General features: G+C 35.9%; 2 protein-coding genes across 3 annotated transcripts; both read right to left on the minus strand.

Annotated features, from left to right (window-relative positions):
* Positions 1-24321: 24321 nt before the first annotated feature.
* Positions 24322-25986, minus strand: LOC113325415 (60S acidic ribosomal protein P2-2-like). Its single transcript, XM_026573621.1, has 4 exons — positions 25839-25986; positions 25653-25756; positions 24695-24921; positions 24322-24589 (listed from the first exon to the last, which is right to left on the minus strand). The coding sequence occupies exons 2-4, from the start codon at positions 25738-25740 to the stop codon at positions 24563-24565; spliced, it is 342 nt and encodes a 113-aa protein (XP_026429406.1). The 5' UTR covers positions 25741-25756; positions 25839-25986; the 3' UTR covers positions 24322-24562.
* Positions 25987-26652: 666 nt separating this feature from the next.
* Positions 26653-30370, minus strand: LOC113322944 (flagellar radial spoke protein 5-like). Of its 2 annotated transcripts, none has more exons than XM_026571142.1 (9): positions 30012-30370; positions 29001-29085; positions 28152-28268; positions 27989-28053; positions 27812-27900; positions 27627-27706; positions 27413-27524; positions 27198-27317; positions 26653-27089 (listed from the first exon to the last, which is right to left on the minus strand). In XM_026571142.1, exons 1-9 carry the CDS (start codon positions 30313-30315, stop codon positions 26904-26906), a joined length of 1158 nt encoding a protein of 385 aa, XP_026426927.1. In that variant the 5' UTR covers positions 30316-30370; the 3' UTR covers positions 26653-26903. The 2 variants fall into 2 exon arrangements, with proteins under 2 accessions (XP_026426927.1, XP_026426928.1); XM_026571143.1 differs by lacking the exon at positions 30012-30370 and adding an exon at positions 29331-29751.
* Between the last annotated feature and the right edge of the window lie 41719 nt (positions 30371-72089).

The following is a 72089-nucleotide window of genomic DNA, read 5'->3' on the forward strand; positions in this document are numbered from 1 at the left end:
AACGATTGATCGAGACGCATTCATCGGACCTTAATAGACTTCGTGTCGAAAAGAGAAACTAGGTGCATCTCTTATTCTAGCCCGTGAACATTGCATATCCTTGTGAAAGGAAAATTATGTCTTATGGAGAAATTCTTTTGTACCAACTAATTCTCATGAATTATGGCACATGAAGAAATGTCCTCCAGAAGAAGGTTGTGTCAAGAAGGATTTACGTGACTTACAATCTTCTCATTTGGCTATGAAGTTAAAACAGGTTTCCGGTTATTGATTATCCTCCACGAACCTGTACTTTCTGTGGGAAAAAGAATCACTATGTTATTCATTGTTTTGCCAGAAGGAAACAAATCTCGAAACTTCATAATTTTCTTCTTTCTACTATCAATGGAGTAAATAGTCTGCCGACTTCTGCAATGAATATCGTACCCATAGAAAACCAGAAATCTTATAAAAATGATCTCAACTCTAGAAATCATCACAGGGGACAAGCTCATCGCAATGGTATAAATTCTTGTGCCACTAATGAACACATTCCATGTGCTTATAAGAATGAATCTGGTAAATCTAAGCCTAAAAATGGATCCCTTTCTATCCTGATCCTCTTGAAACAAGAGGTCCTAGACTTAGTCCCCAGAGAAAGCCTTCTGACGGATATGTTAAACAAGATGTGTCTTAATCTTCTGGGATGAGTGAAAATCGAAGAAAGGCGAAGAACACAATAATCAAACTGTCATATGATATGTACAACTCCTTTATCAACAATCATAGTAGGATTATTTCTCACTCTACCACCTGATTTCATGTATTCTTTTCCTTGTTTCTAGCTTGAAAGGTGCAAGGATAATAGTTGGGAAATGCTCAAGTATGGTGTACACTATTTGTTTTCTTTGTGTTTCTGTGCTAACGGTTCACAAACGTTCGCGTCTTCCTCTTGTGATTTCATAGGGTTTCCAAAACAAGAGTTTCCTTCTCATGTTCACATACACACATATATTACTCTATATTGTGTTTTTCCATCCCTTAAAAAAAATATATGGAGAACTCTGCAAAATCTCAAGAGATTGTGCATCTTGATATGGAGGAAGATACTCAAGGACGTGAATCAATTCAAGAGCTGGTTATAAAGAAGATGCTTGAAAGAAAGGATCACAACTCCTGGATTGATGATTCTGTCAAGGATTTAACTCATTTTCAGAACGATTCAAAGGTCGAGTTTGCAAATCTTCAACTTCAAATAAACCAATTCTTAGATGGTCAGGACATAATCCTTGCTAATCAGAATATTCTGATACGGAATCAAAAGAAGCTCATCATGGACTGTGTCAAGGCTAGACAACTTGCTAGGGTTGTTGATCGCAAAGTTAATGTTTTAACTCACGAACATGGTGTGACTACGGTCAACAGAATAAAGGAAATCAACGACACCTTCTTTGATGGATTAATTGAAAGATATGAGATTCTCAATGAACTCTGATTTTCTTTTATTTTGCCTAGTAAATCTTCGGATAAGAATTTTCTTTTCTTTTTTTGTTTAGAAGAATAACTAGAGTTTGGAATAGCCATTATTGTGATTACACGTAGCTATGTCCAACGTTTTCATCTTCATGTTTTTAGGTTTATTTTTTAAAATTCTAAAATTGTTTGGAAGATGATTTTTGCAGTATTAATCTTTATAGTTTTATATATTTCAATTTATTATGGGATATGTGTGTTTGCGCCCGTGAACTGTGATTGTCACGTACCTTGTCAAAAGCTAAGTCTTTCATATGTCGATATGCATGTATTGATAAAAGAATGAATGAACTTTTGACAAATACAAAATTTAAGCCTATTATGTCATTTATTGATGGAAGATAGGTTAAAATCTTTTGTTGACAAGGATTATGTCTATTGTATGTCATTGTGCGAACAGTGATGGAAAATAGAATGAATCCTTGTATATTCCGCAGTATTGATCTTCCCTGATCCATAATTTTATGTATATACTGTGAGGCTCCGTAAGTTCTCTTATGTCAAGTATGATCAATTAAATTCATCACTTTTTGTGGTTAATTTGGTTGTATATTTCCAATTAGATTAATTATGGGTTCTCTTGTGATTAATCTAATTGAGTATTTTTGGATTCAAATTCATATTCGTATGTGATTTGTTATGTCCAAATAAATCCTTCTTTTCTTTTGAAATTAAGGTCGCTCTTGTTGTTCTTTCGGGAATGACATTTTATGGGGGAGAGTTCTTAATTGAACTTGTGCTTAATTGCAAAATCTTTGTGGGGAGTGCCGCCGTGGAATATTATAGGGGTTATCTTGTATCTTTATAAACTCCTTGATGAAAGCATTTAGTTTCGGCTTTATGATTGCATCTAAACAAGTTGATATGTGCTTTATTTTGGTCATGAAATGTCTCTTTTGGAAATTTCATTGGGATTCCGTTTTCGTACATTTGCCAATTTTATTGACAGAAAGGGGGAGAATTAATATGTAGTTCACACTAAAAATACATATGGTTTTCAGATCATTATGTAAGGGGGAGTGGTTTCCATGTGAGATGGAGTATTGACCAAGGGGGAGTGATACATATCACCATAGTATTGTTGTCGAAGTTGTGATATAATTGAACTTTGATGCTGCATAATGATACTGTGACACTGAATAACGATGATTGAGAATACTTGTTTTCTCATTGTTATATCTGAAAAAGCGGGGGTCTAACAACCACACCCAATATTTCGTTTGGCAATCCGAATAGACAAACTCCAATATACTTTCAATAGAATCAACTAGACAGTTAGACTCAATCTATAAAAAGTATATCAAAGAGTTTTATATATCTATCTCTTGATTCAATCCGCAATCAACAAATAGGGATTTGCGAGCCCGATTGAATATAAGAGGATTAACTTGAACGGTGCCAAAGACCAATATTCAAGTGTCAGTCAATTCACTCAACAACCCTAAGGCCGGATACAAGAACTGATTGATCTTAACGTACAACCTGTGATATTTCTATTATATAAATAAAATATAATTCAGAAAAGAAATAACACAGACACCAGAATTTTGTTAACGAGGAAACTGTAAATGCAGAAAAACCCCGGGACCTAGTCCAGAATAAACACACACTGATTATAAGTTGTTACACCAATTTCCTACCACCTATTTGGACTAGATGTAATACCTTCTTCAGCACTTGTAGAACTCCTAGCAGAATAACGGTTCTCTTTAGAAATTCTTCACACAAATATTCTAGCAGAACCTAAGGTTCTCTTTCAAAGATACACCAACACGATTGAAATGATTTGATATTTTGTTTGCACAAAACACCGGTTTGATTTCCCTTTAGATATAAATCAAGGTTTTGGAAATCTTGTGTTTATTTTGATAAAAACAATTATTGAGTAAAAGTAATATCAAAACAAACTTGTAGATTAGGGATATTATATTCTTTAATAAAGGAAGAGCAACCTAATAACTCTACAACAAGAACAACTAGAATAAATATAGAGATATCTTGTTTAAAACTTCTCAAAGATTTTTACGAGATGCCTCAATAGAAGTTTTTCTTTCTAGTCTCCGATTTCGATTAACAAGTGTTGGTATACGATCGGAAACTGAAATCTATCAAAACCTAGGGTTTATGATCAACAACTCTTGAATGGTTTTATATCAGAATAGAAAACCTTAGAATAAACAAGAAGTGAAAAACAAAGTTGTATAATCAATCAAGAAGATTTAATTCGACTTGGCCTTGTGATCCCCAATACAAAGACTTTTATCTCACTCTTGTTCACGAAGAACAGAAGACATGGAAACAACCTACAAAGCTGACGCCAATTTTCCAAAGGGATGAAAAACGTGTAAACTCACGAACCCTTTATTTATAGTGAACAATATCTTGGAAGCTAAGCAAAGCTATTTTCCTTTTTCAATACTCTCCTACATATGGGAGTCTTTCCTAAGTTACAACTCTTTCCAAAATAATTAATTTAGCAAATTGTATTCTTGTGAAAAAATCACAAATTAAATTAAGAAGGAATCACAAACACTTTAATATGGTAATCAAAGATGTTTGGAGTAATAGCTAACTTGCCTAGACAAGGAAACATCACCAACTTGACCAAAAATAGCTTTTTAGTCACGAATTGGGCCCAAGTCCATGAACTACTACAAACAGCCCATGGATTGTTTCCTACTAACGAACTTTAATAAATCACTCATAACTTCATCGTCATAACTCGGAATTGAGCGATTCTTGGCTCGTTGGATTCGTAAGCTAATTCACTATAACATGAGATTCTTTATAAGGATAAAGGTTATTGTCTCCAAGGTCATGAGTCAAATAACCTAAAGTATATATACATAAATATACATTTACCGTCATCGGAATTGTTCCATATAGTGAGCATATATCTTGATAGATTAGAAAGGTAGAATTGAACAAGAATCCAAATGAAATCAATCACATACCTTTGTTGATGAAGTACTTGTTGATGTCTTCTTGCAGTCTTCAATCATCAATCTTCATCCTTTAAGGATAGCTTCGATTCAACTTCTTAGACCTAATCTAGTTCGAAACTATCTTTAATATGTAAAATCAAGAATGCATTTTGGAAACTAAAATTGAAAACTAACTTGACATACCAACGCTAGTGGGTTCAACCGAGCATTGCTCTAACAATCTCCCCCTTTGTCAATTTTAGTGACAAAACCATTTTACATACGGCTTGTACTTGTTAAAAGAAAAATCGACAAGCTTGATCTCCTTGGTTCTTCAATTCTTCATGTGTTCATCTTGTACTTGTTGAAGATCCATCATAGTATTATTACACAACATCAAAGTTCATTGTATCACAACTTTGACAATAATACTACGGTGATATGTTTCACTCCCCCTTAGTCAATACTCCATCTCAACATGAAAACCACTCCCCCTTACATGATGATCCGTAAACCATATGTATTTGTAGTGTGAACTACACATTAATTCTCCCCCCTTTTTGTCAATACAAATTGGCAAAGGCACGAAGACTAGTGGGATCCTCATGAAATTTTCACGGAGACACTTCATGACCAAAAGAAAGAAATATATCAACTTTGTTTAGACGATATCACAGAGTCTAAACTTAATGACTTCATCAGGAGTTTATTAAGATACAAGTTAACTCCTACATGTTCCAAACACGCTTCTCCTTACAAAGATATGAAAATGACGCACAAGTTCATTTAAGAATACTCTCCCCCATTAAATGGCATTCCCGAAAGAACAACAAGAGTGACCTTACTCCAGAGATAAGGATTTATATATTGGATTTTAGAAAAACCACAAGGAGATACGAACTAAGAACCAATCATTGAAAGTCTCTCATGAGATCAAGTTACTGAACAATAGAACTATCTCATGGTAATAATACACAATATATAATCATGAATATCAAGTATTGTGACCATATTTTCTAAGATACAAACTTGTATGAACAAGAATTGATATGCTTAGAAGGAAGAATAATCTTTTCCATAAGGATTTACACCAAGAATGGTTACCATAAGAGTATGAAAAAGATTCTTTGACAATAAAAACTAACATCCATGGCTTTGATAATTGCTTCTAACCTGTTATATTTAAGAATTCCAATCACAAATCAAGTTAGGTAATTAAGACTCATACATATGGTACTAACCATATTATCACTTCCATATTCTTCTTCACCATAACTAGTTCAATATACTCACATGAACTAGTTAGAGAGTTATTCAATTGCAAGAATATCATGTACTACACAAGACACAATTGAAGCAAAGATGATTTGATTCACTTGAACCGGTTCATGAAATTTTATAGCCACGGTTTGCAAACTGCATTCCTTAGTATTTTTAAGATTAAGTTCAGAAATCATCTTTAGATATATAACCTTCTTAAGTTCGCAGACTAGGTTCGCGGACTTAAGTTACCGGACACAGAGTTTACAAACTCCAGCAGAAATTCTCGGGTATGAGAACTTCGCCGGTTCGCGGACTGGGTTCGCGGACTTGGCCCATGCCATATTCAGGTTCTCTTGATCAACAAAGTTCGCAAACTTTGGTTCAAGGAATAGAACTTATACACATATGTGTTTCCACAACAATGCTTATGTCCACCATTGATTATGTAATATAAACTCTCATTCCAATCATTGAAACATTCTTAGAGGACGTTATATAGTTGTTACCCCATTTCTCGTCAAAGCAATTTTCAAAGTGATTCAAACATATCATGACTTTCGTCACTAGGTAAAGATAAACTTGATTGAAGCGAAAGCATACCAACATATATTTTGAGGAATATATAAGCGAGTTAAACTCAGCTCGAAACAATAAATTGTTCCATATATTCAGAAATTTCCCAACACAATATGTGAGCCCCAATTCTTTTGCAATCCTCACCGTATTTAATAGGGATTCATGGTGAGGATGCACTTTCAACACAATCAGGTTGTGTTTAGGTGAGCAAAATCTTGCTCACGACAGGTATTCGAAACAAAATCAAACATGGAATCTAGGAATTTAACAACTTCCTTGAAACTTTCAATAACCGTTCCATACCTTTTTAGGATGTTATCCCTTGTCGAACTCTTGCCTGGGAGATTCTTCTTAATAGTACTCGTTGCTTTATTGGTCTTCTTTGGTACCCATTTCTGAGCAGCTTTTGGAGCAACGTATTTCTTTTTCTCCCCATTATAATTATGGAACTTCTTGGGGGGAATACTGAAAAAACTGATATTATGAGACTTAGTTTTTCTCCAGTTTGGAACATCATATCTTGTCATCTTAACAGAATAAGATATGGTTTTATCTCGTTTAAGAAATCTGCAATTCCTTTGCAAGTGACCTGGTTTTCCACAATAAAAACAATGTTTAGTAGAATGGAAAAAGTTACGTTTAGTGTTACCTGAATGTTTATGTGCTTTCTTTGGAACTTGACAGGATTTTCTCTTTTCGTTATCAGCAGTTGACAGAGATACTTTACTTTTGTCAACCGTGGAAGGTTTTGGTTGAGAAGAAACTTTAGCTTTGACAAATTTTACCTCTTTGCAAATACTAGGAGAATCTATTCCTTCATAGCCCAATCCTCGTGTATCATGATGAATTCTACATGCTCCCAATATTGAGGTTAATTTATCTGAGCTGCTATTTCTAGACAAACTCTCTTTTAAGCTCGAGTTTTCTTCTTCCAAACTTTTGACCTTCTCAAGCGCAATAACAAGATCATTATTGGATGATTCACATTGAACTTTGAGATCTTCTCATTCTGAGTCAAATAAAAAGTTCATCTCAATATTTTCCAAGTTATCTAGCTTTGCTTGAAAAATAATTTCCCGATCACGACCTTCGGCAATTTCTTCTTTAAGCTTTCGTATTTCGTTGAGATAATCTCTTGCACCACTAGAATCAAGTTAGTCTTGCAAGTTTTTATTTCGACTACGAAGTCTGTCATATTTAACTTTCTCACTGAAAATGGTGTTTTCAGCTTCCGTGAGTTTTTTATGACTTTCTTTAAGAAGGTTATTAGCAACTGGATCCATATGGAACACTTCTTCGTCAGAATCGGAATCAGTATCCGCAAGAATTTTTTCAGAAGCTAATGCAACCTCTCCAGCCAACTCTTGGGGATTACAATATGCAGGTCCATCATCAAGAGTAGGCAAATCTGCTGCATATGACGATTGTCTACGGCTCCAGCTAGGACATACTGAAGACAAGTGCCCGAAACCACAACAGTTATAGCATTGTACATCATCCTTAGGAGATGTTACACTTTTAGAAAAACTCTTTTTCCTGTCTCTCAAGAATTTTATAAATTTTCATGGAGTAACATCCTTAGTATCTGGCGAACCAGATTTATCTTTAGAGGATTCAGAATTATTTGCAGCTTTAAGAGAAATCACCTCTTTTCTTGCGTGTTCATTATCAAAGATCTTTAACTTTCCAGCAAGAGTATTTCTGGAGAGTGTAGAAAGATCGTTTCCTTCTTCAATGGCATGTTTCTTAGACTTGTATCTTGATAGTAGAGACCTGAAAATTTTGCACACAATATCTTTCTCCGGAATAGTTCTTCCTAACGCAAATGAGGAGTTAACTATTTGAGAAAGTCTTTGGTTAAACTCATCAAAGGTTTCATCATCAGACATACGAAGGTTTTCCCAGTCAGAAGCTAGATTTTTAAGCCTTGCTTTTTTCTCTGCTGCATTCCCTTCGAATACGGTTTCTAAGATATCCCAAGCATCTTTAGACCTATTACATGTAGTAACGTGGTGCTCAAGATCTGGGGTAATGGCATGGATGATCGCATTTAATCCTTCAGAATTTTGCTTTGCAACAAGAATCTCAAGATCATTATAATCACCAATATTCTTTTCAACAGTTACACCATCTACTGTAACTGATGGAGGATCATAGCCATTAACAATACGAACCCATGATTGAAAATTTCGCGCTTGAATGAAAGAACGCATTTCAATTTTCCACCATAAATAGTTCGTGCCATCGAAGACTGGCGGTACATTTATAGAGATAGCACCTATGTCCATAGAATCAGATTGCTACAAACACAGACTTATGAGGTCTTAGTGTGTTTGCATGCTCTGATACCAATTGAAAAAGCGGGGGTCTAGCAACCACACCCAATATTTCATTTGGCAATCTGAATAGACAAACTCCAATATACTTTCAAGAGAATCAACTAGACAGTTAGACTCAATCTATAAAAAGTATATCAAAGAGTTTTATATCTCTATCTCTTGATTCAAGTAATGTTGAAGATTGGGCATGTGGAATAGGAGCTACAAAAGTTTATTCATTTATTTTTGTATTCCATATGTGTTGATAGTTTTGTCACTAAAATTGACAAATGGGGAGATTGTTAGAGCACTGCTCGGTCGAACTCGCATGCGTTGCTATCTCAAGCATGTTTGTCAATGTTAGTTATCAAAACTATAAGTCTACTATAGCTAAGTCTCGGACTAGGATAGAAAGTGTAATTGAGCTGAAGAACTCCATGGAGATCATCATACAAGACGAAGAACTATTCAAGGAACTGGTGGAACTTCATCGACTAAAAAGTATGTGGAGACTTGAACTTATCTATCACTCAAAAGTCTATCTACTCTATCTCCTATCTTGAGATAAAATTCGTTTTGCTATGTAGATTTTGAATATACACATTTGCTATTTCGAGCCGAGTTTATCTCGCTTTTCTATTTATCGAAATATGTATTGGTAAGCTTTCGCTTTGACCAAGTTCATCTTTACCTGGTGGAGAAAGTCATGTTATGTTTCAATCACTTTGAAAATGGCTTTGACGAAAAATGGTTTATGAATAACAACTATATAACGTCCTCTAAGAATGTTTCAATTATTGAAATGAAAATTCAGATTATATAACCAATGTAGGATATAAGCATTGTGTGGCAACACATATATGTATAAATCCTTATTTATTGAACCAAAGTATGCGTACTTTGTTGATCAAGAAAAGCGGAACAAGAGCTGTGAACTCAGTCCGCGAACCCAGTCCGCGAACTGGCGGAGGTTCTCATCCCGAGAATATTTGTTGGAGTTTGTGAACTCCTTCCGGGAACTTAAGTCCGCGTACTTGAGTTGGTTATATCTAAAAACGATTATTTGTGGACTTATATTTATATTAATTAAGGAATGCAAATTGCAAACCGTGGCTATAAAGTTCATGAATCGATTCGAGTGAATCAGATCGTTTTTGCTTCAATTGTGTCTTGTATAGTTATATAAGATTTATACAATTGAACAACTCTCTAACTAGTTCATTTGAGTCATTTGAACTAGTTATGGTGAAGAAGAATATGGTTGATATGAAAGTCCTCATATGGCTAACCATTTGGTTAACTACTGTTGGACCTATAAATGTACATGTTTGGGTACGGTTACACAAACCTAAAATCGTGCATTTTATTTGTGTGTAACAAGCTAAATTTTAGATCCAACGGTTGAAAGATATTATCTTGAATCTAATCAGGTTTTCATCTAACGGTGAATATTGAATGCTTTGTTACTAAGCTAACATTGATTGCAAACCCTGATTTGAAAGACTATATAAGGGAGAACTCTAGCAACTGGGAAACATAATACCCACACCTCCTGTGTGATACTTGTTGTATTAGCTAGAGTTGATTCTCCTTTAACCTTAGGTTTCTTCTCGAGACCCTGTAGGTTAACGACTTGAAGACTTCATTGGGATTGTGAAGCCAGACCGATACTACTTTCTTGTAGTTGTGTGATCAGATCTTGTTGATTCTATCGTGTTGAGTGCAATCGTAACAATTGGCTTGAGATTGTTATCTCCGATAGGCAAGATATAAAAGTAGTCACAAACATCTTCGTCTCATCGTTTGTGATTCCACAATATCTTTTTTCGCAGCGTCGATTAAGATTATTGTGAGGTGATTGATAATTATAGGTTGTTCTTCGGGAATATAAGTCCGGGTTATCAATTGGTTCCTGTTCACCTTGATTTATCAAAAGACGAAACAAGAACTTGTAGGTATTTCTATGGGAGACAAATTTATCTATTATCATAGACTTTTCTATGTGATACGGATTTGTTTATTAAAGTCTTCAACTTTGGGTTGTAACAACTCTTAGTTGCGGGTGAGATCATCTAAGAGAATCAAGTGTGTAGTATCCTGCTGGGATCAGATAAGTAAAGAGCGCAAATGTACCTTGGATCAGTATGAGATTGATTGGGGTTCAACTACAGTCCAGACCGAAGTTAGTTTGTAGTGTTTGTAGCGGCTTAATACAGTGTGTGTTCAGTCTGGACTAGGTCCCGGGGTTTTTCTGCATTTGCGGTTTCCTCATTGACAAAATTATGGTGTCTGTGTTATTTCTTCTCCGCATTATATTTTGTTATATTATTGAAATATCACAGGTTGTGTGTTTGAATCAATCAATTAGAATATCCAACCTTTGGTTGTTGATTTACATTGATTGATACTTGAACATTGGTCTTTGGTACCGTTCAAGTGATTTCTCTTGTATTCAATTAGACTCGCAGATTTCCATTTTCTTGAGTAAGAATTGAATCAAGAAAGACAGATATAACTCCCTGATATACTTTATTAAGATTAAGTCTAGTTGATTCTCTTTAAAGTATATCAGAGTTAGTCCATACAGATTGATAATCGAAATATTGGGTGTGGTTGTTGTATCCCCGCTTTTTTCAGTGGATATGCGTATGAATGAACAAAGGTCGTTTTATACGGAAATTGTTAAGGATCTAGTTAATACATGTAATGATTCTAAGGTTGAAATTACAAATCTTCACTGCGATTAAATAACCTGGTTGATGGTCAAGCCAAGATTCTTGAGAAACAGACAATCATGATTCGAAATCAAAAGAAACTCATCTCAGAATGCTGAATAATAAGGGAATTTTTTCGTATTGTTAATCACAAGGTTGGCATACTTACTCATGGACATGGCCTTTCCACTGTCAAAAGAGTTAAGGATCTCAGTGAAACTTTTTATGATAGGGTGCTTGAAAGGTATGAAGAGATCGTTGAAGTTTAATTTCCTTCTCAATATTCTGTAGGATTTTCCTTTATTTTTACTAGTTAACTCCTTGTAGGAATTAATTGTTATTGTTTAAGGAGGAACACTAGATTTTGGAGTAGTTTTTATGTGTAACATTAGACATTCCAAATACGATCATCTTGCATGTTAAAAGTTTATTTAATTAAATTTTATTTTGGAAGATGACTTGTAATACCTAATCTTCATGAATTATATATATGTATTGCTTATATTGTGATATTTATTCTTTGTTATCATATTCTGGTATTTAGAACATATATCATATTTTCAAATAGGTTAAGATCTTAACTCTTATCAAAAGAGGAGTAAACTATTTTGACAATTGCAGTATTGGATACAAATCTACTTTTTTCGTAACTGGCGAGTAAATTTTCTAACGTCAAATAAAATCCTTCTCTCGTACCAAGGTCGAATGTTTGAACTTGTGGTAAACGTCATATTTTTGTAAGGAGAGCGGATGTGGAATTGTCGAAGATGCTTGTACCTATATATCTCCTTGATGAAAACACCGAGTTTCTTGGTGAAATTATTTAAATTAAAATCGGGTATGTGTTCTCTAGTCTTGACACTCTTTTGTTTAATTTATTGTTATCCATATTTCTTGTCTTTGCCAATTTTGTTGACAAAAATGGGGAGAATTATTAAGTAGTATCTTACTTTAACATATGGCTTTTCGAAGCATTACGTGGGGTGGGTGGTGTGTATGATCTATAGGTTTTACCTATTTTGGAAAAGATGTAAGTATTGACTAAGGGGGAGAATATATCACCGTAGTATTTCTTCAAAGTTGGGGTAACATTGAATTTCTAAGAAGGTATCAATACTAGTTTTCCGTATAACAACCATTGAGTAGAGTGATTTTTCATTCTAACAAAGGTCTTTTTGAGTATTTGTTAGAGCGTTGCTCGGTTGAACCCACTAGCGTTGGTATGTCAAATTAGTTGTCAATTTTAGTTGCCAAAATGCATTCTTGATTTAGTTACTAAAGATAGTTTCGGACTAGATTAAGTCTAAGAAGTAGAATAGAAGCTATCCTTGATGGATGAAGTTTGAAGAATACAAGAAGACATCAACAAGGACTTCATCAACAAAGATATGTGGTAATTGATTTCATTTGGATTCTTGTTCAACTCTACCTTTCTAATCTATCGAAACAAATGCTTACTCTATGGAACAATTCCTATGACGGTAAAGGTACATTTATGTTAATATACTCGAGGTTATTTGAGCCAAGAATTTTGTGACAATAACCTTTATCCCTGGAAAGTTTCTCATGTTATAGTGAATGATCTTACGAATTCAACGAGCGAAGAATCACTCAATTCCGAGTTATAACGATGAAGTTATGAGTGATTTATTAAAGTAACAATTATAAGTGTTGTTGTAATTGTTACAGTTCGTTAGTAGAAAACAATCCATGAACTGTCTATAACGGTTCACAGACTTGATCCCAATTACGTGACTAGAAGCCATTTTTGGTCATGTTTTTGATGTTTCCTTATCTAGGCAAAATAGGTATTACTCCAAACATATTTGATCACCATATTAAAGTGTTTGTGATTCCTTCCTAAGTTAAAATGTGATTTATTCACATAAATACAATATTCTAATTAATTATTTTGGCAAGAGTTGTAACTTAGGAAAGACTCCCAAAATTAGGAGAGTCTTGAAAAAGGAAAATAGCTTTGCTTAGCTTCCAAGATATTTTCCACTATAAATAAAGTGCTTGTGAGTGCTACACTTCTTTTATCCCCTTTGGAAAATCGGTGTAAGCTTCATAAGGTTGTTTTCCATGTCTTCTGTTCTTCATGAACAAGAGTGAGATAAAAATCTTTGTATTGGGGATCACAAAGACGAGTTGGATTTAATCTTCGTGATTGATTATAAAACTTGTAATCTAGGTTTTTCACCTCTTGTCTATTCTAAGGTTTTCTATCCTGATATAAAACCATTCAAGAGTTGTTGATCATAAACACTAGGTTTTGACAGATTTCAGTTTTCGATCGTATACCAACTCTTGTTAGTCGAAATCGGAAGCTAGAAAGAAAACTTCGATTAAGGTATCTCGTAAAAATCCTTAAGAAGTTTTAGACAAGATATTTCTATATTTATTCTAGTTGTTCTTGTTGTAGAATCATTAGGTTTCTCTTCCTATTTTTGAAGAGTATAATAAACCCTAATATACAAGTTTGTTTTGATATTACTTTTACCTAGTAATTGTTTTTCTCAAAACAAACACAAGATTTCCAAAACCTTTATTCACATCTAAAGGGAAATCTATCGGTGTTTTGTGAAAACCAAAGATCGAAAAGTATCAATCGCGTTGGTGCGTCTTCTAAAGAGAACTAACATTCTGCTAGAAGATTTATGAGAAGAATTCCTAAAGAGAATTGGTGTTCTTCTAGGAGTTCTATAAGTGCTTGAGTACATCTGAAGTAGTTATTACATCTAGTTTGAATAGGTAGTAGGAAATTGGTGTAACAACTTTTAATCAGCGTGTGTTTATTCTGGACTAGGTCCCGGGGTTTTTTCTGCATTTGCAGTTTCCTCATTAACAAAATTTCTGGTGTCTGTGTTATTTCTTTTCGGCATTATATTTGTTTATAATTGAAATATCGGTTGTGCGTAAGTTCAATCAATTGTGAATCCAACCTTTGGGTTGTTGATTAAATTGATTGACACTTGGATATCGTTTTTTGATACCGTCCAAGTTATTTCTTATATTAAATCAGGCTCGCAAATCCTATTTGTTTAATTGCGGATTGAATTGAGAAATTGAGATATAACTCTTTGATATAATTTTCTTAAGATTGAGTCTGACTGTCTAGTTGATTTTCTTGAAAATATATTGGAGTTAGTCCATACAGATTGTCAAACGAATTATTGGGTGTGGATGTTAGCCCCCCCCCCCCTTTTCAGTATTCTCATAAGTTGTTATTGCTTCAGAAAGATGTTCAACGGTCCTTGACAATAGTCGTTCGAAACAATTTATTATTTAAGAATTAATTTGTGGGGATGAATTGAAAATATCCCATACAATTGATTATATCATCTGGGAATGTTTCAAACATCGTAAGTGAAAATTCATGAACTTCAGAAATTTCTGCTCAGGGTAGGTCGGTGAGATACTTCACAAACCATAGATATATGAGTTTCAGAAATACAGGGAAGGTTGGTGAATCAGTTCTCAAACCGCAAGTTAATAACGGGATAGTTCAAAAACCGTGGCGATCTTAATTTTTCAAGTTGGTGTCAAAGGATAACAGTTGGTGAACCCGGTTCACGAACCGAGTCCATCTGATTTCTCGAACCGAGTAGGGTTGGAAAACCCTGTTCACGAACCATAGCACCCCGACTCATGAACTTTCCTTACGATCCGCGAACCGTTTCACCAACGGTCCCAGTAGAATTTAGCAGATACTCAAAAACTTATTTTTTTAGACATGTTTAGCATTGCTATGACTCTCTTAAACACCTCTAAGACATCATTGATCACTAAAACACTTGTGTATGTGTATCATGATTAAATTTTTCAGTATTTAAATGAACATCAAATTGCTTATAGTTCATAAGGCATATTTAAAAAAAAAAAGAACAGTCATTATACACGGCTCCGTAACCGGGCCACTGCATATATTCTTATATGTAGTTTTCAAGAAAAATTTCTCACATGCTTACTTGAAACCCTAACTAGAGTTTTATCTAAACATAGAAAGTGTTTGTTTAAATCTCAAGTTATCTTAGCTTGAATTCTAAACAATCCCCATTCTTAAAAAACTATAAATAGGGATGCTCTTTCAACTGGAAGATTCAATCCCTGACACTTTGTTTCCTAGTTGATAACTAGAGTGGTCCTCCATTGACCTAAGTTTCATCTGTGAAACATTATTAGGTTTTTGACTAAAAGACTTTGCCTTGGAGATTCGTGATGCTGGGTCCGACTATATTTTACCTTGATAGTTTGTGTATCCCGATCTTTCTTTTCAGTTATCGAGGTTCTCGTAATTTCTTTCAGGCAAGATAGATAATAATAGCAAAGTTCTCTTCGTCTCAGACTTTGTCATATCTCAAGATAGATATCTGAAAACTATTCTTAATTGATAAGTTGAAGATTGTTCTTGAGAGGTGGTAAAGAATCCAGGCTTCTCATCTAAGTGAGTGTAAGTGTTCCGTATTTTTGAGGTTTGCTATCTTTGTCTATTGCAAATAGATTTCCAATCCTTGATCTTTGATCTAAAGGGAAATTAAATAGGCTTATTTGCTAGATCCATATTGGTATCAAAAGTCTTCACTTTATTTTGAAGCAACTCTTGGTCTTTAAAGGACATCGTCTAAGGATATCAATTGCGTTGAGCCTTGCAAGGTTCAAAAGACGTAAGGAGCGCGACTTTAACTGAATCTCTTGGAGAGTGAATTCAGTCTCAACCACATTCCAGTATGAAGTCTGTTAGTGGTCCAGTGTCTGTAGAGGATTAATACAGTTAGGTGTTCAAATCTGGACGAGGTTCCGTGGTTTTTCTGCTGTTGTGGTTTCCTTGCTAACAAAACTTCAGGTGTCTTGTGTTTTTCCCTTTCCACATAATATTATTAATCTCTAAATATACACAAGTAGTACATATTCAATCTTAGTAGATATGTCCATATAATTATAATCGATTACGAGACTTGTTTCTTGTAGAATTCGTATCTTTAAAGATAGATAACAAGTTTATTACTTGGTAGAATTCCAATTGGATTATTTGGATACGACTAGACTGATCTTAGATATTGATTTAGAGATTGTCCAAGTACTCTTTTAACAATCAGGTTCACGGACTCCATAATCTATAAGTGCTGATTAAGAAGAGATAGAGATATAAACTCTATATACATATCGACAAGGATCATTAAGTTAGTCTGCTTGAAAATATATTAGGTTTTGTCCATACAGGTTGCCGAATGCAAAATTTGATGGTGTACTTGGTACCCTCTCCTTTTCATCTTCTTCATCAACTTCCTTGTGACTAGTTTTTTCTCATTACTTTCTTCTTCACTAAATTTTAGCAGAATCAGATTCATCTTGTAGTGGCAGCTCCACTTGAGGTGTTGGTTCATTGATGTGGATCCATTTGGTTCAACCATCTGATCCCCTTCAGTGGGAAGCAGCTAAATTTTTTTATTCTTTTCGACGAGGTTCCAAACTCTTCCATTTTTTTCCGGCTTGCTTTTGCTTCGTCGTGTTGTCCCTAGAGATTATGGGATTACACGATTAACAACAATCAAAGTAGAGTATATTTAGGAATTCCATGTACATAATCGATTTGCATGATACACATACAAAGACCGATTCCTAACATTGTACGAAAAGAATAGGATCATATAAATGCTCATGTAATTCAATTTTAGGCTAAAAATTACATACTAACATTTGGCATTTTTTCCACCAAGAATCGGTTTAAGTGGAGACTTACATAAACCGATAATGGGAGTAGCAGTTAAAAATCAAAGGCTATATAATATGTTTATATGGACATTAACATAATCTGATTATAGCAAAAAAATAATACTAAAAAATGATTATCTCTTGTATGTGGGCACTAACTTCAACTGATTCTGATTAAAAAAAATTCTACCAGAAAACACATCTAGGAAAATCCGTTTTGTGGGCATGAACAAAGACCGAATCTTAAAGAAATCGTTTATGAATACATTAGCGTCGACCGATTCTAGCGAACCTAGAAAACTTTGATTTCCCAAAACTCAAATTTTGAGTGATTGCATGTTGTTAAAACCTAATCTAGAGGATTGAGTTGATAGAAAAGTACCTGATTTGAGTAATTTCCTATGCTTGTATAGCGCTAATAGTTTGATCGTCTTATGCAACCGTTTTCTTCTTCGACTCTTTAATTCGAATCGCTTTACCAATTCTCGGATCACTCTCACTATGATAAATAACTCCAGTGGCATGTTTTAATCTTGTTGGTTTTGGTCTCGACATTATATAGAAGTTTACCATATTTTTTGATTGTCGACAATCGACGATGTTTTCATTTGAAAATGAAAAGAAAAAAAAGGAAGATGAGAAGAAGAATAGGTTGTTAGAGATGAAGGAAATAAAATGGAAATATAGAATTAAGTTATAGTATTAAGATTTAATGCGGATAGATTAGTAGTATCAATATTTAATGGAGGATAAATTGGTAGTTTCATTTATTTTAGACACCCCTTATCCTTATAGTTGGGAACAAAATTTGTAAAAGCTTCAAATAATATGTATAGGCCTTAAAGTAGCCAAGTTATTTTTCAGGTAGAGAAATTAGATAGCGGGGATGGGTTGCACTGACACGCACATAGAGACGCGAACATGACACGAAGCGGACGCGGATATGAACAAAATCTCAAAAAACTAGGACATGGACATGTTATAAAATTAGTAATATTTTCCACTACAATGTATGTATCATGAATATAATTTCTCAACAATGCTAATAAATTATTGATAAGTAACAACTTTGAGTAAGAATAAGCATATATACTTATATACCAATACATATCAAAAACTTGAGGCATTTTTTAGTATATATTTATATTAGAATAGTGCGTGACATATGCATGTGATGTCACCAATGTGTCTACCATGGAGACGTGCGCGTCCAACTGCCTGATGCGAGTCTGACATGAACACGTGATCATTTCAGACGCGTCCGTGCTATCCAGAGAAAACAGTTATTTCACACATTTGGTAGTAGGGTAGATATATCTTTCTCATAATTTAAAAAACTTTGGATCCGGGATGAAAGCTAAATCCATTGGGACCAACAATAAATAACTATATGGCCTTGGACCAGACAATAAATTTCCGTTACCCTTGAAAGTATAAAAGTTTGAAACACATCAGAGAGTTGGGAGGTGGGATGGGTTATAAATTAAATACGTGGTTTCGAACCTTGAGTTAAGCTTATATACCACCACCACCGACCGATCGACCATTAATCCTTTCTATTTACACAGTAAAATTGCTCTACTTGTGATATTTCTTCTTCCCATTTCCATTTCAATCTAAAAACTTTCCTCATCCCTATTTGAACACATCGAGTCACAACTGATAGAATTTTCACTCATTAGTCGCAATGGCACTACCTATGTGTACATACCTTTCCAATCATTCTATAAATCCTATGCTTCTTTGGTGATTTTTCTGTAAAATTTAGTGAATCCTACTATTGGGGATACAAAAAGGGACGATTGGCGGACGCAATAAGGACAAAACAAGATTTAAATATCCTAAAAATAGATAGGGGATCTAATATGGGGACCAAATATTGGCTTTCAAATAGGAGAAGTAAATCTGAATCTTTTCATCATTGCTTTTCTTTCTTCTACCAATTTCCAATGGGTCATAGAAAATGGTCTATGGTAGCCTTTTGGTAATGTTTTTTTAGCCGCCAAAGCTTATCCTAGGATGAATATATCACCTTATTCTGTAAAGGAAATCCCACTTTGGGCTAGTATCTTGAACACAAAACATAAGCACAGAAACATGAGAGGCTAGGAATAATAGCTAGCAGAATTGGTCAAGTCAAGCAAGTTTGTGTAGGAAGTGACCCCTCTTTTCCAGATTTTAATCCAAGAGTACTAGTTTGGATCAATATTGAGAAACCCCTCATAGATAAACTACTAGTGAAAGTATACAAATATCGGATAAATGAAATTTATTTCAACTACCTCAACCTCCATTTTAAGTTTTGTTACCAGTGCCTCAGGTTTGGCCATAAAGAAAGAAACTGTGTTATCTTACAGAATCAAACCCTTGAAGATGTTTATCACATCACTATGGAATCTCCTTTTCCTGGTGTTGGTCTCTTCTTCCTTATTCAAATGTAGAACCAAAAAGACATCGTAGATTGTCATGGAAACTCAACCTCAGTGTATGAGTATCTTGCATTTCCAAGGGTCTCTGAAGCTTATCACACCTTATATGGAAATCAGACAAGTTTCGATGATCCTCCTACGTCTATGGATATGGATGTTTCCTCAACAAATTATCAAGTCGTTGATCTGGACTCGGAAATGCCATTTGCATCCGGATCCATCTTAGGAAAACGTGTCTTTCTTTTTAATTTACCTGAAATTTTTCACCCTTTCCTGATAAGATTTCTGACTCAGTTCGGTCTGTTAACTCGGAAACTCATAACTGATATCTTCCCCAGACCTTTTATAGGACATAACTAACCCAGGCCTAAGTAGAACCAACTCAACCTCGCATGTTTTAGGAAGAAGATTTCCATTCTCATCTTATGAAATGCCAGAGATTCCTTTGAACCTTCACTATCTACTCATTAGATCCCATCATCTTTAAGAACCCCAACCTCTGATTTTAATCCCCCAAAAGTAATCCCTGTTCTCTCTTCTCTTACTACTCCGGTTCAATCTCAAAAATCAGCTTTCAAAATCTTCATCCCTGAATTCTCTATCTCATCATCTTCGGATAATCTCTGCTTTACCTCCACGGATCCATTCTTAAAATTGATCAGTATGGATCGAACATGAAAGAACAACAAAACAAAATGGAATCATATCTCCCCCTCCATTTCAGTCTATCCCCCCATCAATGCAACAAAACGATACACGGGTACTCTTCTTTTCTTGATTCAATTTACATTTAATTAACTCTTGCTAGCATAATCCTGAAACTACAATTACTTAGACGTGAATTTTCTTGCTTATTTACATTATGTACCTGCCCTGTGTATCTTATTTTGTGTCTCGAAATCCACCAATTAAATTCTCAAAACCCTAGAAAATGGAAATATTAGCCCGGAATGTGCAAGGGTCTAGAAACCCTTTCACCCAAAATCATTAAAAAATCTTAATCCAACAGGAAAGATCAAAAATTGTATTATTATCTGAAACAAAATCCCATATATCTCTAGTCAAATCACTAGTCTCTTACTACCCAAATTACCATATAGTGGACCCTATTGGCCAAGCAAGAGGACTAGTGATAACATGGTTAAATGGTTTCTTCTTTGATATGGTTCAATGGAATATAAACATGATGAATATGATAACTAAAACTAATTTTGATTCAAGGAAATTGGCCTTAGCCTGTTTCTATGGTAGTCCTTATCCAGCTACCAGAAACTTAGCTCGGGACTTTCAAGAAAAAATAGGATCACAAGTTAATATCAGGAAAATACCCTGGATAGTTTTAGGAGACTTTGACGTAATCTTGGATGAGTCTGAAAAACAAGGAGGTTTGCCTTTTAAAAAATATGACAGTGAATACAATCATAGAATTTTAGAGAGAGCCATATTATATGATTTAGGATACTCGGATTATGAATTCACCTGGAATTACCACATAAAAGGATTAAAAAACATTCAGGATAGACTAGATAGAGTTGTCCAAAATGCTGATTGGAATCTGAAATTTCCAAATGCAATCCTTTCTCACCTATGAGCTATAGGTTTTGACTATTATCCAATTTTGCTTTCTCTTCATCCACCCTTTACTAGAAAAGAATGGATTTTTAAATTATACGTGCTTGGATCAAAGATGTTTCTTGTATTTAAGTAATATAAAACTCTTGGGATCACTCTGATGGAGGAAATCCATATAATCCTCTGGTCTCTAACCTAAAAACCTTGGGAGTTAACCTTTCACACTGGAAAAAGAACATCTGTATCCAACCCGGAAAGAAAATAACTAAATTGACTAAAGAAATATAAAGGATTATAACAAGAAAAACAATTGATTTGTCTGAAAAAAAATCTTAAAAGAAAAACTTGACCAGTTAGAAAATCTCTATGACACTCAAGAGGTTATAGCAAAACATGAACCTAGGGACAACATGATAGAATTAGGAGAGCAAAAGACTAAATACTTCCATACAATCTTTCTAAGGAGAAGAAAGTGGAACAACATTGAGTGCCTTATAAACAATCATAATACTGTAACCCACAATAAAACAAAAATCAGTTAAATTCTAACTAAATATTTTCAAAACCTCTTTATAGAAGAAAACATAGAAAGCTCCTTACATGAAACTATTCTGGAAAGCATCCCTTTGTATTTCTGAAAATGAGAATCTCTCAATCTCTTCTGTCCCATCTTTTGAGGAAAATTTTTCCGTCATAAGAAATATGAAACCTAATAAGTCTTCGGGCCCATATGGCTTTCCAATTAGTTTCTTTAAGAATAATTGGGAAACAGTTGACCATCAAGTCATCCTTACTGTCCAAAAATGTTTTTAAACAAAATTAATGAATTCATACCTAAATAAAACTAATCTTTTCCTGATTCATAAGGTTAAACACCCAAAAGATCCACGAAAATTTAGACCAATTGGTCTCTGTAACACAATTTATAAAGTTACCACATAAATCTTAACAAATGGGATAAAACCTCTATTGGAGAAAATTATTTCACCCTTTCAATCTACCTTCCATAGAAAAATCTCTGATAACATCATCGTTACCTATGAAATAATTCATTCTTTTAAAAAGAAAAAAGCTAAAAGTGGTGGTTTAGAAGTAAAATTTGACATGTCAAAAGCTTTTGACAGAGTCAATGGGCAATTTCTTCTGAAAACCTTAAAAACCTTTGGCTTTAGCTCTGATGTTTGTTCCCTCATAGAACAATATATTTCTACCTCCTATATAGTTCTTCTTCTTAATGAATCACCAGGAGAATTCTAAAAACCATCTAAGGGTATTGGGCAAGGAGATCCTTTGCCTCCATACTTTTTCATAATATGTGTGGAAGTCTTCTCCAGACTTTTACTCACTTAGGAAAATAAAATATTCTTCACGAAGTCAAGATAACCCCAAAAAGCACTTCAATCTCTCATCTCCTTTTGTTGACGAATGTCTACTTTTTGTTAAGGAAGACCTAATAGAATGTAAAAACATGTTAAATACAATTAATCTTTTCAGTCAAGCCTCGAAACAACTGATTAACTTTGACAAGTCAGATGACTTTTTCGGTAAAAAAGTTCATCCTAAACACCAAAGAATAACATCAGAATTACTTAAGATTAAAAAAAAATCAATTTTAAAGACTCATATTTAAGGGCTCCTTTGTTCATAGACAAATCCATGATAAAAAAAACCTTTGCCTTATCCTAGAAAATATGGAACATAAATCCAAGGGATGAAAGAGTAAGTTCTGCCTCAAACTAGTAAAATGGTATTAAATAAATCTGTCTTGTCTGGTATCAACATTTCAGATGGGATGTTTCATTCTACCAAAAAAAGATTTCTAACAAAATAAATGCTATCCAAGAGACCTTTGATGGGGCATTGAACCAAATGCCCAAGGTTATTACCCACAGGCATGACCAAGCTTGTGTAAACCCATAAGCAAAGGAGGATTAGGTTTTAGAGATGCGCATAAATTTAATTTAGCCTCTGATAGCTCAGATAGCTTGGAGATTGTTGAAAGAGCCCAATTCTCTTTGGGAAAAAACTCTTAATCCTAAATACTTCAGAAATAAATCTCCCCTTAGAGTTAAGCCTCAAGACAAACATTCTTGTATTGAAAATGCATTTGTGAAGGTCTGAAATTGGTAGAACAAAATATTATATATAAGGTAGGAGATGGTACTATTATAAACATCTAGGAAGATAACTGTATACCAGGATTAACAAATGCTCTGATTAATTATAGAACTTCTTCCAACGGTTCTCCATCTCTAGTATCGACTTTTTGATTGATTCATCAACCCACAAATGAAATACAACGCTGATTTCATCCTCTTTTCCTAATAACATGGCAGAATTTTTTTGTAAAATAAACCTCTTCTCAGACAGATTGAATAACCGTATAACAAATAATCAGAGATGGAAATTAACCAAGACAGAGAATTTACGATCCATGTGACAAACTTAGTGAAAATGGAATAGACTCTTATGGTCTTGGTTTAGATGATAATTTTTGGAAATCTTTATGGAAACTAGAAATCTCCCTAGAATCAAACTTTTCTTATGGAAGTGCTTCCAAAATGCTTTGTAATTCGAAACTAAAAGGCATTATAAGAGACATTAATCCAAACTGCACCTTTTGTGGTGAACACGAAGAAATTATTTTGAACACCTCTTCTTACACAAGAGGTTTGGGAACTTGGGCCTAACAACACCATAACAAGGATTGTTTTTCAGTCCCTAATACAGTGATATCTTGAAAATTAGTTGCTACAAAAATGTGGTTTATTTGGATGTAATAAAGCTTTTCAATGGGTAACTCAGACTCCACAACAACTAGCAAAGAAATTTCAGAAACAAGTAGAATTTTGGACAAGGAAAATGGAAAGTACCAGATAAAGTACCCTAAAAATCAACGTAGATGCATGGATATCTACTCTACCTCAGAGATCCTTATGCTTGACCAACTAGTTCATGCAGACAAAAAGCAAGCGCTTAAATCTTCGCCATAGGCTGAATCATCCATAAAAAAAAACCTTAACCAACAAGGTCATGCGTACAAAAATTGGTAAGAAAGCGCCACATCCAAAATGAAATTGGTAAGAAAGCGCCACATCCAAAATGAACTCGGATACCTTAATCTAGATTTGATTCTTTCCTATAGACTATCATCCAAAACACAACATTAACCATGCAATCAAATAAGGAAACAAGGGCCACAACTTCATAGTACTTTGATCAAAGGAAATAACTACCCCTCCCACTAATTAAACAAAAACAGACCAGCCATGCATCCAGATGCTAATCGTTAAGAACAGGCAGACAACATCAAATAAATTGAGTAATGAACACAGAACAGAAATATTTAACCAGAACTTTCACAAAATTGGTTTTGTAATTCGAATTCAACATTACTTTCCAAACTTGTCTCGCTAGGTTTCCCTACCTAAACCAAAATTAGTAAAACATAAAAGAAGAGAAAAACATCGACAGTAAACAAATATGTAGAATTTGGAACTTGAGAAGATGAGACTACATCTGGGGAGAAGCCAACTTCCTCAGTCAAATAGACTGAAACCCATATCCTGCACCAATCAAACAAATAAAAGATCAATCAGAAACTAACCAAAATAAAGTACACACTTATTAGCATCATTAACTCATCAATTCATCAGTAAAGAAATACTTACATCATCAGACTCTTCTTTCTCTTCAACCTTCTCTTCCTTCTTCTGCTCTGCAGCAGCAGGTGCAGCAGCACCGCCACCACCAGATGCAGCAACAGCCATTGGAGCACCACCTCCTGAGGGGACGGAGGCCAACTTCTCCCTTCCAGATGCAATAAGTTCAGTTATGTCCTTACCCTTGACTTGAGTAAGGAGCAACTCAATTCTCGAGTCATCGCAATCAGCTCCAACTGCATGAAAAAATTTACATTACTAAATTACGTAATAACTAAAAGGTTGGAATTCGTATAGTTGCGCAAACAATTTTAAATGTTAAATTCTATTCATTCATATTCCTAGAGAATCCGTGATATAATCAACAAGTTTTGCACACACAGAGGCTTGGATTGACAAGTGCATAAACTAAAACAATATACACTTGTAGCACAGACAAAATTCAAGCAATATATATCAACACAAATTAGCAAAACAGAAACAAAGAAGACCCAGTAATCAAAACTCTAATGGCAGTTACCAACAAAACCTGTTTATAAGCAAATAAATACAACTTAAAACACTGCATTGTTCCCACTCAGTTGTACAAACTGCCCATATTGCAGTCCCTTTGGCATACATAAATAGAATTTTAGAACAATAAAAGCATAATAACAGAGATCAAAAATCCATTACTAAAGCATGTCTAAGTTTATTTAGCATTGTACCTTACAATAAAATGTCCTCGTAAGAAACACAGAAAAACAAAATCTAAACCAAACAATCAAACTTTACCGTATAAGAAAACGAAAACAAAATACCTAATCAAACTTTAACCTAGATTAGGTTAACAGATAGATCAAATTGAACGGCCAAAGAAATGAAAAGGGGTATACATAATCCAAGACCATTGTATTAAAAACCTATTTCATACAGCAATGACGCACATAAGATTAACAGATCGAGGAAGAAAAGAAAAGGGGTATACCTGATCCAAGGACTCCCTTGATATCCTCAGCTGTAGGTGCGGTGTTTCCACCCAAAACAAGAAGCAAGTAAGCAGCGATAACCTTCATTTCTGCTGAAAATTAACTGCAAACAACACAAATGATATCAGTTTTCCTAGCAACAACAGATACAAAGGAGAAATTGGAAGAGATGGTAAGATAATTACTTTAGGGATCTGATGATTTGCAGAGACGAGATTTGCAGAAGTACGGCTACAACAACGAAGGGAGAGAACAAACGCTATTTCTAGGGTTTATATCGAGCGGCTTCAGGGAGATTATAAAGGCCTAGGGTTTCAATATACAAGTGTTGGATATTTCAACCCCAGGTTAATGCTAATTACGATTGACACCTCCGGTTTTGTTAGTCATTGTTCTTTTTATTACACTTTGCTTACAAGGTGCAACAACTTGTGCGGTAGAATACTGGAATGGTTTGAAGTTGCACTGCTCTGACTTTTGACGACCTGAGGAATTTTACAAATGCATTTGGAAATGCAGCAACTAATACACCCTCCAAAGTTATGATGACTGTCAATCCACCACTCGAAGAAGAAGACTGATGAGATAAGTACTAAAATCAAGCACAATGTGGCTCTATATTCCGGTCGCTGTAAGGCTGGCATCAAGCCCCTCAGATTGAGCAGTTTTTATTAGTGGATCAACAATTTTTTGCTAATCACAAATGTTGTAACAAGTCTAAGACCGGTTGTCTTAAGGTTCTATATTTCTATCAGAGTTCTAGTCTCACTACAAGAGACCAAAATATTTGTTATCGTGGAAATGTGATAATCATTTGTGTCGGAGCGCTTATGATATTTGACTAGATGGCTCTTTTTTTTTCTTTTCTTTTTTTTTTCTTTTTTTTTTATCAGAATTTGACTAGATGGCTGATGCACGTCATTAGTAGAGGAATTCAACAGACTCATCAAGGTTCAAATTTTAGATCCCCGGAGATCATCAACTTCTGGTTTGCAAGCAGACAGTAAAATTTCCTTGTATGTTGACAATTGATTTGTGAAATGAGAGTTCAGTAATTTCTTGTTTCTCTACAACAAACTTTCCTTCTTACAAACCAAGACGATGTTCTGTATAATTTTCTATATATACGGTTTGTGTTGACAGACTTCAATCAACTGGGGAAAGTAGCCAATCTCGATAAACCATGCATCTTCTTATAAAAAACAAGAGAATCAGATGATAACTGACAAGGATTGAATTGGGAACAATTCTCAAGCACGTCTGTATTCATCTCCACAGTCACCAATAGCTCTCAGGAGATCCTTTCCTTTCTTTGTTACTTCCTGAATGCTATTCACGTCGTCCTCGTCAAGAGTGAGGGAAAATACAGCGTTGCAATCATTTATATGCTCTGCCAGGCCAAGCCTCACACCAACCATTGATCCAGCAACTGATTGCTGCCGTAACACAAAGCAAATAAGAAGGATATTTTCATGAGTGAATCTACTATTTCCTAAAAAGGTTTTATGGTGCTAAATAAGAAGGTGAATTTTTTCTCAATTTACCTGATCCAGAACGTATTTCACGGCTACAGTAGAGATGGATACCCCATGTTTATTAGCTACTGTCTTTAAAGTTTGAAGCAGTGTTTGGAATAAACCCCATCCACCCCAAGCGTCCACCATCTGGAACATTAAGGATACTTTGTTATTGCAAAAACCAAATATGTACAGTTCGTAAGTGGTCAGGTAGGAGTAACGGCTTTTAAAGAGTGAAATACCCTTTTGTATTTCTGAAGAGATGGGGTATTTAGAGGAGGGCCAGCAAAAGGAATCGATAAGTTGGTGTCGAGGAATTTCTCTGATAATAAACCTCCCATCACAGTTCCATACCTGTATTTATAGCCAGTTCAAATTCAGAATGAGTAAAAGGAAGAGCTAGGACATATATCAATGCATATATATATATATATATAGAGAGAGAGAGAGAGAGACGTTATAAGTTTTACTCCTGTGAGCTGACAAAGTTCTGCCATTTTCTGTTGAGGACGCATGTCGACAATAGAATGTTGGACCTAAAGATAACAAAAAGTTTTTCACTCAGCAATTGAGCACACATTCGATATATACAACAAATCCCTCAGGAAACCTTAGAAAACATCAACGAAATTTAAGTTGACCTGATTGCTAACGATTGGGATACCATTTTCCAAGATTATGTGCAGCCTCTCAGTATCAAAATTCGTCAAAGCCACTGTCTTGATTTTACCTGCATGTTTATCCCCAAAGGTCCGATGCAATCAAGAAATGAAGGTATATCACCCTAATACATATAATTCAAATATAATCAATCTAACCTTCTTCTTTTAGATCTGTAAGATGTTTTAAAGCATCGAGGTAGCCCGTGTTGGAGTAATCCCACCTATTCCAGTAAATGAAACATGCAATCATAATGAGAAGCTATTATGAAATTATGACAGTGGTTATCAAGAGTAATTGAATGTTAAGAAGAAAACTAACCAATGAAACTGAAGCATATCTAAGGCTGGAACGTCCATTCTCTTCCTTGACACGTTGATGCTTTCGCGAACATATCTACTTGTCATTTTAACGGGAGGCGGTACCCATTTGGTAAGGCTGCATCAAATAATCCTTAATAAAGTAAGACGAAAGAATTTGGAGCAACATCATTCACCATTCTTGGCATCTCAATCTAATGCATCCGAACTGGCTCATCCTCTGAAGAACGCCAGCAAATCTAGTTATCAATTATGTCTTGTTTCTCTCCTGTTTTCGATGGTTCGTCAAGCAAATATTCGCATATAAAATAGCATACTCAATTAAATTAGGGCCACCCTTTATTGAGCGAGTCTCTAACAAATATTGAAGTTAACACCTTCGAGAGTCACTTGGATCATAAATGGACAAAAGTTTGGTTTAAGACTAATTGAGCACGTGGTGAGTACTCGCCTATCAAAACAAGAAAAAATACTGTACTCATTTTTATATTTGTGACGGCAAAATCCCGTGTCTAATGCAAAAACAGCTTTAAAGTTTAAACCAAGTTATGTAGAATTTTTGTATTTTATTTTTACCGGGATTCTCAACAGTATTCTCAACGGTATTATTAACGGTATTCTTTGGTTGATACCTGCATGTTCGGTGATTATATATTTAACTGTAATTTTTACTCAGAAGTATAATATACAGACCATATATAAGATCGATGCTTCTTAACTAGGAAATGTCTAGACTCTCGATAAAACAAATTGCCTGTAAACACAGAAGTTATATAGAAACAGATATAGCTGCAAAGTCAGACACAGACACTCCTTCTTGAGAACACTATTCAAGAGCGGAAATACTTACCCTTTAATCTTCTCCAACATCTCTGGTGCACGTTCCCTACGGACTTTGTTGATGAAAATTCCATATAGATCTTCTGCTGGTCCATCTATATCATAAAACATACAGAATAAGTTAAACAGGAAACAATCCCATATGTATGTATAGCTTTAACAATAGAACATGGAATAAAAAACAAAGCAAACTCCATGCAATCAAAACAGAAACACAACAACATAGTAAGTGAAGCCGAGAGTCTAGACTCTATATACTCCATGGGTTCTTAAAATCCACAAAATTTTAATTCTTAACCAAACAAAAGCAGTAAAAGAAGTATGTCAAGTAAGTTCTAACAGATATCTGCCATGTCAAAGGTTGTAAGTCCAGCATCAACGTATTTAAGCATGGCCTCCACAGCATTGTTCTCATCAATTTTGCCCCAACCTCCACTAGTCTGCCACATTCCATTAACAATTCTGCAAATCTCTAGGGAATCCTTTTTGTGCTTCACCTCAGTAACTCTCGGATTCTCAACAACAGCTTGTTCATATTTCATACATCCACGAACGAGTTTCCCCAATTTGGGACTGATTTGAGCTTGGGTTCTAACAGGATTGAAAGCAAAATTGGAGCAGAAAACAATGGAGGCTGCCATTACTCTTACAATCTACCAACAGTGACCAGTTAATGCATGAAAATCTCTAGTTTTTCCCTCCTTAAAAAGACTGACAACAACTCATCAATTCACCAAATTACCCTCCATGAATTATGTATAATTATGTTGGATATCTCTAACATATTACGTTTACGTTTTTCCTATGCCCCTTTTGTTATCTATCCATTAACATTCCAAAAGGGGATCCACGTGGTTGAACCAGACACTGACACGTAATTTCACATTTACTCCCCTAAAAAAATTGGCGAAGAACTGGACCAATAGAAAAACACAGTCTCTGTTCAGTGAACAAAAATAAAATGGAAGAGGAGAAACATAAAAACAAACTAATTAATTTAGGGTTAGGGTGTTGGACTCACAGTGATCCGCCAAATCAAAAGTGGAAAGACCAGAATCGGCATATCGAAGCATAGCTTCAACTGCATCGTCCCTATCGATTTTCCCCCAACCACCGCTAGTTTGCCACATGCCATTCAAAACTCTGCAGATTTCTAGTGAATCGTTGCCGTTTTTCACTACTGTGACTCGTTCTTTCTCTCCTGTTTGGACGCATCGAATCGAGGTCGAGTTCACTGGGTGTAACTTAGAACCTGTGTATGGGGTTTGAGTAGGTTTAATTGGTTTCAGATTGGTGAAGAAATGGTGGTTTACACAGGTCGCCATTTTGGCGGGAGAGAAGCGAATGGGAATTGGGGGTAATGAGGGTAGGATAAGGTGTTATCGATTTGGCTCCCGCACGAACTGGAAGGGGCAATGCAGCAAATGACTTATATACCCCTGATACGTCCTAAGAACCACAGACACCAGACCAGATACGGGCAGGATAAAACCTTGCAGCACGGTACAGTCCCTTATCGTAATTTAGCAATTCGGAATTCGATAAATGGACGGAGCCACAAACATACACATATAATTCGGATTTGTAAAAGTCAAATTAGATCTAGAATCCCATTAATGGGTCGTGAATTCGGCAATAATTAGGAACTACATACTACGTTATAATTCATTTTATTAATGTGAGTTCGATAATGGTTAAATATTTTGTGATTTTACTATTTAATTGAATTAAGTATATGATATGTATCCAAATGTAACAACCGAGGATTAGTGCACTGGCTAAATTTCGGGACTAAATCCCGGGTGAGACAGCCCCTGGGACCCACCAGGAAGAATTATAGGGGGTCGGTTCTTTTGCACTGTGGGGTCCACATTTTTCTGTGTCACGCGGTGGAATCCACGGGATTTCATCCTCGGTGGATTCAGCATTGTTGGTGTTTGTTCCTTCAAGCACGTGATCAAGGGAGGTTCCAATTAGTACGGATGTTAAATAGGTCGTAATAATGACGAGACAGACGAATAAAACAGTCGTATAGTTAGAGTTATAACTAGCGTTTCCGAATTATCTGCGGATAAGTTGGGTAACCATAAAATACAAGTATTGTAGTCGGAGTTACAAATGGTCACACATAATCTGCGAATTCAAACAATACATATTGGTACGTGTATAATTCACGGATCATACACCGACTTACTAACTAGGCTACAAAGGTATCCTTGTAGTGTACAATATTTGACATATTAACAAAATACAGTATATAATACGTTTTCAACATGCCTGCTCAAGAGTAGACGACCTTTTTCCTCTACCCCTTCTCTCCAAAAACCGGAAAGAAAAAAAACTCTCATCTTCTTCTTCGTTCTTGTTATAACATGTCTGGATATGATCAAAATTTTCAGATCTTCCAGGGAGATCAAGGTTAGTCTTCTTAGTTTGTATAGTTTTCAATAAAACAAATTGTTGTTCCAACAATCTTTAGTTGTTTTTTTTTATATTTCTGATCAATCAGATGGCTTATGTATGCTATCTTGATTTCTTATTATATGTTTGTATAACAATTTCATATAACCTTCAAGGAGATTCTATCGATTACTGCAATCGTTTTAAATACATCTTCGAGAACGAATTACATTGACTTGAAGTAGATCTACATTACTGTGAATATCCATGGCTACCGGATGTGATCGTGTTTTCGATACACAACGCATATTACTCCCCTGTTATAGGAGCATCAAATCTTAAAGAAGAAGATAAATTCGTTCTCAATAAAGAACAACAATTCAAATGGTGGAATCAGAAACTTCACACTATCCCTCAAATAGCATCGATTTCCTCTACGAACTACATGAATTTAGTACTTTAATTTGTTGCATTTAGAATACATAGATTTTGTATTTGTTCATGTATTTCTGTCAAGATGTATTGATTCTTGTAAGAAGTCTTACCGATATATGAAATTGGGATCATTTGCTTTTGTCCTTAACAAAAACAATGCCTGCTCAAACATTAAATTTCATTGGGGAATTGGTAAACATGTTAAAGGTTTTATGTGATGATTCGAAAAACTCTGCTTTTTTAGTTGTGAAGTCTGATACACATGTTAGGTCCTTACGTTGTCTACATTAAACTGTCATATAGTCGGAATTCCAAAAAAAACCCAACATTTACCCTTGGTTTTAGTTATATTAGATTCGGGTTTACAAAAATCACTTTTTTTGTGAGGATCCGGGATCGTGCTTAGCACCATGTTTGCTAGTATCGTCTTTTGTCAGGTTTAGAAGATTTGTGTTCAGTCATATGTTACTTCCATGTGCCTTGCAGTGCTACACTCTTGTCCTTGGTTCACAACAATTTTTTCACTTGTATATTCTAGCCCAATTCAACCATGCCAACTTCACCAGTTTCATGCCTCAATCTTCTCTTGTACTCTGACTAAGAAGATGGTAAATTCTCAATTATCGCAGATATTTGAAACGTCTCATCAATAACCATACCTTCAGCAAGAATCTCATTAATGATTTGCTCAAGTTCAAGGAATTGATCCACAATAGACTTAGCATTCGACATCTTAAAACCCTTGAACTTAGAAACCAAAAATTTCTTGCCTCTTGCAGTCTCGGCTTGGTACTTTGATTCTAATGCAGTTCACAAATCGAAAGCACTGAAGTTTTCTTTAGCACTATAAAAACTGTACATTGCATCATTTGAACAGTTATAATGTGATTTTTTTAGCCATATAGTTCGACATGTTTCACTCATCAAGTTCAGCTTCTTGTCCTTCGTCATTCAAGGATCCACCCATAGGAGACGCAACATACAAATATAACTCATGATAACTCAGAAAAACAACATCTTGGATTGCCATCTCTTGAAATCCTTTCCGTTGAATTATGTGATCTTTCAACGTCGTTCTTTCCCATTGTTACAAGGAATAATAATGTGTTAAGAATGTTGAATCTTGCAACAATGAACAACAACATCAGATTATCTAGCAATACAAAATACTAAAAGAAAATAACTCTACCACAAAAAACTTGACGAATGCGCAGATTCACAGGTTCAACAAGTTTCACTTAAGACATTAGTTCGTATACTCAAGAATGAGCAATGCTAAACCCCAGCTACGAAGGTGTGTCAAGGATAAGACTGCCCAATATAGCTTGTATCAACACAACATAATACAACCTACCCATTCTCTGAACTTAAAAAAAAAGTATTGAAGGTAAACAAGCAATGAGCAAAATAAAGCAAGAAGAGGTGAAAAGAAGACATGATAGTAATCGCTTATGGACGCATATTTTCCAAAGTTCGAGTTCTTCTTTTACATGTGAAAAGAAACCTTTAGGGTTTCAAATTTCTTTTAAAGCAAAGTTTTTAATTTCTTATAGAACAATTCCAGTTAAAAATGGAAATAAAATTCTCCATAAATAAAACTATTAATAAGAAAATAAAAATTATAACTAATAGTTCCTTAAGAAAAACACGATAAATATATCCTCGTAGATATTTGTATCCCCGCAGAAGCCCAAGTATAAGTTAGGCCATGTATGTCTACTGGCACGTGCCCATCCGTCTTATCATACCCACATTGGAAACTAGTTATAAATGAGGTATTCATCTTTAGTCTAACCAATGTGAGAGTTTACTGGGTTTTTGGTAAAATAAGAATAAAATCTTTTTGATTATGGATATCAATCTAAAAGCCCAATCCAAGATATAATTTTTTTAGTAATAGGTTTATGATTTAGAAGATATTTCCTAAAAAGTATATGTTTCCAATTTCGAACAAGTTTTCAAAATTTAACTGTTTTCCGAATTTAATCGAAAATAAGGTATATCTCTAAAACCTTATATTTCCATAACAAGAAGGTAATTTGTTTGGTACATGAGTACTACTTTTGGTCCGAATCTTACTTTTTTATAATGTCTTCCAAAAGAAAAAGTATCAAGGAAGAATACAATGAAGATTTAAGCAAGGAAATCTCTATCATGATAAATTATAACAAATAACTATACTAAGACATTTGTTAAAATAATGCATTCAATTCTCTTTGTAAACAAAGAAGAAAAAAGTGGTGATTTTGTGGGTGAATATTGCATTGAGAAAGATTGAAAAAATTATTGACTCATCCTCCAACGTGAAAGTAAGGTTTGAACTCTGTTATGAATATTGTTCTTATAACATATATCTTTGTTTATCAATAGTCAGATCAACCGGTTTGTTTGAAGGGGTACTCGAATTAATTGAAAGAAGGGAATTACTCAAAATTTTAATAACAAGTACTAAGCATGGAATAGTGTTTCATGAATGATGAGTGTGTAAACATGTCATTTTCACATCTTTATTTACATTCATAGTGTTTAATTTTGTACACTTTGAGGCTTAACCCGTGTTGTAATGGCACGAGCCTTATCTTATTGTGTATAAGTGTTAAGTGTTGTTTCTCTAAAACAATTATTGTTCAAGTAAATCATCGAAAGCTTTCGACGTTTTTTCTTTTGAGATGGGCTCATCATAATATTATCATATTTAACCATCTACCAATTTTTACTCCTAAAAAAATGATTTTATCACTGTCATATTAATTTTGAGTAGTGTTAGATGTACCATCAACCCAAACAATTTTAAAACAGGCACTCACATAAAAGTGGCCCCCACCCCTCACGGAGTTGCAGAGGGTCTGGCATTTGGGTTCCACCTGTGAGAGGGTTGTTTAAATTGGCCGAAGAATTTTAGTTTGATTTGTAGCTTGGGACCCACTCAATCACCCTCGTCTCAAATTCCCCGCACTCTAAAAAGCATATGCAATTGAAATCAGCTACTCAATTACCTTCGCAAACATTTAAGGGCTTATTCTTTGATGATCTAGTAGCGAGATGGGATATAAAAGTATATAATTTTAGTAACATGTAATCTTCTAAAGGTTTGCTTTCGTTCGCCCGGTTGTAGTTCTTGATTTTCAGGTTTTTAGGTCCTAAGGTTGTTTGTTCTCTTGTGCCTTCTTGGCACTTTGATATCAGTGTTAACCTTAAAATAAATAAAAATATCAGATGCACAAAATTATACGGAATATTGGGAATATGTGATTGTTAAACCAATATTTAAGGTCTTCAATATGCGTTTATAGCCGTTTATATTCACAATTTCACATACCTTAACTACACAACATTAGTGCAATTCAAAATTTTCATTTATAAACTACGACTGAGATATGTCCTTACTCTTTCGGCAGTAACATGTGTATTGTATTGTGCCAACAACAAATGCGTTGGTTGAATAAGTAACCCACTATCTAGTAACTTAACTTCCCGAAAAATGTTTAAATAAATTCATTAAGTATTGTGTGTAATTTTGATCGAAATGAATACACAGTGGAGTATAAGCAAAAATATCAATCTCCTTACACCTTCTACGTATACTGAACTCTTCAAGTGTTCCCACTACCCAGGCCATGCCACCGGTTTGGAACCTGAATGTAAAATTGAACCAGTTGATTAAAAAAATGTTCTGAAAATTCGCATTAAAAATTAATGGTTCGTGGACACTCATAGTTGATTATTAATATTTTGTCGTACTAAAGTTTACATTCAAGATTTAAATAATTCCAGGTTTATAAGCACCAACTCACTGAAGCATGGTGACGGTAATAGGAAGGGGACAAACGACAATAAGTTAAAACTTGTGATTTGGGCGGTTAATTGTGCTATGGTGATGAAAACTAAATAAACAGACAAACATAAGGAGGCATAAAGTATAGGCAGGGTTGTGTTTAACTAAGTAACATGTGTTAGCAGGTGAATTTCGATATGTTAATTGCATCTACAAGTCAGAATGTAAAGAGGGTGCAGCCTAAGTATGTTGGAATATTGGAAGGAAAAAGATAAATTGATTGTATCATTTGGAGTCTTGGACGGAGTAAGTAAAATCAAGATTTTATGGTTCACACTGGGCATGAAATGGACGATGGGACTTATTGATTTGTTTCTTGGGGATGATGAGAAATCCATCAAATTGGCAGAACATGAGGATGGATAGTTTAAAAATATAAATGTGGTCGTCGCTACTTTCCATACATCACAAAGTCAGATGGAATCAGGGAAAAAGTGAACGACTAAGGATGGGGAACAATGACAATGCAGTCCATAATTTCCTAACAGTACATAATTTTGGAAGTTATTTCTGTAAAGAGAAAAAGTTGTTTCTATAAAAAATAGGCATAGTTTTTAACTGTTACATCTTCGGGAAATTAACACTATAATAAGGAAATGGAAAGGAAAAAGATCAACGTACTTTATCACGCTGATCCTTTTCACTATATTATTTATCTTGATTTAAATGCATTGCATCCTGCTGCTCAAATGAAAACCCACAAACTTCTAAGAACACCATTTAGAACCTGGGTACGAAGTAAGGGCATAAGTCATTATATTAGTTCCTTCTGTAATAGAATAATTTTATGTGGTGCCAATAATATTGTTTTTAGTTCGACCAATAGATGATAAAAAAAAAACTATCGTGGAATATAGCATACTGCATAACTTTAAAACAACGAATTTAAAGATTCTGGTGTCAATAGAAAAAGATAAACAAATCGCTATAAAATTAATCAACCGGGCAAAAACTAAATTTTGTGCACCCACTTTAAACCATGTAAGGCTAACCTGCACATCTTACCCAAGACCCAAGTAACTCATAAGTAACATATGGGTTTATAGTGGAGTGATCTATTGAACTCGAGGTTTATTGAATATTTGGTAATAGATTAACAAATTGAGTCACAGTAAGACTTGAGACAACTTGAAGCAATACCTGAAGTAAAATGTTATTTAAAACACCAAAAAATGCCCAGTAACACATTCAAAAATCTTTAACTTAAATAGTGACCTATGCAGTAAAATGGTGATATGAACATGGAAACAAGAGCCTGCAGCCCAAAAATAAGGTGACCGGATCAGAAAACAACCAAAACAAACCTACTAAATTTGAGGTTAATTAAAATTTAAAAAATGGTGCAAAATATCCGATCAGAACTTACAAGTGGAAATGGGTTCGCCTATCGGTGTGAAGTGACATACAATGAAACTGAGAAAGTGTGATTCAACAAGTAGAGGCAAGATATAACCCGTGAGTTGTCATTTGTGTTGTTAAGTGGGCAAGGGTGTCGCAAACAAAATATACAGAGAAATATTATGAGGCATGGATTCTAAGCCGAGTAGTGATTTTGACCAAGTATCATATGTAAGGGGGTGATTATATATATATATATATATATATATATATATATATATATATATATATATATATTATACAGTGTGTAATATACTGATATGAATGTTAAAAGCAACAGCCTAAAAAAGTAAGGATACTTAAAGCTAACAAATAATTGGAATGTATGATCTGAACGCAATAACTAAAACAACAAATCTACGTTTCACACAGCGAAAAAAATAAATGATATGACTTAGTGGTTACTATATTGAGGATTATGAGGCATGAATCCGATTGAAAGTACAGTACAATGCATATTTTGAAGTCGGAACATTGGTCGTCGTTGTTTAGGTTGTATCACAAAAAAGATTACACGGAGAAGAAGGGACTAAATATTTTTTTCATAGGATACAACGTGCAATTTTATATAGCACATGAGAAAAAAATAAAAAAGAACCGCCTAAATAGCTAAATCTAACGTGAAAGTAAATTTAAACTCACACAAATACAAATTATGACTGAAAGTGCGACATGACCTTCAAAAAAGAAGAGAAAGGACATATGTGATAGGTGATTAACCTTAAGATGAGCTGCAAATCACCAAGCAAGGTTCCATGTGACAAATCAAATCAGAAATGAAGACCGCCGTTTGGTTCAGAACGCAACAAATAAAATACTAAATCCTGCATGTAAATTTTGGGCAAGGAGGAAGAATGAAAGCAACGGATTTTCCAATAAATCTTGTTAACATTAAATTTTGTTTGAGATGTAGAAAGAAAAGATATCTACTTACTTATCTTTTTTTTCACTATTTTCCCTTCATAAACTTCCTCGGGTTCAACTGGTCATATGAAAACACAAATACTGGTTAGAACTCCATTACTAAAAATCTGGTACATCAACGGACAATTGAGCAAGCATGTGAGAAAAGTACAAAAAAACAACCAACTAAATACAATGGAAATCATGCGTTAGTTTTATTTTTTCTTTGTAAAGTCTGCGATCAAAATTTACAAAAGGGAACATGGTAAGACTCATAATAGAATAGTAAAACCCCGTTTTCTTCTAAAATACAAATATAATTAGGTAGAGAGAAAAGAAGATATCCGAAAACCTTGCCTCGAGAGAGAATTAGGAAGGTTGTTATGTGTAAAAAGATGATATGGGACTCATTACCTATAATAATGAAGGTCGTGGGAAAATAAGGCTTGATAATGGAGAGTTGACGATCTGACCTAGAATTTTTAAGGTTTTAGTGAGAAATTAATCTGTAACTTGTAACCATGATCCTATATATTAAGGTTTCCTTTACTATAATGAAACTACGAAGAAATTAATATGTTATTCTCTTAGATTATCGTACAATGTTAGTTAAGTTTAGAATTAAAAACAGGATCCTAATAATTGGTATTTAGAGCATTTTCCTGGCACCAATAATGAAGTATGCACAATTTTGTTTTATGGAGAATTTTTCATTTACAACAGAAGAAAGCAAGCAAGACGATGAAAAAGATGATCTGAAAGCCTCCATGGCTTCTCTCGAGGCGGTTGTAAGGTGTATACAAACGAAACTAGATCAATTACTCATTCCACCATAACTACGACCACCTCCTTACCCCACTACAACCACCACCACCACCACCGTACCCCCCACCACAAACACCACCGTATCAATCATCAGAACTTCAATTTTACCCTCCACAACAACTTTCCATTTATCCACCATCATATCAATCGTTTAATCCACCACCATAATTGTCGCTTTATCCTCCGCAACAACCAGTATATACACCGTATCAACCACCGCTGCAACCAAAATTTTAAGTAGATCAACCCAATTTTCCAGGATTTCAGGTCGTTAAATCCAGCTTGATTTTCCAAATTGTGATGGTAACGACCCTCGTGGATGGGTGTTTAGGGCTTATGAATATAAATTTCTGAATGGGATTCCAGACGAACGTATGGTACACTTCTGGTCACTTATCTAAGGATGTCATTCCATGGTATCGATGATTAATTAAAACCATCCGTTTACCAACTTGGCCTGATTTTTTTCGTTACTATTGTTTTAGATTTGAATCTAAAGAAGATGATGATCCGGAGGGGGCATTAGCAAAATTATATCAAACTGGAATTGTCCGCGAGTATAAAACTGTATTTGAGCGAGTTGAAAATCAAAGACAAGAAGATGCACTTGCTACGTTGGTATCTACAATTTAAAACAATGTATCACTCGACAACCCTTACAGCAGTCGTCTAGTTCAACGCCATTTGCATCTCCTTCACCACCCATCCATCCCAACCAAGTATTACTTAAGCAACCATCCCTTGCATTTCCTGCACCACTTCTTAAATCAGCAACCACATGAGCCCGCCGTTTGAGTATCGCTAAGCAACTTGAGAGGAAAGACAAGAATTCATGCTTCAATTGTGATGAACAATTTAAGCAGAGTGATCGATGTAAGCGACCTCAACTGTTGTTGTTAGAAATGGAGTATGAAAATGAAAATTTCACACCAGAAAATGAACAAGGTGAAGAAGATCTGTCAACAGAGGAAATTTCTTTGAATGCTCTTGCTGGAACTCAAAGGTCTGGAACTGTGAAACTTTTGGGATAAATATCTAAACACCAGGTAACAGTATTGGTAGACTGTGGGTCTACTCATAATTTTCTTCGTCTAAGAATAGCAAAGCAGTATGGTATATGTATTGTTAACTCTCATCCTATGAGTGTTACAGTAGTAAATGGGAGCAAGTTAAATTTCCATGGTCATTGTTCCAAAGTGAAATTAGTCCCGCAAGGACATACTTTTACTTTAGACTTCTATATTCTTCCTATTTGTGGTTATGAAGTTTTTCTTGGTGCCGATTGGCTTCAAAGTATTGGTATTATTCAGTGGGATTTTAGACAACTAATAATGGGTTTTTTTGTGGATACAAAGGAAATTACTTTAAAAGAAACCCCTACTACATTTTCTCCTATACGAGATGAAGGTGAGTTCTAATATATTTTCTTACAGCAAGGTCATGGGTTATATATTTGTTTACTGGATTCTTGTGTTAGAGTGGAACCTCGAACATCTACATGGGTAACATCTTTATTGGAACAATATTCAGATTTGTTTGAAGCACCAACTGAGTTACCACCTCATCGAGATCATGACCATCGCATCCCACTACTACGAGGAAGTGCTCCAACCAATGTACATCCTCATCGGTATCCTCATTTTCAGAAAAATGAAATTGAGAAACTAATTCAGGAAATGCATCATACTGAGATTATACGACCAAGCACCAGTCATTTTTCTTCACCAGTTTTTTTGGTAAAAAATAAAGACGGTTCGTGGCGTATGTGTGTTGATTACCGTGCATATAACAACATCACAATGCGGATCGGTACCCCATTCCGGTAATTGATGAATTGTTAGACGAGTTAAATGGTGCTACTATATTCTCCAAGTTGGATCTTTGATGTGGATAACATCAAATCAGAGTCGTTAACAAGGACAAAAAAATATTTCGTACACATGAGGGTCATTATGAATTTCTTGTAATGCCATTTGGTCTTTCCAATGCATCAAAGACATTCCAAAGTTTGATGAATTAAGTTTTTCAACCTTATCTACGTCAATTTGTACTGGTATTCTTCGATGATATACTCGTTTATAGTCGCACCATTGAAGATCACCTCGTACATTTGAAACAATATTTCAACAGCTCCGCCTACATCAGTTATTTGTTAAACGAACCAGGTGTTATTTTTCTCAACCTACTGTTGAATACCTTGGCCATATTATAAATGAAAATGGTGTGCAAGTGGATTCCTTAAAAATTGAAGCTATGTTGCAGTGGCCTAGACCGACATCTTTAAAGACGCTAAGAGAATTTTTGGGTCTTACTAGGTATTATCGAAAATTTGTTCGTGACTACGGTAAGATTGCTGCTCCATTAACTTAGCTCCTTTGAAAAGATTCTTTTACTTGAACTTCTCAGTCTGAAATGGCTTTTAATGACTTGAAGACGGCCTCATCCACTACACCAACCTTGGCTCTACCAGATTTTACTCGTGAATTTTTTTTAGAGTGTGATGCTTCTGGCTTGGGGTTGGGTGCGGTTTTAACACAGGATGGAAAACCTATTGCATATTTCAATAAATCCTTGGCACAAAAACATCTTCACATATATGTCTATGATAATGAACTCATGGAAATTGTTATGGTTGTTTCAAGGTGGCGTCCTTACTTGTTAGGTCGTCATTTCAAGGTATTAACTGACCATCGCACTTTGAAATATTTCCTTGATCAACGATTAACTACCATGAAGTAACAATAATGGTTAACCAAGCTTTTAGGCTATGATTATGAAATTATATACAGAAAAGGTAAGAAAAATGTTGTTGCAGATGCTCTTTCTCGTCTTCATGATCATCCCAACTTTGTACAATCTCCTCTCCAGTATTTTTCTTCCATGGAGGACATCATTAAGACTAATATGGAAGACGTTAATTTGCTGAAATTATTTCAGCATCTCTTGGTTTCCCGTACTGCAATTCCACATTATACACTTGATAACAGTGTTTTACGGTACAAAGGAAGGATTGTTTTATCCCCTAATTCTCCTTGGTGCAACAAAATTTTACATGAATTTCATGATTCGCCAATTAGAGGATACTCAGGAATGTTACCAACTTACAAACGGGTTTCTAATAACTTTCATTGGCAAGGTATGAAAAAGGAAGTAAAAAAATATGTTGCTGAATGTGAAGTCTGTCAACGAATAAAATACGAGACTATATCTCCGCCCGGTCTTCTACAACCATTACCAATTATCTGAAGCGTGGTGTGATATCTCCATGGATTTTATAGTTGGTCTTCCCCCTTCAAATCGTAAAACTGTCATTATGATTGTTGTTGATAGGTTCAGTAAGTATGCCCACTTCTCTTCTCTAACACATCCTTATACTGCAAAATATGTAGCATAAACTTTTGTTCGAGATGTGGTGAAGTTACATGGTATGCCTAGGTAAATTGTGGTCGTGATCCTATTTATATTAGTCATTTCTGGGAAGCTTATTTTGATTTGTAGGGCACTATATTATGTCGTAGTACTGCTTATCACCCACAATATGATGGACAAACAGAAGTCGTTAAACGTTCAATAGAGCAATATCTTCGTTGTTTTTCTAGTACCTATCCAACTCAATGGAATCACTAGATACCTTGGGCTGAGTTTTGGTACAATACAACATACCACACCTCACTGTGCATATCTCCATTCCAAGCTGTTTACGGTCGACTTCCGCCTCGAATTGATTCTTATATTACCGGTACTACTAATGTACATGTTGTTGATTTTTCACTTCAAGAACGGGATCAATTACCTAAACATTTGTGTGAAAATTTGGGAATCACCCAAAATAGAATGAAGGTTCAATCATATCGCCACTGTGTTGAACGTGAGTTTGTTATTGGGGATTGGGTTTATTTAAGACTTCAACCATATCTTCAAACATCAGTTGGGTATTCTCAATCAAAGAAGTTGGCTTCAAGATTTTGTGGTCTTTATCAGATAGTCAAAAAAATTGGTTTTGTTACCTGTAATCTTGCATTTCCTCATAGTTATCGTGTTCATGACGTATTTCATATTTCACAGTTGAAAGGTAGGATTGGTGAATCGATTCCTTCTTCAACAACTCTGCCTCCAATAGATTTTCCAACTACTCCTTGGCGACCTACCAAAATACTAGAACGTGGACTGTTTAAGAAGAACAACAAAGTTGTGACCTGTAACTAAGATTCTTATTCAATGGGAAGGAAAGTCTGTTGACGATGCTATTTGGGAGTATAATGATTTCATGGCTCTATATCCTAAATTTGCACCTTAAGGACAAGCCTAAATCGTAGGGGGAAGAAATGTTACAAACCTATGATAGGTTGTACGTGTGAGAAGTACGATGTGTATTTCAGTTACGGTGAAACGGTCCAAGGGATTGTCTTCTGTAACTTGTAACCATGGGAATATATATTAAGGTTTCCTCTGCTGTAATGAAACTATGAAGAAATTAATATGTTATTCTCATAGATTACCGTACAATGTTAGTTTAGGTTGGAATTAAAAACAAAATCATAATATTAACCTGATCCAAATGAACCACTAATGAGTTTTGAGAGAAAAAAATACATGATCCCTGGAAATCAAATGAAAAACAAATCACGCCAGAAAGATAGATGTGTTACCAAAAATGAAATAGAAAAATATAAATTTTAGAGAGAGACTGATTACCTACGATAAATCACATTTGCAGGGGTTGAAGATTATTGAGAGTGAATATTTGTCTTAGGATTTGTAAGGTTTCAGTAAGGCCACAATTGATAGTGTTTTGAGGAAAAAAAAAGAAAAGAAGTACTCGAATCGTTTCGGGTGAGAAGTGATCTTTTTAGATTTTCCTTAATTTGATCTTGTGTCAGATGGTGTTTTAAGCATATAACGATAGCCATAGATTTATCTCTTGCGAGGATAAATCTGGACCACTACTTACATAGGCTAACTTAGCCAAATTGTGTTTTGTATTCTTGATGATTTCATTTAATTTTCCAGAGTTTAATGAATAAAGCGCAATTGTACTATAAAATAGATGAAAATTCAGATACCCGGGGTATGCGGTAGAAACTGAAATTAATTCTCAAAACGACAAGATATATTTTGGGGTTCACTGGTGTCGACATCATATAATTGGAGTAATTCTCACATCTGGAAACTTAATTTTCCGTGTGTACAAGATTAAGAGGATTAATAAATATTTCACTTATGAAAAGCAATTCGAGGCAATCTCATAAATAAAGACATTAGTTGGAAATCCACATATATTCCATTTATATCACATAGATTTTATATTAAATGAGAACATTTTTGGAAACTAATCTAGGGTTTCCAAAGACACAGCATGCATGAAAATTTCAACAAGACTTTGAAGACGTTACAAGCAACTCTCCCTGATTTTGACTTTAGCAGCTTTACCAACAAATACACTGCCCCCCATAAAGCCCAAAGTACTTTGGCGACTGCTCTTTTTGGTAAAGTGGTTAAAGACATGGACAGAGTTTATGAGTTGTCGGATAGACAAAAAGATGTTTTGGGTTGTCTGCAAGCAGGGCGTGCGCAGGATTTTCTACTCTCTATTCCGATTGAAGGCCTTGGACAGAAGATGTCACCCGTGGAGTACCGTACCATCCTTAAATACAGATTGATGATCCCCTTATACCCATCGGACACCCGCTGTCCTGCTTGTAATACTGGGTGTTTAGACACTTGTGGGGAACATGCACTTCATTGCAAGGTAGACCCTGAGTTTAAACATAGGCATGATCATGTGAGGGACGCTTTGTATGATGTTATATGGAGAGCCGGTATTTCAGCGAAGAAAGAAGCGGATGTCAACTTTTTGAATGATCCACTGGAAGGGAGATCAACACTCAGGCCAGCAGATGTCTTGATTTTTTGGTAGGTAAATGGAAAAAACGCATGTGTTGACCTCACTAGGGTTTCTCCATTAGTAGGCATATGACATGGCACGTTTACAGTCGGGCAAGAAGCATTGAAGATAGCGACACATGAGAAGGGATGTCGTGATAATGGACACGCCTTTATTCCTTTCGCTTTTGATACATTTGGTTTTTTGGCTCCAGAAGTGGTTGGACTCCTCAAGAGAGTCCAGAAAGTTATGCACATTAATGTCATGACTCCCGGTTCGAGAGAGTTTGTTTTTAAGATGATAGGTTTTGCAATTCAAAAAGGGCTTGCGGCGCAGCTTGTTGCGCGTTTGCCTATTACGTCGATGTAATTCAAAATTCAAGTAAATGCCATCATATGAAGTAAAATTATTAATAAAGAAAGATATAGGGTTTATTTTATTTATTGATATTTAGAAATCATCATCAACAAGAGCGGATTGTAAGAAACTAGTTGGAATCCTAGCGACAAGGAGGTGTCCAAAACCTTTCTGTATAACAATCCCTAGTTTATAAAAAAATAAATTACATTTCCTTGCATTAACATCAAATCTAGACAAATGATTGTGTAGTATCTTCAAAAGTTCAACCGTGACATCCCCAAGTTCACCAAACATGGAAAAGGCTAAAGTACCAAACCCATAACCTTGAGCTACACAATTGCCGAGATTTGTCATTATTACGTGTAATGGCATTGCTTAAGACGAGGCCAGGATGGAATATACGAACTCCACTACCAGTGATTGGAGAGACCCCGGTTACATCTAAACACATATCATGACCATTGTCCCAATTATGAACTAAAATATCAGCATGCCGCAAAGCACCACCATCTTTAAACATGAATCCCAGGGAAACTTCTTTCCTGGCGGGAAGTCCTGCACAAAAACACATATCAGAAATAATGTCGCGAACAAGGTCGTATCAGAATTTGAGACTTACCTCATCGGAAAAATGTAAGGCATGATCTCCATAACAATCCATATCACGGTTTAAAAATGCACACTGACTACCAACAGTAAAAAGAGGGATACCCAAACGATAACATAATAAGACAACACTAAATTGTCGTGATCCCACTCTATGATTGAGACCTTCGATAGGAAGTTATTTAAGAAAGTCTTGAGCATGTATAGATTTATTGCATTTCCATATAGCACAGTCCCGTGAAGAAAGATAAACAATGGTGGAAGCAGATGAAAAAAGGACTTCATTATTCTAGTTCAGAAGACCAGTAGTTTAGTTTAGTTTTTTTTTATTTTATTTCTTTACTTTTCTCCTTCTTCTGTAATGGAAAAATAATTTCTTTATTAAGGAGAAAAATGTACCCAAATAATGCATGCAAGAACTTTTTTACTTATTTTCTATAATAATTGCATTTGGTATTTGTTCTTGTTTTTTCATGATATTAGTAATCTTCATATATCCTTGTGATTATTTTATTTATTTATAATATGTTAATAGAGATCAACATTTTAAGTGAAGAGAAAATATTAACATTCTGAAAACTTCAATAGTAGTTGTAGCGTTTTATCCTCCAAGGTGGGGATGAAAATTTACCCCTCCCAAATCTATCCCCATGGGGACCCGTCCCTATTGGGTTGAGTTGGGTTTTACCCGAATAGACTGGGAACAAATAGGGTACGAGTAATCCCAAAAATTAGTGATGCGGGTTTGGGAAGGGGATGAGTTTTAAAACCCCGTCCAGTACCTTTCATATTTAGGATTTATACTTATTTTATTATGTATTATTGAAGGTTTTATTTATTATTCCGCTCATTGTTTATGGTGATCTACTAAGGATACGATGCATGTAACTATTCCTGTAACTCACTGTTATGCTATTGAAGATCGATCTCACAATGTTAACTATATTTTCTTTTGGTCCACATTTATAATCAATCTTATTGGATTACAACCAAAAATCGTAAGCAATCGTAAAAAAAAAACCTTCGTACTTGATACCTTCACTGTTGGTAATAAATTTTACACTTTTGACTTCACCCTGGGTATACTTGATAACACTATATGGGATTGTAACAAAGTATGTACTACATATCTCTTTTAATGTTATGGGTAACCCATGTAAAACCCTCCTCATACGTGTAATTTTCTATACCCGTTCTCACCCCAGTTCTTATGGGTACACGGGTAGAAGATAGGTTTTCTTTGTACGTGGAGGAGATAGGATTCGAGGTCCACACCCCATACGGCGCACTGCCATCACTAGCGTAAATATTTGTCTTAAATCATCATGAGAAAATATTTAAGAATTTATAGAAAATGGTTAGAATACTCTAGTATCGTCATAACGGTAAAGTCTAAAGTCCCAATACTTTCTTTTCTATTTTATTATTTTTCATCATTTTCTTTAATGTCTTCTTCTTTTATTATTTTTATCTCATCATAATTTAATTGTAAGTTAAAAGTAACTATTATTTAGTCTCAGTGGAATGATATTTCACATATACTATATAGTCGATAGTCGTGCACTTACGATACACAATTTAATTCTTATTAAGTTTTTGGCACCACTGCCGGGGGTTATTGTTAGAGCGCTGATCGGTCGAACTCGCAAGCGTTTCTATCTCAAGCTTGTTGTCAAGTTTAGTTTCCAAAACTATAAGTCTTGATTCTAGTCTAGACAGCTAACTCTCGGATTAGGATAGAAAGTGTAGTTGAGCATTAGACTTCACGGCGTTCATCGATTGAAGACGAACAACTACTAAGGGGAGGTTATGGAACTTCATCAATAAAAGGTATCTGGAGACTTGAACTCATCTATCACTCAAAAGTCTATCTACTCTGAAAAAGCGGGGGTCTAACAACAACACCCAATATTTCGCTTATCAATCTGTATGGACTAACTCCGAAATACTTTCTAGAGAATCAACTAGACAGTCAGACTCAATCTAGGTAAAAGTATCTCAAGGATTTAATATCTCTCTCTTGTTTTGATTTACTCGAGCTAATAGAAATCAGCGAGTCTTTAATCAAACACAAAGAATAACTTGGGTGGTACCAAGACCAATATCCAGGGATCAATCAATGACAATCAACAACCAAAGGTTGGATTACTCTAATTGATGATCTAACACACAACCTGTATTATTTCAATTATATAAACAAATATAATGCAGAATTAGAAATAACACAGACACCGCAAATGCAGCAAAACCCCGGGACCTAGTCCAGATTGAACACACACTGTATTAAGCCGCTACATACACTAGCCTACTCCAAGCTAACTTCGTACTTGACTGTAGTTGAACCCCAATCAGTCTCCCACCGATCCAAGGTACAGTTGTACTCTCTACGCCTCTGATCCTAGGAGGATACTGCGCACTTGATTCTCTTAGATGACCTCATCCACAACTAAGAGTTGCTAAGACCCAAAATCGCAGGCTTTGACAATAAACAAATCTGTCTCACACAGAAAAGTCTATCAAAGGATCAATCTTTCTCCCACAGATAAACCCTAAAGGTTTTTTTTCGTCTTTTGATAATAATCAAGGTGAACAGGAACCAATTGATAATCCGGTCTTATATTCCCGAAGAACATCCTAGAGTTATCAATCACCTCACAACAATATTAATCGTATGGTAGCAAAACAAGATGTTGTGGAATCACAAACAATGATACGAAGATGTTTGTGATTACTTTTTATATCTTCCTACCGGAGATATCAATCTCAAGCCAATCAATCTGATTGTACTCGTACGATATAAGATGCAAGACCAGATCACACAACTACGATAAAAGTAGTATTGGTATGGCTTCACAATCCCAATGAAGTCTTTAAGTCGTTAACCTAGTTTTAGAAGAAGAAAAGCAAAGGTTAAAGGAGAAACGACTCTAGCACGCAAACTAGTATCACACGTGAGGTGCGGGGTTTAGTTTTGCACAAGGCTAGATGTCTCCTTTATATAGTATTTCAAATCAGGGTTTTCCCTTGGTAACAAAGCAATCAATATCCACCGTTAGATGAAAACCTGATTTAGATTCAAGCTAATGTTTTTCAACCATTAGATCGAAAACTTAGCTTGTTACACACACTTGATATGCACGCTTCTAGGTTTGTGTAAACATACCCAAACGTGTACATTGTTGGTTCAACAATAGTTAACCAAATGGTTAGCCATATGAGCATTTCATATCAACCATGTTTTTCTTCACCATAACTAGTTCGAATGACTTAAAGATGAACTAGTTAAAGAGTCGTTAAATTGAAAAGAAATCTTATGTAACTACACAAGACACAATTGAAGCAAAGATGATTTGATTCACTTGAATCGGTTCATGAACTTTATAGCCACGGCTTGCATACTGCATTCCTTAGTCTTTATAAGTTTAAGTTCAGAAATCATCTTCAGATATATAACCTTCTTAAGTTCGCACACTGGGTTCGCGACTTAAGAAACCGGGTAGAGTTTACAAACTCCAGCAGAAAATCTCGGCAAAAGACTTTCCGCTGGTTCGCGAACTGGGTTCGCGGACTAGCATTCATGCAACTAGTTTGTCAACTCCAGCAGAATTTCTCGGGATGAGAAGTTCGGCAGTTCGCGGACTGAGTTCGCGGACTTGGCAACAAGCCATTCTTCCGGTTTCTCTTGATCAACAAAGTTCGCAAACTTTGGTTCAAGGGATAGGACTTATGCACATATGTGTTTCCACAACAATACTTATGTCCATCAGTGGTTATGTAATCTAAACTCTCATTCCAACCATTGAAACATTCTTAGAGGACGTTATATAGTTGTTACACCATTTCTCGTCAAAACAATTTTTAAGATGATTGAAACATACTAGGTAAAGATAAACTTGATCAAAGCGAAAAGCTTACTAACACATATTTCGAGATATAGATAGGCGAGGTATACTCGGCTCGAAGTACCAAATGCGTATAATAAAGTCTATATATATAGCATACGATTTTTTGTCTCAAAAAGTAGGAGATAGAGTAGATAGACTTTTGAGTGGAAGATAAGTTCAAGTCTTCACATACCTTTTTATCGAGAAGTTCCACCGGTTCCTTGAGTAGTTCTTCTACTTGTATGATGAGTCGCCATGAAGTCCTTGAGCTCAACTACACTTTATATCCTAGTCCGAGACTTAGATATATAGACTAGAAATCAAGACTTATAGTTTTGATCACTAACATTGACAAACATGCTTGAGATAGCAACGCATGCGAGGTCGACTGAGCAATGCTCTAACATACTCTATATCCTATTTGAGACAAAAGTCGTATAGCTATATAGACTTCAGTTATACACATTTGATATTTCGAGCTGAGTTTAAGTCGCTTACATATTTCTCGAAATATGTGTTGGTAAGCTTTCACTTTAACCAGGTTCATCTTATATTCTTGAAGAAAGCCAAAAGATGATCATGTGAAAATCTCCTGGTAACATATTACATGATTTGTTTGAGACAGTCATTTGATGTAGACTCATAATGTTTCGTATTGATTATTCGATCACTTGAAAATTTCTTTGAAGCTAATAGTTTGTGTGAGACAACTATTGTCGTCTTCCAAGAATGTTTCAATGGTTGAAATAAGAGTTTAGAACAATTGGATATGAGACTAGTATGCTTACTTTCATATATGTAACCCAAGTCCGGGAACCATGGTATGCAGACCCGTACGCGTACTGGTTGGTTTTGTGAAAGACCGGGAACCTTGTACGCATACCGGTACGCGTACTGGCGTGGGGTTCAGGTCCGAGAATTTCTGTTGAGTTTGGAAGGTATGCGTACCAGTTCGCGTACTGACGAAACCCAAACCTAGTCCGGCCATTTAGGTACGCATACCCGTATGCATACCTAAGTGGATAATGTTCTAAAATTGGTTTGTTCATGAACTAATAAATTTATATAATAAGGAATGCAATCTTTTAAAAACCGTGGCTATAATGTTCATGGCTTGATTCGAGTGAATCAACATCGATTTTGATTTAATTATGTCTTGTATACTTCTATGAGAATATAAAAAATTGAACAACTCTAGAACTCGTTTCATTTGAGTCATTCAAACTAGTTATGGTTAAGATGGTTGACATGAAAGTGTTCATATTATTAGAGCATTGCTCGGTCGAACTCGCATGCGTTGCTATCTCAAGCATGTTTGTCAATGTTAGTGATCGAAACTGTAATTCTTGATTTCTAGTTTACTATAGCTAAGTCTCGGACTAGGATAGAAAGTGTAGTTGAGCTCACGAACTCCATGTCGAATCATCATACAAGACGAGGAACTACTCAAGGAACTGGTGGAACTTCATTGACAAAAAGGTATATGGAGACTTGAACTTGTCTATCACTCAAAAGTATATCTACTCTATCTCCTACTTTGAGACAAAAGTCGTTTTTCTATATAGACTTTGATTATACACATTTGCTATTTCGAGCCGAGTATATCTCGCCTATCTATTCTCAAAATATGTGTTGGTAAGCTTTCACTCCAACCAATTTCATCTTTACCTAGTGACGAAAGTCATGATATGTTTCAATCACTTTGAAAATTGCTTTGACGAGAAATGGTTTGTGAATAACAACTGTATAACGTCCTCTAAGAATGTTTCAATAATTGAAATGAGAGTTTATATTATATAACCAATGGTGGATATAAGCATTATTGTGGAAAACATATATGTATAAGTCCTTATTCCTTGAACTGAAGTTTGCGAACTTTGTTGATCAAGAGAACCGGAACTAAAGCTGTGAACTCAGTCCGCGAACTGGCGGAAGTTCTCATCCCGAGAGTATCTGCTGGAGTTTGTGAACACCTTCCGGAACTTAAGTCCGCGAACCTAGTCTACGAACTTGAGTTAGGTTATATCTAAAGATGATTATTTGTGAACTTATATTTATATAAACTAAGGAATGCATTTTGCAAACCGTGGCTATAAAGTTCATGAACCGATTCAAGTGAATCAAATCGTCTTTGCTTCAATTGTATCTTGTGTAGTTACATAAGATTTCCTTGCAATTGAAAAACTCTCTAACTAGTTCATTTGAACTAGTTATGGTGAAGAAAAATACGGTTGATATGAAAGTGATCATATGGCTAACCATTTGGTTAACTATTGTTGAACTAACAAATGTACATGTTTGGGTACGGTTACACAAACCTAAAAACGTGTATTTCATTTGTGTGTAACAAGCTAAATTTTCGATTTAAAGGTTGAAAGATATTAGCTTGAATCTAATCAGGTTTTCATCCAACGGTGAATATTTAATGCTTTGTTACTAAGCAAACATTGATTGCAAACCCTGATTTGAAAGACTATATAAGGGGAACTCTAGCAACTGTGCAAAACCAATCCCCACACCTTACGTGCGATACTAGTTGGTTTTGCTAGAGTTGATTCTCCTTTAACCTTTGGTTTCTTCTTAAAAACCAGGTCAACGACTTAAAGACTTCATTGGTATTGTGAAGCCAGACCAATACTATTTTCTCGTAGTTGTGTGATATGATCTTTCATCTTCTATCGTACGAGTACAATCGCACTTGAGATTGATGTATCCGATAGGCAAGATATAAAAGTAATCACAAACATCTTCGTCTCATTGTTGTGATTCATCAATATCTTATTTCGCTACCATGCGATTAAGATTGTTGTGAGGTGATTGATAACTATAGGTTGTTCTTCGGGAATATAAGACCAAATTATCAATTTGTTCCTGTTCACCTTGATTTATCAAAAGATGGAACAAAACCTCTTGGGTTTATCTGTGGGAGACAAATTTATCCTTTCTATAGACTTGTCTGTGTGAGACAGATTTGTTTATTTCAAGTCTTCGACTTTGGGTCGTAGCAACTCTTAGTCGTGGGTGAGATCAGCTAAGGGAATCAAGTGCGTAGTATCCTGCTGGGATCAGAGACGTAGGAAGCGACTGTACCTTGGTTCAGTGTGAGATTTATTGGGGTTCAACTACAGTCCAGTCCGAAGTTAGCTTGAAGTAGGCTAGTGTCTGTAGCGGCTTAATACAATGTGTGTTCAATCTGGACTAGGTCCCCGGGTTTTTCTGCATTTGCGGTTTCCTCGTTAACAAAATTCTGGTGTTTGTGTTATTTCTATTTCCGCATTATATTGTTTATCTTTATAATTGAATTGAAGTTCGATCAATTAGAATATCCAACCTTTGGTTGTTGATTTACATTGATTGACACTTGGATATTCGTTTTTGGTACCATCCAAGTTATTCCTTGTATTTGATTAGGACTCGCAGATTCTGCTTGAGTAAATCAAATTAAGAGAGAGATATATTAACTCTTTGATATACTTTTATCTAGATTGAGTCTGACTGTCTAGTTGTTTCTCTAGAAAGTATATTGGAGTTAGTTCATACAGATATCTAAGCGAAATATTGGGTGTAGAGGTGCACAAGACCCGGTCCAAAGTACATGTACCGTCAGGAACCGAAAAACCCGGACCAGGAGTTGCCGGTACATGTACCGGTTCTGAAAGTAGAGACCCGGAGTAGGCCGGTACAGGTACTGGTTCCGGGGTGAGTCCCAGCCTGTCCCGGCCCATATGTCCCGGTTAATCATAGCCTTAGATTTTTTTAGAAATCTTACATCCTGACCGTCCTTATCCCTCCTAGGTATAACATATCTCTAATTCCTATTGACTTTAACTTCACTTTTTTTTTCTTCTCTGAAGACTGCAGCAGTCGCTCACTAGAATCACCACCATCATCGATTCGTTACTTCTTCTTCTTCTTCAACATCTCCTAGGTAATTCTTCTTCTTCTTATGCTTATATTTGTAAGTTACTTTAACTCTCATGGGATTTGAAATCGATTAAGGAATAAACTAGGGTTTGAAACTTTGAATCGTGTGATACTGGGATTTGAAATCGATTTAGGAATAAACCAACGATTGTTCTGTTACTATTAAGAATCTAAGATTGAATTAGGGTTTGATTTGAAATTGAATTAGGTTTTATTTGAGATTGAATTAGGTTTTTATATTGTGTTGTGTTGGTTGAGTTAAATGGATAGTTGTTGCCTGTTGGTACAAATTCATGAATCCTCATTGTTTGTGACTGTTGTTGTTATGTTTTCTTGTGTTTATGTTCTGATTTGTTTTTCGTTTATGGTAAAAATTAGGGAAAGTATTACTCCTGGAACAGTTTTGATTATCTTAGATGGAAGATTCAAGGTTAAAAGTGTTGTATTCTTGAAGCAGCTCCCATCTGGATTGCTCTCGTTACTGGTGAGGCTTCTTCACCCATTTTAATTTATCATAGTATTGGGACAGGACAAAGTATTCAATTTATTTAAAATTGTAAAAGTTCAGGGTTTATTCATATCTGATTTGGGAAGTGTTGTTCTAACTTTTGGTTTATGAGCATAGAAAGATTAGTTCAAAGCTTTCTTTTCAACTGTTAGAATTTTTTTTCTAAAATTATGTTGTTAGTGTCTGATTGACATTAACCTCTGATCGTAAGCCAAGTGATGAAAATGCTTGTCCATTGAAGACTTAGGTTGGTGCAGATAAACTTAAACTAGTGATAAAAATGCTTGTCCTCTGATCGTAAGCCAAGTGATGAAAATCCTATTCATCATTATGTTCTCTTGTAGGCATCAATTTAACTTAAACTAGTGTATGAAGTCTTGAAGGCTAGTATGTTGCATATGTTCTCTTGCAGGCCTTTGAGGTGCTAAATGGGGAAGCGCAAAGCAGAAGTTGTATCACCCTCTCAAACTGCATCTAACACATATAGAGCTGACAATACGCCAACAAGTACAACTGAAGTTGGTGACAACAAAAAGAAGCATGGCAAAGTGAGATCTGAAGTTTGGTTGGAGATGACAAGGATAAATGACACTCAAGCTCAATGTCATCATTGAAAGGGATTATATGCTGCTAAAACTGACGCACATGGAACTGCTGGATTACGAAATCATTTGAAGAGATTCCATAGAAATCCTAACAGGGTTACAGGAAGGTAGACAAGGGATTATATGTTGTTTTTAGTACTATGTTTTAATGTTGAACTTTGAACTTAAGTGTGTGATACACTGATACTGTGATGTCTTAAACCTTTGTTATTTTGAACTTTGTAATGTTGAACTTACGCTTAGACTCTTATCTTGTTACTTTACTGTCATACATACTATATTACTGTGTGTTTCAAAATTCAGGTAAAAAATCGGTGCCGGTGTGGAACCAGACCGGTCTTACCAGGACAGGTACAAGTCCAGGTACAGGTACCGGTCCTCAAATTGAAGAATCGGTCAACTCCGTGTACAGGTACCGGTTCCAACAGAAAACCGGATTGTACCGGCTCATGTGCGTCCCTAATTGGGTGGTGTTGTTAGACCCCCGCTTTTTCAATTGGTATAAGAGCAGGCAAACACGTTTAAGACCTTACAAGTCTGTGTTTGTAGCGATCTGACTCTATAGACAGAGGTGCTATCTCTACTAACATATCACCAATCTTCGATGGACCTAATTACTTACGGTGGAAAATTGCTATGCGAGCTTTTCTTCAAGCACGTGATTTATAATCATGGGTATATGTTGTTAATGGCTATGATTCTCCCGTTGTGTTAGTTGGAGATGTAAACGTTCCCAAGAATATTGGTGAATACCGTCCTGCCGAAATACTTGCTGCAAAGCAAAATTCCGACGGTTTGAATGCCATTATACATGCTATTACCCCAAATCTTCAGCACCATGTGTCAAATTGCAATAGGTCTAAAAATGCTTGGGATATCTTAGAAATCGTATTTGAAGGTAATACCAGTGAAAAGGAAGCCAGGATTCAAAACCGTAATTCCGATTGGGAAAACCTTTGTATGGCAGATGAAGATTCATTTAATGAGTTTAATCACAAAGTTTCTGAAATTGTTAATGCATCTTTTGCATTGGGTAAGACTATTCCTGAAAAGGACATTGTGATGAAAATTCTCAGATCGCTGCCATCTAGATACGATTCTAAGAAGCATGCCATCGTTGATGGAAATAACCTTGATAATCTCTCCAGAAACACGTTGGTTGGGAAGATTAAAATCTTTGACCACGAACACGCATCTAAATCTAAGGATGTTGCGTTCAAAGCACAAAAGGATGCAAAATTACTTGGTAAAAGTAAACATGTGTATATATCTGAAGATGATCACTCTGAGACAGATTCATCAGATGAAGATCTTGAAAAATATGTCTCGATGATCACAAGACACTTTAGAGATCTTTTGTTGAAGAGAAGTAAATGATTTTCCAGAGATAAGCCTGAAGCATCAGTCAAACCTCATAATCGTATTCCTCCTAAAAATAGGAAAACATATGAAACTGATGACGAGGATATGCCTCAGTGATTTAAGTGTAAGGGTTTCGGTCATTTTGCAAACGAGTGCCCAAGCCGTAGAAAATACATTGGGAACAAAGGTCTTGCTGTCACTCTTGATAAGATGTCTGACAATTATGAGTCTGATGAAGATAGGAAATCAAGTGTTGCTCTTCTATGTGAAAACATTGATTTTGATAATTGTAACAATATACATATCAATCTTGATGGTTTTTGTGAAGAAAACCCAATCAAGTTGGAAGAATCAATTGACCCATTCTTTGGAAACTCTGTTTGTAATGTTTTAGGATCCACTATGTGTCTAGCTGTGTGCACATCTTGGATTCCTGAATGTTATCCAAGATTGACGTGCTCGTTTTGTTCTCAAAAGGGTCATGAACTATCAAGGTGTTACAAGTACAAACACCAATTGAGGCACGTCAACAAACTTCAACAAAAAGCAAATCGATTAGCAAATAAGCTTAAACTTGCTCAGAAGACCGCTGAGGTATGTAGGATTTTATCTTCATCTAAGAAGTTAGTTTCCAAAGACAAAACAAGACCATTAGAAAACAAAGTATGGTCGAATCGTTTTGATAGACAAATGTCTGAGGATTCCTCTCAAGAGGAACATGGTGGACAAATTGTTGTTCACCACAACACAACTTGATTGTGTTGGTTTTCAAATCTTGTCTCACGTGCCTGATCAAAAGAGACAAGGTTGTGTATCCCTCAGGCTTTGGGAAAAGTTTTTTTCTTTTTTTCTATGTTTTGTTCTTCTCTGTCTATCAGTAAAAGAGAGGGTTATTATTGACAATTCTACTACTTATAAGTTTTTGAGTTGGGCATATGCGAACCTGTTAAAAGGTTTCTAACCCTACATTCCTTTTTCTTCCCTGAAACCTCTTTTTATCTCAAGACTACTTGTTGAGTATAAGTTGTGATTTCCTCTCAAACCCATACGTTTATGGATACTCCAAGCATGATGTCTTCTGATGGAAAAAATGCTAGTATGATTGTTAATCCATCAATCATGAAGGAAAAAGAGAAATTTTCATTGTCTCCAACCTTGAAAATAAAAAGAAGGAATGCGAGGAAGCCAAGGGTTGTTCCTTCTAACTCTCAGAAGTTTTCTGATGTTCTTGATGAGTTGAAGGAGGCAAGAAAGGAGATTCGTTAAATAAAGGCTTGCGTGTTAAGATCTTTGGAAATACAGAAGGCCCTGGTTCGACATCATCATCCAAGACGGTTTGTTGCTATTGACTCCTTCCTCCACGAACCTTATGTTCCAATGGCTGTTGACGACAGGGAGTTCGGGGATGACAAGGAATTTCTCAAAGATATTGTTGCCTAGTAAATCTTTTTTTTTCCTGTTCTATTTAGAAGAATAACTAGAGTTTGGAATAACCGTTATTATGATTACACATAGCTATGTGCAATATTTTCATCTTCATGTTTTTATATTTATTTGTTTAAATTCTAAAGTTGCTTGGAAGATGATTATTGCAGTATTAATCTTTATGATTTCATATATTGCAGTATGTTATGGGATATGTGTGTTTACGTCCGTGAACTATGATTGTCCCATACTTTGTCAAAAGTAAAGTCTTTCGTAAGTCGATATTCATGTATTGATAAAAGAATGAATGGACTTTTGACAAATACAAAAGTTAAGCCTATTATGTCAATTATTTGATGGAAGATAGGTTAAAATCTTTTGTGTGCAAGGATTATGTCTATTGATTGTCGTTATGCAAATAGTGATGGAAAATAGAATGAATCCTTGTATATTCCGCAGTATTGATCTTCCCTGATCCATATTTTTTGTGTATACTGCAATACTCCATAAGGTTTTCTTGTGTTGAGTATATGAACGGTTAATCTAATCATTATCTTATGATTAACTTAGTCGTAGCTCCGTAAGTTTTCTTATGTTAAACATTTCCAATTAAATTGATCACTCTTGTGTTTAATTTGATTGTGTATTCCGATTAAATTAATCATGGGTTTACTTGTGATTAGTTTGATTGAGTTTTTGGATATAGAAAATCATTTTCTTATGGTTTTTGGTGTCCAATAAAATCCTTCTTTTCTTTTTGAAATCAAGGTCGCTCTTGTTGTTATTTCGGGAATGACATCAAATGAGGGAGAGTTCTTCTGAACTTGTGCTTAATTGCCAAATCTTGAGGGGAGTGCGGCTGCGGAATATTATAGGGGTTATCTTGTATCTTAATAAACTCCTTGATGAATGCATTTAGCTTCGGTTTTATGATTGCATCTAAACAAATTGGTATGTACTTTCTTTTAGTAATTAAATGTCTCCTTCGGAAATTTCATTAGGATCCCGTTCTTGTACCTTTGCCAATTTTATTGACAAAAAGTGGGAGAATTAATATGTAGTTCACACTACAAATACATATGGTTTTCGGATCATTAAGTAAGGGGGAGTAGTTTCCATGTGAGATGGAGTATTGACTAAGGGGGAGTGATACATATCACCATAGTATTGTTGTCAAAGTTGTGATACAATTGAACTTTGATACTGTGTAATAATATTATGACACTATATAACAATGATCGAGAACATTGTTTTCTCATTGTTATCGCTACGTGAAAAGGCGAGGGTACCCAAATATACCTCAAGATAAAACTTTTCCTACCTATAAGTCCTTTCTCCGAAAGTGATTGTCTATGGACTGAGTCGAGACAATACAACTAATCGGTTCACACTTCGTATGATCACCTATGGATACGAGATCGAGAAAATACAACAACGAAGTATGTTTACTTGATACAAAGGTTCGGACTTAACGAAACACAATAGGATTGCTTATCAAGTAAATAGGAATTAACGTTTGTGTAATTTACTTTAATTATAATAAAACAATTATAATGCGGAAAATAAAAGTAAATGACACAGCAAGATTTTGTTAACGAGGAAACCGCAAATGCAGAAAAACCCCGGGACCTTGTCCAGAATTGAATACTCTCAGAATTAAGCCGCTACACAAAATTACACCTAACTTCGTATAGTTGAGACCAAGTAACTAACCCTATAGTTCACCTAGTTCCGTCTGTATTCCCACGACTCCAACTTATAAATAAGTCACGTACTTGGAACAATTCCTTTGGTTCGTATTCCAAACAGTAAAGGAACAACAAATCTGTTTGGTATCAACTCTATTAAACCAAGTGATATGAGTCATACAAAGGCTCTTCCATTTATCTTAACATAAACTCCTTCGCCAGGTCCTTAGATCTATCTTATGTTCAATTACTGAAGTAATCGTTTAAGATTAAGCCAACAACATCTTTAATCCGAAGAACTGTGTTGATGCCGATCTACTCAATTAATCAATCCAATCTACCACAAGGGTAAACCGCTTATTAATTGGATCCTCTTTTATCGAAACAAGTATTGTGCACACTGATAGCTAAGGAATTAAACCTAAAACTATGGTTATATTTACACCTGCAAGTGCACAGGATCTAAAGTAGAAAGTGAATAAGCAGGGGTTTGTCCACAGGGACTTGGAGGGAGCTATTGTTGTTTTCCTAGAGATTTTTGTGTTGTGTTAAAACACAACTGAGCTGTTTTGGTGTAACTGAATTAGTGACAGAAAGTAAAGTAAATGTGACAGTGAAGTAGAATAAAAACAATGAAGCAAAGGTAACAGTGGCAGTTAACAGGAAACAAAACCAAATAAACCAAGGCTGTTAGCCAAGGGCAGGGAGGAGTTTTCAGCTGTGGCTAAGCTAAGGCTTAGAATCCACCCTTGTGACCTATCCAGACAATGTAATTCTAGGTTGAATTCCTAATGGAACTAAGTGACAGCTAAGGTCAACTTATGATCCTAAGCATACAAATGGAATGGAAAGAGAATTAGCTTGCTATGAGCACTAATTTCTCCCATTGCTCAATCAAAACAATGCATCCTAAGCATACAAATGGAATGGAAAGAGAATTAGCTTGCTATGAGCACTAATTTCTCCCATTGCTCAATCAAAACTATGCATCCTAAGGCTCTAACCTAGCATTCCACTTTCTAACAGTCCACTAAAGCTTCATCTGAGCCTCAGCAGTGAACTCAGAACATGAGAAAACAAATGGAATAACACATGATTGACAGGAACAACACAACATTTAAACTAACACACATGAACATCAACAGGATATTAAGAGGAACAACACACATTTAACAGGAACAGAGAACAAAATGGAAAACAGCAAATATAAACATTAACAGTTAACTTAGCAGTGAGATAAACATGAACAGGGCATAAAAATGGAAGAAACAGTGAACAAAAAAGATTGTAAAAGAAAACTGAAATTACACAGAACATGAAAGTCCTGGACGCCGGCTATTCCAGGCATAAGTTTTTTACATCACACCCACAGTATCTATTTATAGTTACAAGCACAATTAGGGTTCTACACAAAAAATCCCTAAAATCAAACAGAAATTAGGTAAATTGTTTCTACCTAATTTGACAGTACAAATCAGACCCATATCTTCCAATACTCTCCCTAACAGAAAATTAGGGTTCTTTAATAAATTCCCCCAAATCAGAAAATTTAGGGTTTGGTAATTCTTACCCATAGTGATGTGATTACACGCTACTGACTTCGACCCACGCCTCTAATTGTTCTCCTGATGTTATCCACGCCTCCAATTGCAACTCTATTTCACCTAATTTGTCAATTTCACCTCTAGGGTTCCTGACATGGGAGAGGCGTGAAATTGAGTGATTAGGAGGACATAGAGTTGGTGAAAGGGGAAGTAATGATGTGGGTTAGGGTTGTTGAGTGATTTGAGAGGAGATGGTGGTGGTTGAGGTAGTGGTTGAGCGGGGCAGGGTAAGGTGGCGGACATGGCAGGAGCAGAGCTCGACTGCTCGAAGGAGGAAGATGAGAATTTGGGTAAGGTCTGTTTGGTTTGATGGGTATAGGGTTAGGTTGTTCGAGTGTGAGGCGGGCTCATCAGATTTCGATGTCTTGCGATGCTTAGCCGTGGGGTGTGGAGATGAAGATTGATCTAACGGATAAAAGTGAAGATGCTGGCAGAGACCGTTGGATGCAGATATACAACGAAACTAACGGCGCCAGATGGAGTTAGGTGTTGTAGTGTTAAGCGGAAGTATATGGGTTTGATGCGCAGGCAAAGAAGCGATCGTTGGATTCAACTACAATCTAATCTGAAGGCTTGGAATTTAGGCACTATGGTGTTTGACAGAGACTTCAGATTTTGATGATCTATGAATGAGCGACCGTAGGATGATGAGTTGGATCCAATCTAACGGTTGAGAATGGAGGCGGGTATGGATATAGAAAATGGGTTTGGGTAAGGGTTTTGGGCTTTGGGTATGCCAAGCCCATATCTTCTTTAAGAACAATTCTTCCTTCTTGAGCCCATTTCTAGTCTTTTGGGCTTATGCGCACCATTCTTTGCGGCTTCCTTGCGTAATTTCTTCCGGCTTTTCACTACTCTTCAACTCTTTTCCGCTCCGCAAGTTATCCAGACTTTATTTATTACCTAAAAATGCAAAATTAATTAAGAAAAATATTTATTCTTGAAAACAATGAAAATACAAAATATGGGATAAAATGTAGAATTAATGCACAAAAGATGAGTTAAATGCCAACAAAAAGGGATAGATATATACATTATTTGGCACTCATCACACACCAAAGATTATAAAGCCCAAGTCATATCTTCAATATCTTCTTTGTCTTCAAATCTTCTTAAATCTTCAATAAACACCTGCACACAATCACTTGAATCTCTTGTGATTAATCACGCATAAAATGGAGTCTGTTAACAATGGATTATCACAAGATCGTCTTTATAACTCACAACAGTCTAAAGATCCCTGTCGGAACTCTGAACTAGTTTGACTGAATCTTATATCAGAAGAGAAGATTCTCAAAAATAAACAAACTAGGTGCAATCAGATTTCAACCACCGTTAGTCAATCAAATCAATCGAAAACAAAAGATAAACCGCAATTATCTAGTTTCCCATCAATGGTACACGCTAGAGCTTCTCAATCCCAAAGAACACTTTAAACTGAGCGGTCGTAAGAGATTTCGCCTAATTAGGTTACTCTCCTCTCCGAATAGGCGGCTACACCAGTAACAACAAAAGAGGAAGTCTGTTGTTACGAAGGATTAGTTTGCTGGAAAGGAAATCTTCAAGTATTTATAGACAAGGAAGTTGGACACCAAGGAATTTCCAAAACCGAAAATATGCTCAATATTTTCATTAACGCACAGATTCGGTTTTCATAATTCCTAGAAATGCTCTGTCCAAAAATAATGATCGAAATCTCTCGGAAAATCTAATTAGTAAATCCACATTACTAATTCTGGAATTTCCCTACCAAATAAAATTAATAACCTTAATTAAAAGATTCTTAACTTACTTATGTTTCGATCCTAGGATTCTCTTCCCTTAGCCGTTAAGGAATATCTTTGAACAATTAAAGAAATAAATATTCACAGCACGTGTTCAAAGTTTGTCGACATCTTTACTTTGTAAGTTCTCTTTCACAATTACAACCTTGAAACCGATTTTCCACACTTCCAAACAAGTTTATAATTAGTTCATCTGACTTTCAAGAACTATGTGATTGATCAAACCAACATTCAATCACAATCATGGGTTTAACGGTTCTACCAAAACAAGTTTCGGTTCTACCTCCATGTGAGTACTGTGCATTGTCACACTAGCTTTCTAAAATTCGGTTGACTAGGTACTAGGATCGGTTACCCACATATATATGGTATCTAACTTATATGTGTTGCACATGTCCATAGGATCGGTTCCCCTTTGCCTAAAAACGTCTTGCACATGTCCATAGGATCGGTTCCCCTATATGTTATAAACCTTGTTGCACCCCATACAAGTATCGGTCCCCCTTTCCCATATTTGGTCAGACACACAAACCCGATCATACGACAGGTGATTACTTAAGATCTGTTTTACTAATAAAAGTTACACCAATACATAAGTCAGGCCTTTGTGAATAGTTCTTCCAAGAACACAAACAAGTTGTGAGCGGCTATACTCAATCACACATATTGGTTGTTCATAAGATATACAATGAATAACAAAACCAATGACACCTGGCAATTTCCTTTTCGGTCCGCAAACAAGTTTATAAACTTACTTCCTTAGAACACATGTAAACATTGTTCCCTAGGATGAAATCCTCACCTCAAACCCATACATAATCACAATAGCATTCAAATGATTATGGCGATGTCTTATCTACAAAGTTTAATGGCTAAGTAATAAACCTCGTATTGTATTCCTTAATACTACGTCTATCTAGAGTTCAAACATGCTTCGCAATTATGTTTTCAATATGCACGACTTGAAAGATACGTTAGGGAATGAAACAGTTCAAGCCAAATATCACTAACCTCAAGTGAAAGGATGATTGTTATTGTTGTAGCTCCTTGCTTCTTCACATCTTCAAGACTTCGCAATACTTGTAATGTCTCATATCCTAATACTTTCAAGCTAACCTATACGAAGTTGACTCTAGTACATAATCAAGCGACTCATAACATGAGTTTTGATTCACTAAAATATGACAACCAAACTTGACATACTAACGCTTTGTGGGTTCAACCGAGCAATGCTCTAACACTATGCATTTTCAACAACAATGATGTTGAACTTACAACCTTTGGGATCATTGGAGTACTTGGAAGTGACGAAGATTTCGAGTAATGTTGAAGATTAGGCATGTGGAATAGGAGATACTAAAGTTTCTTTATCTTTTTTATATTCCATAAGTATTGATATTTTTGTCACTAAAATTGATAAAGGGGGAGAATTTTAGAGCATTGCTCGGTCGAAATCGCATGTGTTGCTATCTCAAGCATGTTTGTCAATGTTAGTGAGCAAAACTATAAGTCTTGATTTCTAGTCTACTATAGATAAGTCTCGGACTAGGATAGAAAGTGTAGTTGAGCTCAAGAACTCCATGGCGAATCATCATACAAGACGAAGAACTACTCAAGGAACTGGTGGAACTTCATTGACAAAAAGGTATGTGGAGACTTGAACTTATCTATCACTCAAAAGTATATCTACTCTATCTCTTACTTTGAGACAGAAGTCGTTTTGCTATATAGACTTTGATTATACACATTTGCTATTTTGAGCCGAGTATATCTCGCCTATCTATTTCTCGAAATATGTGTTGGTAAGCTTTCGCTGGTGACGAAAGTCATGATATGTTTTAATCACTTTGAAAATTGCTTTGACGAGAAATGGTTTGTGAATAACAACTATATAACGTCCTCTAAGAATGTTTCAATGATTGAAGTGAGAGTTTAGATTATATAACAAATGGTGGATATAAGCATTATTGTGGAAACACATATATGTATAAGTCCTTATTTCTTGAATCGAAGTTTGCGAACTTTGTTGATCAAGAGAACCGGAACTAGAGCTGTGAACTCAGTCCGCGAACCCAGTCCGCGAACTGGCGGAAGTCTCATCCCGAGAATATCTGCTGGAGTTTGTGAACTCCTTCCGCGAACTTAAGTCCGCGAACCTAGTCTGCGAACTTGAGTTAGGTTATATCTAAAGATGATTATTTGTGAACTTATATTTATATAAACTAAGGAATGCATTTTGCAAACCGTGGCTATAAAGTTCATGAACAGATTTAAGTAAATCAAATTGTCATTGCTTCAATTGTGTCTTATTGTTGATGGTGGTTTTTAGCTTAGGGTTAAAATCGTAAAACCGCACATCTGACATGAAGTCACTATGACCATTAGCACATTTATTGAATCGATCAGCATGCCTACGTAAGAATTACCAGGGTACCTTTTTTGTACGTATCATGTTCCACGGCAGAGCCCTTAACATTGACCGACTTCATCTATGTCAAACCCTAATTCTCATGCTACCGCGCCAAGGCATCCCAACCATGCCAGCCGCACCACTGTGCCAATGGCAAACCATGCCAACCACATCTCTGCGCCAAGGCATGCCAACCATGCCAGCCGCACCACTATGCCAATGGCAAACCATGCCAGCCACATCTCCGCGCCAAGGCATGCCAACCATGCCAGCCGCACCACTGTGCCAATGACAAACCATACCGGCCACATCTCCGCGCCAAGGCATGCCAACCATGCCAAATGCACCATTGTACCAATGGTAAACCATGCCAGCCACGTCTACTGCGCCAAGGCATGCCGACCATGCTATCCACACCATGCACCAATGGCATGCCAAACCCTTGGCCCCACCATGCCAAGCCAAACTCACCTTGCCTTGGCCCCACCATGCCAAGCCATCCGTTCCAAACCCTTGGCCCCACTATGCCAAGCCATCCGCGCCATTTTTCCTTTGCCCCACCATGCCGGCATTCCCTATGCGTCTACCAAGGCGTGCGATGATCAACAGACACCCTTCAATCCTAGATGCAAATCCTAGTCGTCCAAGGTCGCCAAACAACGCATGGCAACCTTTGTCCCAAAACCCTAGTTTTGGCCACGCCAAACCGCGCCAAGGCATGCCATGCCACATGTGCCAATGGCATGCCAACCACCTTGTCGCGCCATACCATGCCGGCCTTCCCTATGCGACTACCAAAACGAAGGCGTGCGATGATCAATGGACACCCTTCCATCCTAGATGCAAATCCTAGCCGTCCAAGGTCGCCAAACAACGCATGTTAACCTTTGGCCCAAAACCCTAGTTTTGGCCACGCCAAACCGCACCAACCATGTCATGCCACATGTGCCAATGGCATGCCAACCACCTTGCCGCGCCATACCATGTCGGCCTTCCCTATGCGGCTACCAAAACGAAGGCGTGCGACGATCAACGGCCACCCTTCCAACCTAAATGCAAATCCTAGCCGTCCAAGGTCGCTGAACAACGCATGGTAACCTTTGGCCCAAAACCCTAATTTTGGCCATGTCAAACCGCGCCAAGGCATGCCATGCCACATGTGCCAATGGAATGCCAACCACCTTTCCGCGCCATACCATGTCGGCCTTCCCTATTGCGGCTACCAAAACGAAGGCGTGCGACGATCAACGACCACCCTTCCATCCTAGATGCGAATCCTAGCCGTCCAAGGTTTCCAAACAACGCATGGTAACCTTTGGCACAAAACCCTAGTTTTGGCACAAAACCCTAGTTTTGGCCACGCCAAACCGCGCCAAGGCATGCCATGTCACATGTGCCAATGGCATGCCAACCACCTTGCCGCGCCACGCCATACCGGCCTTCCCTATGGGGCTACCAAAACGAAGGCCTGCAACAATCAACGACCACTTTTTTATCTAAGGTGCAGATCTTAGCCGTCCAATGTTACCAGCTAACGCATGGCAACCTTTGGCCCTAGTTTGGTCGCGCCTAAACAAAGCCAAAACCCTAAATTTTGGTCGCGCCTAAACTAGGCCATATTAAAGCCATACTGATCATGGTTTCATGCCACTGGCTACCAAACGAAGGGTTGCAATAATCAACGGCTACCTTTTCTCTTAAGATGCAAAATCTCGATTGTCGAAGGTCACCACTGAGCCGGCAAGTCTCCCAAGCTCAACTCGCCGGAAAACAACAACGTGCTACATGTTTTCCACGAAAACACTCGAGACATCAACGCATGTCACAAACTGTGGGATGCTTATTGGGTATTGGTTTGGCGGTTTACAGTGTGCGACGTACACTACACCCGCTATAAGAAAGTGTCATAAGGATGAGGCGGTTAGTAAATACAGGGAGTAATGGTAAAACGCTTTCTTTTATGGAACATCAATTCCAGGCGTTACCGGTTACCACTTCCTCCCATTTACTTGCCCGTTTTCCATTTCTTAATGAGACCAGAGTACGTTTCACTTCGATTTGTATAAATAGGCATTACCTATTTCCACCGAACAACAAGTTCAGATCAGGAGCATACAACACTCAGAAAATATTTGTTAGATTTCCATCTGTTAGCTTCCCACTTTCTGATACAAGTTGTAAAACAACTACTCTTCCAGAATCAACTATTCTGGTCTCAACACTTTCTTCGCTTCCCTCCCCAAATCCAACCCTTCTCCTCCACTTTGTGACCGAAGCAAATATGGAACGGCCATTTCTTGGTTTAGGCCGGATTTGTACAGATTGATCTCTCGAATCTAAAGTACTCCCTTGCAGTACATTGTTTAGGATTTAAATTCGTTTCTCACCCACACACCCGAAATTATCAAAATCAGTAGAAACCGTTTTCACCCTCAAACACTTGTGTAGTTACATAAGATTTCCTTGCAATTGAACAACTCTCTAACTAGTTCATTTGATTCATTTGAACTAGTTATGGTGAAGAAGAATATGGTTGATATGAAAGTGATCATATGGCTAACCATTTGGTTAACTATTGTTGAACCAACAAATGTACATGTTTGGGTATGGTTACACAAACCTATAAACGTGCATTTCATTTGTGTGTAACAAGCTAAGTTTTTGATATACGATTGAAAGATATTAACTTGAATCTAATCAGGTTTTCATCCAACGGTAAATATTGAATGCTTTGTTACTAAGCTAACATTGATTGCAAACCCTGATTTGAAAGACTATATAAGGGGAACTCTATAAAATGTGCAAAACTAATCCCCAAACCTTACGTGTGATACTGGTTGGTTTTGCTAGAGTCGATTCTCCTTTAACCTTTGGTTTCTTCTTAAAAACATGGTTAACGACTTCATTGGGATTGTGAAGCCAAACCGATACTACTTTCTCGTAGTTGTGTGATATGATCTTGCATCTTCTATCGTCCGAGTATAATCGCATAGATTGGCTTGAGATTGATATCTTCGATAGGAAAGATATAAAAGTAATCACAAACATCTTCGTCTCATTTTTTGTGATTCCACAACATCTTGTTTCGCTACCATACGATTAAGATTGTTGTGAGGTGATTGATAACTCTAGGATGTTTTTCGGGAATATAAGACCGGATTATCAATTGGTTCCTATTCACCTTGATTTATCAAAAGACGGAACAAAACCTCTTGGGTTTACCTGTGGGAGACAGATTTATTCTTTCTATAGACTAGTCTGTGTGAGATAGATTTGTTTATTTCAAGTCTTCGACTTTGGTTCGTAGCAACTCTTAGTTGTGGGTGAGATCATCTAAGGGAATCAAGTGCGTAGTATCCTGCTGGAATCAAAGACGTAGGGATCGCAACTGTACCTTGGATCAGTGTGAGATTGATTGGGGTTCAACTACAGTCCAGTCCGAAGTTAGCTTGAAGTAGGCTAGTGTCTGTAGCGGCTTAATACAGTGTGTGTTCAATCTGGACTAGGTCCCGTGGTTTTTCTGCATTTGCGGTTTCCTCGTTAACAAAATTATGGTGTCTGTGTTATTTCTATTTTCGCATAATATTGTTTATCTTTATAATTGAAATAATACAGGTTGTGCATTTAAGTTCAATCAATTAGAATATCCAACCTTTGGTTGTTTATTTACATTGATTGACACTTGGATATTGGTCTTTGGTACCATCCAAGTTATTCCTTGTATTTGATTAGGACTCGCAGATTCTGCTTGAGTAAATCAAATCAAGAGAGAGATATATTAACTCCTTGATATACTTTTATCTAGATTGAGTCTGACTGTCTAGTTGATTCTCTAGAAAGTATATTGGAGTTAGTCCATACAGATTGCTAAGCGAAATATTGGGTGGTGTTGTTAGACCCACGCCTTTTCACATATGGCTAACTTCGGTTAATTATTGTTGAGACAACAAGGTGCACACGTTTAGGCACGATTACTCATGATAGAGCATAGCTCGGTTGAACCCGCCAAGCGTTGGTGTGTACAGTTTGGTTGTCATATTTTATTAAATCAAAACTCATGTCAAGAGTCACTTGATTATGTACTAGAGTCAACTTCTTATAGGTTAGCTTGAAAGTATTAGGATATTATACATTACAAGTATTGCGAAGACTTGAAGAAGTGAAGAAGCAAGGACATACAACGACAACATCATAATTCCGCTTGAGGTTAGTGATATTTGACTTGAACTGTTTCATTCCCTAACTTATCTTTCAAGTCGTGCATATTAAAAACAAAACTGCGAAGCATGAGTGAACTCTAGATAGACATAGTATTAAAAAATACAATAAGAGGTTTATTGCTTAACCATTAGAATTTCTAGATAAGACATCGACATAATCGTTTAAATGCTATTGTGATTATGTATGGGTATGAGGTGAGTATTTCATCCTAGGGAACAATGTTTTACATGTTTTCTAAGGAAGTAAAGTCATGAACTTGGTTTGTGAATCGAAAAGGAAATCGCCAGGTGTTATTGGTATTGTTATTCATTGCATATCTTGTGAACAACCAATATGTGTGATTAGTATAACCGTTCATGACTTGTTTGTGTTCTTGGTAAAACTATTCACAAAAGCATGACTTATGTATTGGTATGACTTTTATTAGTGAAACCGATCTTAAGTAATCACCTGAGATGGTATGATCGAGTTTGTGATTTTATGTCTGACCAAATCTGGGAAAAGGGGAACCGATCCTAGTATGGATGTATGTGTGATTCATTTGGTTCGGGTTAAGAAAAACTATTGTTATCTTGCTTTATTGTGTGGTATCAATTGTTTAGGCTTACAAAATTTCGGTGCGATTGCGGTGCTTTAACGTCTATGTTGTTCCAATTGCTTCCGGTTGAGGTGAATAATTATGCAAGTTGATTTATTTGGTTTGTATGAATTATTTATAGCTTAACAAAATAAAAGGTTTACTGGGTGAGTTGTTTAGTCCAATTCGATTCCCAATAAGAGAAACTAAGTTAATTCTGATCTTAGTTAGAGTTATCGAAGTGAGGTTTCGGTTATTCAAGTCTAATCGAATGCCTTGACAAGAAATGCTAGTTAACCAACCTAGTACTTGTCTTGTTTAAAATTGAAAGGTATAAGTTTATGGATAATTAGAACCTGATGAGAAAAATAGAGTTATTTTTATTTTGGTCTTATCGAATAAGCGATTGTTTTTGTAAAATCGGTTTAGCAAAGGAACTAAGGTGTTTAGTTGATTTTTGGTTTCCTAAACTAAAATGAAAAAAAAAAATCGGCAAATTGTTTCCTTGGTGACATATCAAAATAAAACTACTTGTAGTTTCGATTTTTGATATTGGTTATCAGAAAATGGTGTGTGGAACCCTCATGCTTAACTCTACAAGTTGCAAGTCCATTTTGAGAATTGTAAGATTCTTTTCGGTTTGGTATCGCTAAGGGAAAGGACATTAGTGCTTAAACGTTTATCTAAACGAAAGAGTGAAAGCACAGACTAAGGGGGAGTAACATATCATATTGGTGAATAACAAAGACGTGTGGATTGAAAATCTACCTATCTCACCTTTAGGGGGTGTATTAGCTTTGTTATTATAATGTCAACAACGACATTTTTAAGGATTGAATGTGTGAGGATTACTGTGCTGTTGAATTCAGGAATCAGGCGTATGTGTAATGAATTCTTGTAATTTTTTTATCCATAAGATGTAAGAGTTTTGTCACTAAAATTGACAAAGGGGAAGATTATTAGAGCATAGCTCGGTTGAACCCACCAAGCATTGATATATCAAGTTTGGTTGTCATATTTTAGTGAATCAAAACTCAGGTTAAGAATCGCTTGATTATGTACTAGAGTCAACTTCGTATAGGTTAGCTTGAAAGTATTAGGATATGAGATATTACAAATATTGCGAAGACTTGAAGAAGTGAAGAAGCAAGGAGATACAACGACAATATCATCTTTCCACTTGAGGTTAGTGATATTTGACTTGAACTGTTTCATTCCCTAACGTATCTTTCAAGTCGTCCATATTGAAAAAAAATCTGTGAAGCATGATTGAACTCTAGATAGACATAGTATTAAGGAATACAATACGAGGTTTATTGCTTAACTATTAAAGTTTTTAGATAAGACATCGACATAATCGTTTAAATGCTATTGTGATTATGTATGGGTATGAGGTGAGGATTTCATCCTAGAGAACAATGATTTACATGTGTTCTAAGGAAGTAAATTCATGAACTTGGTTTCTGAATCGAAAAGGAAATCGCCAGGTGTTATTGGTATTGTTATTCATTGCATATCTTGTGAAAAACCAATATGTGTAATTATTATAACCGTTCATGACTTGTTTGTGTTCTTGGTAAAACTATTCACGAAGGCATGACTTATGTATTGGTATGACTTTTATTAGTGAAACCGATCTTAAGTAATCACCTGAGATGGTATGATCGAGTTTGTGATTTTATGTCTGACTAAATCTGGGAAATGGGAAACCGATCCTAGTAAGAAGTGCAGTAAAGGAGAATCGATCCTTGTATGAGGTACAACAAGTTTATAGCAGAAAGGTGAACCGATCCTACGGACATGTGCAACACGTTTTTAGGCAAAGGGGAACCGATCCTATGGACATGTGTAACACATATAAGTTAGATACCATATATATGTGGGGAACCGATCCTAGTATCTAGTCAACCGAATTTTGGAAAGCTAGTGTGAATATGCACAATACTCACATGGAGGTAGAACCGAAACTTTTTTTGGTAGAACCGTCACACCTATGATTTTTGATTGAGATTTCTTAATCAATCACATAGTTCTTGAAAGTCATATGAACCAATTCTAAATTTGTTTGGAGGTTTGGAAAATCGGTTTCAAGGTTGTAAGTATGAAAGAGGATTTACAAAGTAAGGATGTCAACATACTTTGATCACGTGATGTGAATGTTAATCTTTAATTGTTCAAAGTTATTTCCTTAATAGCTAAGGGAAGAGACTCCCAGGATTGAAACATAAATAAGTTAATAATCTTTTAATTAAGGTTATTAATTTCATTTTTAGGAAAATAAAAATTAGTAATGTGCATTTACTAATTAGAGATTTTCCAAGAGATTTCGATCATTATTTCTGGGCAGAGCATTTCCAGGAATTATGGAAACCGAACTTGTGCTTTAAAGAGTATCTTGAGAATATTTTCGGTTTTGTAAATTCCTTGGTGTCCAAACTTCCTAGTCTATAAATACTGAAGT

Source organism: Papaver somniferum, chromosome 11 (genome assembly GCF_003573695.1).
Source record: "Papaver somniferum cultivar HN1 chromosome 11, ASM357369v1, whole genome shotgun sequence".
NCBI lineage: Eukaryota > Viridiplantae > Streptophyta > Magnoliopsida > Ranunculales > Papaveraceae > Papaver > Papaver somniferum.

What these genes read in the sequence shown, in the direction of transcription:
- LOC113325415 (XM_026573621.1), bottom strand. Translation starts at nt 25,740, where the DNA reads ATGAAGGTTATCGCTGCTTACTTGCTTCTTGTTTTGGGTGGAAACACC. An exon ending in CAAGGGAGTCCTTGGATCAG is followed by an intron (nt 24,922 to 25,652) that starts GTATACCCCTTT and finishes TTTTTCATGCAG; the next exon opens with TTGGAGCTGATTGCGATGAC. An exon ending in AGAAAGAAGAGTCTGATGAT is followed by an intron (nt 24,590 to 24,694) that starts GTAAGTATTTCT and finishes TGATTGGTGCAG; the next exon opens with GATATGGGTTTCAGTCTATT.
- LOC113322944 (XM_026571142.1), bottom strand. Translation starts at nt 30,315, where the DNA reads ATGGCGACCTGTGTAAACCACCATTTCTTCACCAATCTGAAACCAATT. An exon ending in TACAGATCTAAAAGAAGAAG is followed by an intron (nt 27,901 to 27,988) that starts GTTAGATTGATT and finishes ATAAACATGCAG; the next exon opens with GTAAAATCAAGACAGTGGCT. An exon ending in CTCTTCAGAAATACAAAAGG is followed by an intron (nt 27,318 to 27,412) that starts GTATTTCACTCT and finishes TTAATGTTCCAG; the next exon opens with ATGGTGGACGCTTGGGGTGG.